Source organism: Hirundo rustica, chromosome 1, assembly GCF_015227805.2.
Source record: "Hirundo rustica isolate bHirRus1 chromosome 1, bHirRus1.pri.v3, whole genome shotgun sequence".
In the NCBI taxonomy this organism is placed as follows: domain Eukaryota; kingdom Metazoa; phylum Chordata; class Aves; order Passeriformes; family Hirundinidae; genus Hirundo; species Hirundo rustica.
In genome coordinates, this window is record NC_053450.1 from 87715874 (window position 1) to 87776821 (window position 60948).

Consider the following 60948-nt stretch of genomic DNA (forward strand, 5'->3'; position numbering starts at 1 on the left):
CCCTCTCCCACCCCAGCTTTTACTGTTGTGTTCCTTTATTCGGATACACCACCCTCTCCATTTAAACAGCAAACCCAGCAGGGCAGGAAATGACAGCCTATGCTCTTGCAGAGCCAACAGAAATGGAGCTAGAGTGGAAAGCCTATTTTAAGAGTAGAGTACAATATAAAGAGGTTGCATTTATTTCCAGACCAGACATTACAAACCCAGGGAATTCAGAGTTAAAGTTATGCTTAAAATAAATTCAAACTTGTTGAAGTGTGGCGGTGCGCTACCAAGGCATACAAATAGCCTTAATTCTGCCCTGCAGTGACACACAGCCATATGACTGTGATTAAAATGTTTTAGTACTTGTGCTCCTAAACAAGATTACCCTGATAAATACAATTTTTTTTTCCATATTCCCTTGCTTTTCTCCTCCCCCAACAACCCTGTGCCCCAGATATAGCCATGAGCACAGATTTCACTGCCTACCAGGAAAAAAAGAGATATGTATCACAGGTCCTTCACATCTGTAATGGGAGCCCCAGGCTAAGCGTTGTCTTGGAAATACCCTCCCTCCTACTGTCAGATCGGCAGCCACCCCTGCCCAAGGCTCCGGAGAGCACAGCTGAAGCGTGCACTGAGTGATCATTTAGCCTGGCTGAGAAGGGAAGGGCTTTCCTCACACCTTTGATACCACTGTAATCTACACTCATGCATTTATTTCACAAGCCCATTAAAACTTGGGGTTTGAAGTGCAGAGAAAATAAAAAAGAGAGAACGAAACATCATCTGGATAAACAATTATGGCTTTTTGTCAAGGATTCAGGAGGTAATCGAGTCCAGATCTGTTCCACATTCACATTTACATGCGAAATTGTACTTACTGAGCTAGAAAAAGATTAGCATCAAGAGTCGGCTCTGCCCCTCAGCTGCATAGTACAAACTCTGGAGTGAGTGGGGGCTCCCAGGGTGTAACAGAAGGCAAAGTTTGGCCCCAAATATTTAAGGGCCATTTGGCTGAGATGCACATGAAAGTGGCTGCTCTGCACTTCAGCCCAGTTTGAAATGATTCTCCAGAAGTTGTATTTACTTAAGAGAGTGGGTGGCCTGAATTGTCACGATGTGTTCAAATATTTGGCACTAAATCACAGCTGTCCACTTATTTGCACTTTTGCTGCTGGGCAGCAGGAACACCCCTGGAATTAGTCAGCATCAGACACATTAATGAGCTGACAAATGTATTATGTTTTACAGTTTGGACTTCTTTTGTTCACATAAATACACACCTCCTCTCCACTTGTTTCCCAGAACAGCCTATCTTCTTGAACATGTTGACTTTCCAAGCTTTATTTTATCTGGCCTTTATTAATGAGCTTGCAGAGTTTTCTGTTAGATGCAGAAAAGCACCTTGCCCCTAGCAGCCTTTCTGAGCATTACACGCAATCTTGGAGAGACTCAAGAGTGTGAGGGGAAACGGTCCAGCCTCCGAGTAGTTTCTCTTCACAAGTCAAAAGCCATCCTCTGCATGCAAAGATCCCAAGTAAATATGGAACCAATAACCACCAGGAGCAAAGACCTTTACATAAGGAAAATATTTACAAAGTCCGTGTTACAAGTCACATCATCTGGAGGAAAATGCTTGCACCTTTGCTCTGCAGAAAGCAAGTAATTTGTTGCACCAAAGGAAAGAAAATCTGTTATCTGGTTTAACACTCCCATGATTGATTCATCCCTCTTCTCCACTGCCAGAAACCTTTTATAAATCACAGATATAGCATAGGTCATGATTTAATAACTTGCCAAGAAAATTTATCCTGTGCAAGAGGACTTCAGGACCGGTGTCAATTCTTTGCAACTTGTATGCCTACTGGATGCTAATTGCAAACTGTAATAATTTTTATTAAACAAATCAACTGAGTTTTTACCGGGGTAATGTTCTAGCATGGGACCAGTGGGAACCAGGTTTTTGTGTCTGTGAATAAAATAGTTTTTCAGAAAAAAAAATCCTTATTTGCTGACACTGAAGTTTCTTGTGGGAATACATCACTTTTATAATTAAATTTTCATCTGGAAGATTTTTCAGGTCAAAAATGGAATTTCTGGTCAGAATCATAGCAGGGAGGAACACACAGGAAGCCAGGCTCTCAAGTGAGCACAGCCAAGCCTCTTGTAACCCAAGCGCTTGGATTAATTACGAAGCCAGCGGCTCATCTGCCATATGGCTGCTCCTTACCTGGTCTTGACCATTTTTGGCCATACTTTTCCAACACCATTTCCTGGTTCTCCTGCCAGCCCCTTGCAGGAGCAGGAAGTGCAAAGCCATGGACAGAAAGCATCTGCTCACTCTACAATTGTATTTTCCGGGAAGCATCCCCAAATGGGTGCTTGCCTCCAGCCGGAGGAGCACAGGGGAGCATCCCCACTGCCAGCAGCCGCTCTCACCCACGCAACATGATCTGGGAGAGGATGTCTGGCCATATCTGCCTTCCCCTCCACGAGCAGGAACACACCGTATCAACAGAAAACACCTTTGGTAAGGGCACAAATGCACCTCCCTCCCGGGGAGGCTGCACGGCCTTATCTGCAGCAGTGGAAGGAAGCAGGAGAGCCGAGCTGCTGGCACGCCTCCCTACCCTCACAGCCTGATTCACCAGAACAGACTGTCTGCTTTTTGCCACCGTAATGACCACCCAGCAGAGCTGCAAGCCTGGTTTCACCCACCAGTTTGTGACACTCTTGTGCCCGCAGAGTGGTGCTGAATAGCTGGAAGGGGCTGGCGGGCCCCTCCACGAGCGCCTCTGCGTTGCATACCTCAGCCAGGCTGCTGCAGCAGAGGTTGAAACCGAGTTGTCACCCGGCCCACCGCACAGCCTTGTCCTCCGTTCACCTTCAGGAGGGAAGACAGAAGTGGTTCAGCTCAGCCACCACAGTCAAATGAGTCTGAAACACTGTTAGGAGGGATTAAAATCACATGTGAGTGTGTGTGTGTGTGTGTGTGTGTGTGTGTGGTTTCACAAGACCTCCCTCTCCCCACCGCCAGCCACACCAGTTTCCTCAAAGAAAAGCAGAACAGTAGAGCACAGACCCAAAGTTATGCCGTGATGCATTAAAGCCTTGTTTTCCCAAAGCTTAAAGAACTGACCCAGCCCCCTCAAATGTTCCCAGCATACTTGAATTGTGAGTCAGAGACCACAATGGAGATACTTGCCTAGCTTGACAAAGTTTTAAGCATCTCCTGCCAAATAGCGATCACTGATTTTTTTGCTCTGTCACTCATGAGTCTGTTCCTGCTGCTCTAACCACACAAAACACACTGTCTCATTGTGGAAGCCCGGATTACTGTTTGGATGCTTACCTGTAGCATCTCCAGCTTTTCATAATCCCCTTCATGAGGAGTGCTGCTAACAAACCAGATGGAAAATTACAGGTATTGAAAGCTCCTGTCTCTGTATCCTCTGTGGAAGCAAAGGATAAAGGATGGAAAGAACAGCAATACTGAAAAGTGAGGCCAGGAAACACTTCATCTTTGAAGGTAGGGTCTAATATTTAAAAAGAATAATAATTCAAGAACAAGATTTCTGCAGATCAGTCTGACACCTCACTTAGCAAAACAACCTAAGGCTTAGGAGTTAATCTGTGATGGACCTTTCCTTGGGCTTCATTCACATAGCTAAAGCAATTGCCTGTCATGGGTTAGCATCCAGAGTGGCAAAATAAGTTTTTACTCTTTCAGTCGCAGTGGCAAAAAGGCCTGCAGCACTGAGCAGGGCTTCATTTTCTTCCACACCCCTGCTCCACCACATGTCATCCAAACAGCTCACACAGCCCTGCTCGAGGCAAAAAGATTATTATTTTACTCACTGTAGGTCACACTCATTTCCTATTTGTTAATTTTCCTACACAATCGTGAGTGCCAGAAACATTTTTTTCTTAATTAGCTCCTCCCCCTCCCCCTGCCCCTTTTTCTTCCATCAAAAGGCACAGCTCTCACACAGTCCAAGCCCTCTGGCAGAGAGGCAGGAGGGCTTCAAGGAAATCCCCCAGTAACAGAGTGCAAGGCTCCATCTGCAGTGAGGAGAGCTGGCAGGCCTGCAGTGCAGCTCAGCACGCCAGCTGTTGCTCCAGTGGTGGAACCACACTGGGAGGAGTTCAAGGACCAGCAGCTGAGAAAAAAAGTCAGACACAACCAAACCTTCCAACGTTACATGAGGTCGAAGTTGTGTGTGCGCACGTGTGTGCATTTGCTTTATTTTTCTTTTTTTTTTTTTTACTGCAACTAGACTTAGTATTTCTTCAGAGGATTCATGCTTGTACTTGTACCAAGAAATCATTCCCATTATCTCCTTCATCGCCTGGGCTGCAGCGCAGAGAGCAGCCCGCTGTTATCCATCCCTGGGCTGTCTGGGGTTTGGGACAGCTGGGCTGCAAGGCTGGAGAGATGGGGGAGTTTCTGGGCTCTGGGGTGCACAAGGAGGGGAGAGATCATTTTGTGTGCTGCTAATCTGTCTCTGCAGGAGCGCTGGTTTTCGCCTCTGTAGCATCTGCCATGGGACGCCTGGGGGTGGGCCACAGGAGCAGAAAGAAAAGTAACTTCAAGCAAGATTTACTCCCTTCCTTATTAGTTAATGCTTACCACAAAAAGTTATGCAGAGGCAGGGGGTTGAATAGGTGTGAGTGGACTTCACATAACAGATGTAAACTTTACACTTTGATATCTCTCTCCTTTCAGGAAGGGGGAATCGTTGACTGAAGCTGTGTCCAAAGCCCTAGACAGAAACCCAGGAGCTCAAGGATGTTCTTCCCAGCTCTGCCTCAGGCTTGAAATTTCAGGACCATGGTGTTTTGCTGACAAACCTGAGCCATGCTAAACTGAAGATAAAATACCATTGACCGTTTCAAACCTCCCATCCCCGCCCCGCGCCCCCCCAATCCGAGCACAGCACACATTGCTCCGAGCTGTGCACATGTACTGACCTCTCCCAACTTGGTCCTGGTGACAGGGTGATACATGGCCCAGACCTGCTCTCCCTGAACTCCCCACAGGCTCTCATCTAGCACACAGACAGGCATTGGAGGTGCATAACAGGGAACAAGGAAGAAAAAGAAGCTGTTTCACTGTGCAACTAATGCAGATCTTAATATCTCATCTGAGCTGAAAGAAAAACCCTTTTGTACAGTCATAGTAGGTCAGACCAGCTAGTGCAGGGGGATGCAGTGCATTTTCAGAGCACACTATTCTGGACAACAAGCTTTGGAAAGTGTTTCTGGAGGTTGAGCCAGTGCTGGCCCCAAAAATATTTAACGTGTACTCTTCTCTGTAAAGGCATTTTAAAGGAGTCTGGGTTGCAATCTGAATGCAAGCAGCCTCTTTCAGCTCTCCATCCTCATAGGCAGTGCAAGCAGATCAGGCAATTCAAGAGGCATAAGCTGGCCCTGGGTAAAGTCTCAGCCCTCAGCTTGCTCCTTAAGCCAAAAATAAAGAATATGTCAGCAAAACTATTGCATATTCACCTGGTAAGTTTCTAACGCTGTTTGTTGAGCCGTGGCTGCCACCAGTGCACACCACAGCCCTCTTCCTGGTTTTGTGCCACCACCAAGCCATCAGCTGGGCCAGGAGAGTGTCAGCTGCTGCTTGCATTACAAAATCTGGAAGGGATAGATCCTGAAACCAGAGGAGCAGCAAACAAGGACCACAGCAGAGCAGTTCAGGCTGCTCACCAGAAGTACCTCCAGCACGTAGGAGAAGATTTTCTGGGCACTCAGAAAACCTACATAAGCACATGCATTTGCACAATGTGCAATGAGCCACTGGCTCTGCTCTGGAACTGGTTCTTCAGACAAGTTGTAGATGCTCCATTCCTGGAATTGTTCAAGGCTAGGTTGGACAGGGCTTTGAGTAACCTGGTCTAGTGGCAGGTGTCCCTGCCACTAGAACTTGATGATCTTTAAGGTCACTTCTAACCCAAACCTTTCTGTAATTCTGTGATGGCTCATGAGACCATGAGAGCATCATCAAAGGCCTAAAACAGAGTGTGCACCTTTCCATTGCCCCTGCTAACTCACAGCAGTTGCAAGGGAGGCAGCAGCACACGTCCTCACTCCAACCCACTGCTGGAATCGCCAGCAATCCGCCAGGCTGTTACACCCTTACAAGAGGACTTGGCAGAGCAGCTTCCCCAGCCAAGGCAAGGTTTGTATCAGGGGCTAAAGATCAAACTGTATCTATCTCTGAACACACCTTTGTTAGTTTTGGCTGCACCCTTTCAGGTATCACCTGCCTCCCCAGGCAAACATGTTCCTATCCCAGGCGCCACAGGCCTGCTGCGCTCCTCCGAGGGCTGCATCCGCCTGCCAGGAATCTGTGCACCTACTGCATCCACATCAGCAGCTAGCAGGCAGGGACGGAGAGCCCCAGCACTAATGTGGCTGCAGCAAGGATGTTGCAGGGAGCAGAGGAAGGAGCTGGAAGCAGATTCATGGTCAGGCTGCTGCTTGGTTTTGCTGGAAACTGGAGTGGAAAACTGGCACCGGCATCCATCCACGCCAACAAACGTTGCATTCATATGCAGAGCGACAGAGCAAATGATCTGTCAGTTGTTCATCTGGAGAACAGGTTTCACCAGCCTGGATTAAATGATTATGTTGCCACAGCATGTGCTTCTGGCTGCTCTTGGAGATAAAGGAAGTAAAGCACACAGAGCCTTACAGGAGAGGGGCCTGAGCCTGCAACCCAGCTCCCAACATCTTTATGCTTGGAGAAGGCTCAGACCAGCACAGAGCATGGAAGATGGGGAGCAAGCGTGTTTAAAAGGATGAATTTCGGTGCTGATGCACTGAAATCACTAATGCAAGAAAACACCTCCTTCAATCGACAACAGAAGGTGCACACTCTACCTCCAATTACTGCCTCCAGATGTGCACCAGACTGGCTGTATTTCTGAGCCTGCTGCTCCTCGTTCCCACAGAGCTGAAGGCAGAGCGAGTGCAGTTGGAGGTCTAACAGCACATGTGCAACTCCACCAGAGCCTGTGTCCTGCCTCCACAAAACCCCCGTTGAGTGACTCCCTTAGGATGTAATTGCAGTCGACTTCATTCCAGGCTGTGAGCATATGTCTGGCTACGGACATTACTGCAAGCACACAAGGAGAAAAAAAAGAAGAAAAAAGAAGCATAAAGCAGAAAGTGCGAAAAAACACTGGTAATCCAAGCCCAGTTAGGATAATGGGTGTTTTCCTCCAGCGAAAAAGGTTACTTCGCTACCTCTGGCAGTCTGGCCAGCTTCCCTGCATTAGTCTTTTTCAAGGCAGAAGAGAAAGGCTGGCACCAGCTTTGCAGACTCAAAACCAAAATATTGCACCCAACCCATGGGCCCCAGCAACAACCCCTGAATCCCTCTGGAGTTCACAAAGGTAAAAACCAGAGGCCCAAAGAGCTAAAACAGCAGTTTTAGGACTCTCACAGACTTCAGAGAGGCATGAACCCTTCCTTCTACCAGGGAGCCCAAGGCATCTTTTTCCACTCTGTGGGCTTTAATGAGTTCACCCCCTACAAAGTTCACCCCATGTCCCCATCTCTCAGGGGCTGATGCATCTGTGGTAGGTGCAGTGAAAGGTGCAGGGATGCAGTCATAGCACAGCGTGGGCAGCAGAAGCTGGAGCCACCACCCTCTGCCCCCACTGTGTTTCACAAGATGAGCAGTAGCAGCAGCACTATTGCTTTCATATTTGCTTTTTTTTTTTTTTCCTTCAGAAAGTGGAAACCCATGCTCTGAGCATTGGGAGCTGCTACAAACACTGCTCTGGGGAGAAGTCCCTACAAATAGCCTGCAGCAAGCACGCAGCACCCAACGCTCCCAGCTCAAGCACCTGCAGGCTGGCAAATCCCTGAGCCATCCAAAGTAAGGTCTTATCAAGAGGAAGTGCCAGCCGGGCCTAAGCAACACTGAGCTGCACTCCCCACCTCGAGTGGCCATGAAAACACATAGGATTTGTCCAGCTGGGATGGCTCCCAGTCAGGCACTTATGTTCATGGCTCATGGACAAGTTTTTAAAAATACATCCCAGTGCATGCACGGATGTACTCCAAGATATACTTATATCCACAAGCACATGACCTAGGAGGTGGGTTAGAGCTGAAGTGACTCAGCCTCCCGGTTACAGGAACAAAATTAGCAACCACTCGTAGACGTCTTATGTCTTAGATGGGGCTAGATGGCACTGTAAGTTAGTTAATGTCCCTTTGCCTCAGGAGATTTCACTTTGGCATTAAGATCAGTGGAAAACCAGGAAAGCTGGGGCTCCCTAGAGTATATTTTCCAGAGCTGGACTAGTAATTCACACCAACAGCCTGATTCAACACATTTTCAAGGTACCTAGTTAGGAGCTGTGTCCAATAATTTAGTCATTTTCTGGATTTTTTTTTTTTTTTTTTTTTTTTTTTTTTTTTTTTTTTTTTTTTTTTTTTTTAGAAAATAATTCTTGGCTTGACAACATTTAAACATATGTTTTCTCCAAACACTTGGCCTACATTTTCCCTTCTTTAATTTATCCTATTTCTCCTCATTAACCCCTGCCCCCCCCACCCCCGTTGTTCCCATGCTGGATCCCTCTACCTCTCCCGGGAGAACAGTGATGAAATGGCATTCGCCTCCCAGACCTCCTGGCACATCACCCCTTCTCTTCAGGATCAGCCCAGCGGGGCAAAGAGCCCTTTGGCCCGGAGCCCCTGAATCACTTAAGGATGCACAGCTGAAACGGAGCAAAGCAAAGTGGTGGAGAGAGGCGAGGACCGGGCTTGGACTGACGGTGCCTGGCTGTGTTCAGGTCAGAGCATTCCGGTCTCACGGCCTCGGGTGTCTGTCTGAGCTGGTTGGGAGACGAACGAGTAGGGATCTGCCCTAATCTCGCACCCAGACCTTCCAGAGCCTCTGCACTCCGGCGAGCACGCTGTGGCTGATGGCACCGTGCCACCGCAAGGGAACGGCATCCACGTGGCTGGGGAGGAAGAGAGACGTGCAGTCCTGGTGCAGCACATCTGCCCCTGGGGCTGGGAAGAGGGTGGCCGCCTCTTTAACAGAGACCCTATCGGTGCATCTAGCTCTCCGATGGGTATCTCCCTCCCATCAGTTAACAAAGGGAGCAATCCTCTAGGGGGAAAAAAAAAAAAAAAAATCCCAAAACAACACTCTTCCCAGCACAGGATGCCATCAGCTCCCTAGCCGCCTGGGTCATTCCTGCCTGCGAATCGTTTCCTCAAGTAACAGATTAGTCACGTACGTTTGCAATGGCAGCGATTCTGCCAAATAGCTGAGGAGCGGGGCAGGAGAACAGCAGCGCGACAAAAACAGGCAGAGGAGAGGAGAAACAAAACGTTTCTTCCTTTTCTCCCATGCCCCCTTGGTTTTCAACAGCGTTTGCATGCACAAGCTGCTAAACAGCTGCATCACGTGGCGGTGAAATCCAGGCGTTATCTGGCCAGAGACTTGGACAGCCCTGTCTTTCCTTTTTCACCCCCAGGCTGGCAGAAGCATTGCCCAGCAGCCAGAACACTGACAGCTTCTCTAAGGTTGGGACCAAAAGCCTCCCGTAGTAGGAACAATGTTTGGCAGCTGGGACAACCTCTCAGTTGAGCTTCCATCTTGTGAGGGACTGACAAATGCCAGACCCCGGCAGGGCTGACACAGGCTCGGGGCTGCAAAGTGCCCTGCTCAGAGGCGAGTCACTCCGAGAGGAAAACAAACAGGTAAAACAAAAAGGTCCCCAAAAGCTCCCGATTAGTATGTGGCTTACTGCAAACAGTTACTTTCTTCTTCCAACAGCAGGCATGAAAAATCACCATCGTCATTAGAGCAGCAGCGCGTGGAGCTGTGGGCGAGTCAGACTGCTCCTCTGTGCTGTGCGTGCTGTGTCAAACTGCCCCTGTCCCAACAACCTTCCTTCCAGCCACAAATGCCCCGGTAGGTAACAAAGAGGGAGATTCAAAGCAAGAACACCTGAGTGATGCAGTGACACTGGATCGGGTGTTTCGGGTCATCTGATTTGTGCATACATTCCCAGACACTCAGTCTGTCCCTTGTAGTTCAGGGAACTGCTAAATGGGCAGCATGGCCTGGAGAAACTGTAAGGAGGGGAAAAGCAGACGAGTGCCTGGGGGAAAGCTGATGAGCTGGTTTTCAAGACAAGCGTTCCTACTGCAATAAGAGATAGGGACACATGTAGGCGTTCCCTGTCCTGGTAATAAATAACAGCTACAAAACTCCTATTAACCTCTGTAAAATATGTTGGTTCTGCCAGTCCATCCATCACGAATCTATCTGTTACTGTAGCACTCACTTCACCTGTCCCAGAAAAAGACAGAAAACACAGCAGGCTGGCCACAGCATCCCACATCCCAGCTAAAGGGAGTCACAATTGCAAAGGATGCATCCTTGCTGTCATAATAACTATGGTCCCCTCTTCTATCCTCTGCCTTAGGGGGCAGCACTAAAAAAGGAGACTAAAATACAGGCATCACTTCTGAGACAGGAACTTCACCATGACACAAAATAAAGGGAAAAAACAAAAACCAAACCAAACCAAACCAAAACAAAACAAAAACAACCACAAACACTACCTCAGGAATCTTCTACCTTTCCCTCCTAGGAACAAGCAGCCCTGGGGCTTGACCTGAGCATCTGACCTCGTGAATTCACTTGCCGTCCAAAGCAAGCCTGGTCCCATTCATCAGCAGGGATGGGAAGCACCAAGTCTCTTCTCCTCTCACTTCCTGGAGGGGAATTCAAGGAACAAGGGGCCTGATAGTGCTGAGAGGAGTTCTGTCCCATGTGCTGCCAGGCTTCCCACGCTGTCCCGTTTCAGAAGCAGCATGGGGAGGAGGGAGAGATGCATAAATCAGAGCTCTGATACTTGGCACTGCACCAGGACATAGATTAGACTACTCAATCATTTTAATTGCTATCCAACAGTAATAATCTATTTAGGCAATTTACTCTAAAACCTGCGTAGCACTTTGGTATGTTTATAATGCTAATTGGGAAGGTCCTGAACCAAACAGCTGCCCTGGATAGCAAAGCTGTGTATTTGGGGAGATTTATTTGGTTAGCTGTTTTCAGAACTTCACTAGAATACTGTTTTTCTTAGCTTTTTTTGCTTCAACATATATATTTTTGTCTATTTACTTGTCAATCTCATGTATTTGGCAGACATAAAAAAAATGCAGAGCAGTAACCAAAATTACACACGCTTCCCATGCAACACAGGGCTATTCTTCCATGTCTTGTTTCTGCCCTGCATATTTAATTTAGTACTCCTGTGAGGACTTGGGTGCTCAGGAGGAATGCCATTTTTAGAATTACCAGACCTAAGTAGCTGCAGCTACATAAACGAGGAGTATGTCAAGCCCTGAGGGGACCCAACAGTTTTACTAGGTCATCAGTTAACCCACACGGCCAGGAGTACATAGTGTCAGTGAAGGAGATAATCCACCCCCAAGACAGATCCCAGCATGCCTCCATGGGAGTTTTGTGCTTCACAGAGGCACTTTGCTATCCCTTAAGAAAGATGGTACATCAGAAAAAGTTCCTCCCACTTTACCTGCACTGTTAGCACCTGTGTTATTGTAGGTAGGCACTGGGGAGGATGTGCTGGATATGCAGAAGCTGTTACCTACCATATACTGAGCAAAACCACGGGGAAAAAGATGGTGCAGCCTCTGCTCTGGCTGTGTTTATCCTACATGTCAATGAACAATAAAAACAAGGCACTGAAAAATAAACCTCACTTCTTCAAAAAGCCCCCAGGAGAGTATCTTCAATGGTATAATATTTTTTCTGTTTCTTTCTGATCCTTTTTTTTACTGTTGAAGTTGACATCTTTTTCCTCTTGCTGAACCAGCATTTCCTGACAGCAAACCATAGTCAGAAATTTTCCATCCAGCCCTGGAGTGGATTTCAACATTTGGTGCTTGTGTATGCTTATGAAAAGAGGTTAATGTCAATCCCAGAAAATCTTGAAGATTGGTACCTTCAAGAAGGTACCAACAGTGAGGAGCAGCACCTGCATTTGGGGAAGCCCAGACACTGTCATTTCTTTGTCTCAGAGTTGGGGTCAGCTCTTCTCTGCTCTCAGACATTTGTAATGGTGATCCTCCTTTGCATGTTTGCTGCCCAATTGACCTGTCACATGGAGAAAAATCCTTCCATGGGATACACTGTCTTTCGTGACACAGCACATCCCTTTTCAAACGCCCTGGGGACATTCTGATGGTTTTAAAACCAAACATCTTGGAAAAGAGCAGTGCTCTCCGAATAAACAGCAGTACAATCAGGCCTCAGAAGGCAAACAAGCAAGGCAGGAGCTTGTGGGAGGGGATCGTAATAAATACAATAGTCAGCTTCTTAATCACCATCTCCAGTGCCTGATAACCATTACCTTGTTTCAGCTGCCCTGTGCACAACAGTGACAGGACAGCCCTCCACATTTGGAGGACTTTACCCGGCAAAGTCTACTCAGGGATGAACAAGCACTAAAGTGTAAACACGCCCAAGAACTTTTAAAGGTTGGAAAAGGAAAATCTCTTGTGCTGTAAGAGTCATCAGGCATGAGGCAGCCTGGGTACAGCAGTCTCCAGTCTGCGGCAGTTGCACTCAGCAACCCCAACAGTCAAGGGGTTTTTTGGGAGCAGGGGTGGACACAGTGAAAACTAGCTTGTCCTAGCTCATAATTCCTGCCTGCAGGGCACTCAAGCCAAAGCTGTCTTAATATGCTTTTAAAAGCAGGCAAATGACAAGCAAGGCATCATTTCCTTCAAAGCCCGGCACTCCTCCTCCACTGAGACATCTAGAGCTGCTGTCGTCAGCTTAAGGGGCAATAACTTCACCAGGAGGCGAAGCTGGTTTATGAGGGAGAGGAGAAAGAGTTAAACCAAACTCATCAACCCACCCAGTGTCATCAGCCAGCAGCTCTGAGCACACTCTCACGGGGAAGCGGTGGAGACACGACATCCCAGCAGCATGTCCAAGAGAGGATGTGTCCTAAAGGACACAGCTGATTCATCATCCCGCCTAGGAATCTCGGACAGTTTCAGCTGCAGAGGCCTGACCTGCTTGGCAGCCAGCCGGCCGGCGTCAGCTGCCTCCTGGAAAACGGAAAGAAAATATAAAAAGCTTTGAAACGACAGAGTGGGCAGAGGAATGAGGAGGAGGGGAAAGGAGGGAGTTTGGGGAGGGAAGAGGTGGCCTTGCAGGCTCTGGTTGAGTAAGAGGCTAATTCCTCCCCACTCCCCGACCGCGACTCCATCTAATTACCCTGTTTCCTCTGAGCTGATTGGAAAGTGGCCTTGTGTCTGGAAAAGGCAGTAAGCATCTTACATGCATCTGTTCTACCTAATCCCTAATAACTAGTGCCTGTGTGTTCCGGGAGAGGAGGAGGAGGAGGTGGGGGAGGACAGGCAGGGAAGGGCCGGGAAGGGTTTCCCGTGTAGGCTGCCTGTGGCAGAGGGCAGGGCGGCCTTGCGGCCTGGGCTGGGGGCTTTCAGGGAACTAATGCTGTTCCTCTTCCGACTGTTTCACAATCTGGAGGCCCTTTCCTCCTTCCCATCGCAACATTAACAAATCTTATTTTAAAAAAAAAAAAAAAAAAAAAAAAAAAAAAAAAAAAGCCTGGGGCTGAGAATAAGGACACATTTTGCTGAGCCTCGCTGCAGTTGGGATCTGTTTAAGCCACTCATTTTCCCCTTGCCCTAATCCTGCATTATCCTTTAGGCATGACGTTCAATTCCTGAAGGGGGGTGGGAAGTGCTCTCCAGGGCCCTGCCTGGTTTGCCCAGGAATTTGGATTGCACTTTTTATGTGCGGCTCCGGGAGGGGGCAGAGGGACAATTATGCAGCCGTTTAGTAGCCAGGCAGGCACATTTTCAGCGAGCTCTTCCTAGTGGGAGCTAATTCAACTCGAGGAGAGCACAGGGATAAACATCTCCATTTGCCAGTAAAAGGATTGTCACATCTGGAATTTACACAAGTTACGAGGAGCCAGGAGCCACTATTTCATTTCACTTGCGTGGTGTCATAAAACATGTTAGCACTTTAAAAGTGTTGCGGGGCAAGATGGGTGCAGGGCGACAACAACTCCCACGGCCCCGCCGTGCCCCCGCCCTCCCCTGCCACCACGGGGGGACACCAGACTCAGCCCCGCATCTTGCTCAACACCCTCAACTTTGCTCTAGCCCCTGGAAAGGGAGGCTTTTGGCCTCCAATGCTGCCAGCTGGCATTTCTCCTCCACGTCCTAGTCCCAGGAGGCTGGGAGAGGGACCCGCTGTGCCCCCTGCACACCTCACAGGGAGTGCCAGCCTTCCCCTCAGGCTCAGCCCACATGGAGGAGGACTCGGTACCCGGTCGCTTTAAACCAGTTTCAAAAAGGTTGGCTGTGCCTCTGTGGGCTGTTTATTTCCAAGAGCTTTCCACATTTATCCAGCCAGTTTTCCACTGTTTTGCTTTTGGGTTTTTGCAGTTGCAAGCTTTGAGTGCTCCTTCTTGCAAGAGCCTCCTCACTCATCCTTCAGCACATTAATGGTTCCAGAGGCCCCATGGGCTGACTTCCCATAGGAAGCCCCTGTCCTCACCTCTGTCCAAAAATACTGGGAAGTATCCTGAAAAAAGTGGGATACAAGCTGGACCTATCCCATCCAGTAACAGTGGACATACAAATTAAGGGGAAGAAGACGAAATCAATGGCCTTTTGACCTTTGGCATTTCTCATCTGCACTCAGGCCTTAAGGATGAGCAAGACAAAACCCAACAGTCCATATTCCCCAGTTTGTTTTTTCTCTCACTTAGTCTCCTGGAGTGGTGGTTACCCAAGAAACTTGCTGTCTGATGATTTTCATTAGGGACCGAGCCACAGTGGGTGGGAAAACCAGAACAAGCGCAAAAGTCATCTCTCGGCCTGCCGTGCTATTTGTGAAACACTGTGAAGAGGTAAAGGCCTTCAGGTTATCGTGTGGAAACCCAGCTGTGATTTACACCTCCTCCTCATCCTCCCTCCAAGGGACTAAGGGCTGCCTTGGGGAGGCTCACTTCACCCTGCAGAGGACTGGAAGCATCACTGCTCACTTTGCTGCTTGCTGGCAGGGCACAATCCCAGCTTTTGTGAGTCATCCACCTAGCCCAGGCAATACGGGATGCACAGCCTGGAGTCCCACCAGTGCTCACACGAGCCTGTCGGGGAGCAAACCGTCTGCCAGGGACGGCTGCCCTACAATGGAATGCACAGCAGTAGCCCTGCAAGGGTGATGGGAGATGAGGAGAGTCGGCTGCCTTCTCCTTGAGCTCTTGTGACTCACCAGAAAAGTGAAGCGAAAGAGCAGAGTGGGAAGCTGGAAGGTCACACTTTGCTTCCAGTGTTGTCCAGATCCTTCTGCAGAGCCTTCCTGCCCTCCACATGCATAATTCATCCCATGTCACTCTGACTAAACTTAAAGCCCCTTGAGGTAAGATGGTGCAACCTTCCCATGAGTGCAGGGTCCTGACATTGTAAGATTAGCAGCAGAAAGGAAAAAAAAAAAAAAAAAAAATCACTTAAAAGTGTCCTCAAAACCTCCATCTTTAAGGAACAGATAAGTGCACAAACACTCAAAGTAATGTGCCCACAACCACAGGCAGTTTTCTGTTAATTCAGGCTGAAGTACTCCGAAAAGGGAGGTCGCCTTCCTCCCAAGCTGCAAAGATGACTTCAGGGAGGAGCTGGGACCACAGGTGTCCCTGTAGCACAGACTTGCCTGAGTGTGTGAGGGTTGGCATGGAATATAAACAGTAGCAAGCAGATGGTGTTTTAGGAGGAGAAAATATCAAATTTATGGCCAGAGGTTGTGCTTACAGTTACAACTGCAACCTCACTACCTCCTCCTCAATATTCCTACCAGACAAGCCACAGTGGCTTCAGCCCTCTGAACACCTTTTCCACAGCCTGGTCATTGTGCCCTCAGAAAAAAGAAAAAAATCCAAACAGGCCAAACTGCTCCACAGAAGACACACACTGGCATGAACTCTGCTCCCCAGCTGCATCTCCAAATGACAGGAGCTGCAGAAGGGGAAGAAGGTAGAAAATGTGGCTTGAACAGATCTCCTCGATGAAAAGAGTCAGCACAGGAGGAGATTTGCTTGTACCAAAGTTCCAAAGACTGCCGAAACCTACCTGGCATTTATTTGCAGAGCTGGGAGGAGAGCAAGGAGGTACGGACTCCTCTCAGTTAGTGCCTGAAGCAAGAGCAAGTGCTCACAGTTCAGGAGCTGTCTCATGGTCCTGTGCTGTACATAGAGAGTGTCAGTCGGTCCCTCAGTATCTTGTATTCTTTGAGATCCCTTTCAGTGCCTGTTTAAGGGTATCTAAAACAACACAGGCATGACAAGTTCCACATGCTACATACACAGACATGGTTTTCAAAAGTGCTGAAGGAATACATTCACTGTATCCTGCTTCATGCTCTGCATATGGCACCATGCTCCCAGCCTAGAAGTAAATAAAAAAAATCACTATCTTGTGTGATATGGGTTAAAATGAAGTGGTTATTTTCTGCTCAGCTTTCACTAGGGTCCTGTCTTTCCAGGATGAAAACTTCATATTTGGGAATACTGAGCAGATTTATTCTGGCACCCATTCTCTGAGGAAAGTGTGCAGCTTCTCAAAGATGGGCCATGGGTACAGCATCTTCATGGTCACAACACAGTGAAGGGCATTCGTTATCACCCATCCCAGCTGAGTTAATTAATCCTCAATAGTAATGGCTTATTTTAATTGTCTGAACTCTGTTAAGGCAGGACTGAGAGCCCTTAACTCCCCCTAACTCTAGGAGCTGGATTTTCAGCTCACTTCATAGTTTGTTTTTTTCTTTCACTCTTGCACTGTCTTTGCACTAAATCACATACCACAGACCACACCTTGGGAAAACCCATATCTTCAGACCCCTGTCCTGGCCCAGGAAAAAGCTGACTTTACATGGAAGATGACCCTAATTTGAATGTGTCCCTTTCGCCCAAAATGCCTCTGAGGTGAAGGCATTATGCTACTTAAGTGGGGATAAGCAGAGTCGAAGCTGTGTGAAGCTGGGCTGACCCAGAGCATGGCCAGGGCACTCAGCTCCCCTGTGAAGAGCCTGGAGATGCCTGGCTGGGGCCCAATGCCTGTTCAGAGATGGTCCCCTTTGGGGCTGTTGATACTGAGCAAATGAGTATAAAATAATGTCACGTTAATGGGCTTGGGGACAGAGTGACTACTCCTGAAAACTTGAGCCAAAAGTGCTCACCCAGGACTAAGCAGTGAGGGAACTGGCAGAAGCACAAGCCTTCATTCTCCTTCTTGCTGGATCTCTTCTTTAGCCACAGGCTCCACAGTAAAAACTTATCTGCTTCAACTTTATGTAACAATTATGTCACCGTTAGATTTCAGAAAGCACCTGCAGAATCCAGTTAATTTACCACACCAAAACAACAAAGAAAAAACAAGGTACTTCAGATGAAAAGATAAAATGATGACATTGTTTTCAAGAGTGTAGCCTTTACAGTTTGTAATTAAATATAACCCTCTATTTGTGCTATTAACCAAACTTTATTGGAAATCCTTGAGAACTTTACTTAATACTCTTTAAGGGTAAAATGTAAATAAGGCATTTTTAAAGCAGGTAACAAACTTCTTCTGCAAACAACAGAAGGTATTTTGCCCACAGCACAGATGTTGTAGGTGATCCAACTAAGGGGCCGAGTGGACACAAACTTTACACTTTTCCCTTTCTATATGAACTGGTGTAAACCAGGAACAATTCAACTGGTCATTAAGCATAAGAGAAACACAGGGGTTTGCTGTGGCTATAGCATATTCAGCTATGGCTTTATATTTGAATATTTCGACAGTATCTTTCACATTGGTGCTTGGGGACTCCCAGGTAGTCAGAGATGCAATCAGATAAAAGAGGCTATTTGACTTTTCATCCTTATTCCTTCCTGCCTTGCTTTTGTGGGTTTAAAGCACAATCTTTCAACTAATTAAACACATTTGAATATTCTATTGCGTCGGCAATGAATGTATAATTAGACTCAAGAGAAAGATTATGTGCTTTCGAGCTGACACTGACACTTCAGCATAAAGGTACCCCAGGCACCACTAAATGTAACCTATGAGCTCCTGCTAATAGCACGCTGCCTCTGATCTCCAGAGGATTATCTTACTCTGGAGCTCTTATAGGAGCCGTATACTGAAAGGGGCCTGAAACAGATACCCTGTAATTTACATCCCTGCTCAGTGCCTCGGTGAGGAAAGGCAGCCTTTGCTCCAAATTGTGTTTCTTTCCTACTCTGCTTTTCAGGTCTGAAGTTAAGGCACGTGATCTTCAGGGTGCAGAATGCTGTAAGGAATGTCTGGGTGGTTTTAGGGAAGAAAGTGTAATTTTTTGCCCATCTTTTTTTTTTTTTTTTTTTTTTTTAATACATATTCTGTACCACTTTTTCCCCCTATAAACAGAGAAATCTCTTAAATAAATTATACTAGACAAAACCCTGTGTCTCTGCTCCAAAATTAAAGACGTCGGCTGCTTTATCCTCACCAAGCACTACCTCCTAGTGCTATTATTTACTATACCTCATAAATATGAGAGTCCTTTTCCTTTCGTCTTCTTGGCACTTTTCCCATCAATTTTACGCTGCTGCATTTTGGTTTTGTTGTTGTTTTTTAACAGAGGTTACCCTCCCAGCCACCACATGATAGTGATTTTTTTTTTCTTCCCAGTTTTGTGGTTGGACCAGCTCAGACAACTAGATAAATATTGTGGGGAGCTGACCCTTAAATATCGGGTTTGCCTGTATTTTTTCACAGGGGTCTTTATTTCCTTGAGTTGTAGGTGGTCTTCTTCAGGCAGCAGGGGGACGAACCTGGTGTAGTGAAAGGAGGGGGAAAAGAAGGAGCAGAAAAATACCCTTAGGATGTTTTCTGTGGTAAAACAAAGTACGGAATATTTTCAGAAACAGTAAGAAATATTTTAGGACAGCTCCAGAAAAATTCAAGTCCAAATCTTCTGTGGTGTTCAGTGAACTCCGCAAATTGTGTGTTTCCTCCAAAACCCCAAGCCAGGCAACCTGAACCTGATTTTGAAGTGAGTAATGGGAACCCTGGCATTTCTGTACCCCTTGGCAGTTGTGAAGAAGATCGTGTGGGGTTTTATAAGATGTCTTTTTTTTTCAGAGTAAAGTTTGCTTAAAAAAACAGTGGCTTGCTAATGAAAATCAGCCTCTATCAACTACCATCAGCCACAGATCCAGATAAGGGGCAAAGCTCCTTTACCAGCAGTATGACTTTAGTGTAAGCAGTCGGCAAATTTCCTCTTATCTGAAAAAGAAAATGATACCTGGACAGGCCAGGAGATAACAACAGGTATGCAGCCTCAATGTCAGCAATACCTACGACATTGCTAGCATTACCCTTGGGTTAGCACGGCAAATCACACCGTGCCATTGCAGTTCAGTCACTTTTCCACAGGGTCAACCCCTTTAATAAACTTCCTCCAGCAGGAGGCTGGCTTACATTTTTTGTTGTTGTTGTTTACACTGTCAATAGGACATGTCCTCTGCCGGCACTGAGGAGAACTGTGCCAGAGAAGATGTAGGACCTGTGTCAGTGTACTTGATCCCCGGATTTCATCATATGTAGCATGCTTCACTGCATCTGCTTTGCTTTACCCCTTGCTCAACAACAAAGAGGTACCCAGACTTCAGAGCTTTGTATCTGTGCCCAGACTTCAAGGCTGACATACCTCAACATCGAAAATGAAGTGCAAAATCTCCATTTCCTGTTCCAAAAGCATGCTGTTTGGAAAGCTTAGGGATGAAGCAGGTGCTCACCTGGGGAGCACCGTGTGCAAGTCCCAGCTTATGGTGGCCAACTCCAGACAAAACTGCTCCTCTCCCTGGGCTGCAGGTAGTCAGGTTGACCCTGCTGACACCCTTCTGCAGCCCATCCCCATCCAGGGTGGAGCTGCTCTGTGCCACTCACTGTGCTCTGCTTGTGATGTTTTCAGGGTTGCAGGTACCTGACACAGGGCATCTTCTGGGACCCTTCTTCACTTTTCTCAAAGCCCTTTTCTACTGGGAAGGAAACCCCAAAGTGTCTGCCAACTCACATACCATGTATCTCAATTGGAGCTGCTGAGGCAGATTGCTAAATTTAATTACCAGTTCCAAGGGCTGAGACAGTGAATGACAGGCCAGTTCATGCAGTGAGCTAGCAAAGATTGCTGATAAATGCTTTCTAATTGAAAGGATGATAAAACAACTATTAGTCACTGAGGAACTTGAAGAATGAGTTAGTCCTGGGGTTTTTTACACTAGAGTGACATTGCAGAGGGGTGACCAGTTACTCCTCCCCCAGTCCTATTAAGGAGATTGAATAGAAATAATCATTAGCAACCTGGATAAAGTCTATTGTACTCTGGAGAACATCAGACATTTCTGTGAATTCGGGAAAAATTAAAGAACTAAAATAACCTCTTGCATGCAGCCCCCTTGGGAAATCAGCTGTGTTAACATCATGATGCTTTGCAGAGCACTTTGCAGCCCAAAGGGTAAGACAGAGGCTGTGGCATCAGAGGTCCAGGTACCTGAGGCCCTGCTCTAGCAGTAGCAATGATGTGCTGTATGCAAGCAGTTTGAAACTCAGAGGCTGAACTTTGCCCTGGAAAAACCTCTACAAAGGCACATGTACCTGTTTGTCACTCAGGCATTAGGACAGTCACTCTGGCAGCAGGGCACAGCAGTCATAAAGGATGAGAAACGCTCTTAGCCTGTCACAGCACAAAAAGCCAGCAGAGCTGCCCTGCAAAAGCCCTGTGCCTAGACATGACCCAAAGGTTACCTTCTGCAGTGTTAAGTGACACAACACTGGCTGCTGGGAAGGCAAGAAAACAGCCACCACCCATTCGGAGGAACCTCTGCTGCCTTGTTTCCATGCTGTGCAACCCTGGAGGATTTTTTTCTGCCACTTCTCTTTCCTTTCCTCCTCTTTTGTGGTCTTTCTAGACCAGGAGATGTTCAGAGTGAGACTGTCAGTGCACTTGCTCTGTGCCTAACACAAAGGGCCACAGCCCTGGCTTAAGCCTCTGGGTACTGCTGTCACATAGATAATCATCCACGACACTTGCACACACCACATTGCTGAAATGTAGCCGTGCTAGAGGTGAGCTTGGGGTGGGGCCAAGTGACACAAGCCACAGAACACATATAAAGTGAGGTTTTGCCAAAGGCAAAAGGTCAAGGCATTTTTTCACCTTTAAGAAGCACACCTGACTTTCTGTGTTAGGACGTGCCTTACTTTCCCCTTTCTGCCCCACCAAAATCCACACAGAGTTCTCACAACATGGTATTTAACATCTGCAGTGTGAAGCCCAGCATTTTCCAGCAGGTTGCAGCACTCCTAAAACTCTGTTTGGACAGATTTGCTGTCTCTCCATCAAAAAATGTGTAAATTCTTTCCACAAAGAAGACCATTTTGCATGGAAAAGAGTGTGCCTGGCTGGTGCATCTGACTAGATATTGACATCAGGGGAGAGAGACAATACTTACATTAACCAGTGTGCAAAAGCAGCCCAATGATGGCACGATTACTGTGCTTCTATTTATGGATTCAACTAGATGTAAAACTCTAAGACCTTTTTTTTTTAATTTCAGATCCCCAAACTCTTGAAAGTCCAGATCAGTCTTGATCAGGTCATTCTTGTTGTGCTTTGCCTCAAGTCAAAAGCCCCTGGCTATGGACAGATCTTCTTCACAGATGTGCAGGTAGGTATTTTGACAGAACTGTGTGAGACAAGTCAAATCAGCAGCTCTGCCAGTAAAATCTTAGAGATGTAACTTGCAAAGGAGGGACAGGGCAAAACATTCTTCCAGCCAACTGTGTCCAAAAGGTGTATCAGCCAGGAGTGTAGTGACTACAATATTATATTAACATTTAAACCAAGAGCCTCATGCAGTGCCTGGCCATGAATGAAGGTCACCTTGGGCCACTCACTTTTCACTACATCTCAGACCTGATCTCCATATGGTCTCCATGTTATAATTATGTATCAAATATAGCTACACATATATAAGTATACATCAAATGTATATTGGTTTAGTTTATGTAGTCTCTAAGAGTGCTATCTCTGCTGCGCAGGCACCTATGTTGGTATAAAATTTCTCTTTACTGACTAAGTAAAATACATTCCTGTAATAGATTTATTTATGGAAAATTTTAAAATTTTATTTATTTATACATACATAAATATTTCTGCCTTAGGGATAAGCTGTACTGCTCTACATCCATACAAACTATTACATGCCCACTCTCACTGCAAGATTTTCTGCTGGTGTTTGGAAAAGTGTACCTGCTGAAGCAGCCAGTGGCTGTGGCGGTAATAAATCTTCAATATACCTGCCAACAAAGGCTCCCCAACCATTTTCACACACACATGTGGAATAAAAGAATCATATCTCAATGCCACAGAAGCTTTTTTCCCTCGCTCCACGTTTTCATAATCAGTGAACATCCTTTGGATCAAAGATTGTTGTTTAATCCCAGGAAAAGGTTAACACTGTTGGCAGTGCTGAGGCAGTTGCTCCAAATGGCCTACCTAGGGGTGCACTACAAATCAGATCAGGCAACGGATCACTTTTTTGCTTTTTCTTCTTTTTTTTTTTTTTTTTTTTTTTTTAATAAAAACATATTTAATTTTTCAGTGTGTATTTTCTTTTTTCTTGAAACATTTTTCCAAGCCAGCTGCAGCTGCATCCTCCATCTCCTCAAGCCACAGCCTGAATTAGCATCCATTTAAATTAATAAGACAGATATCCCAAGTTTTATGTTTCATGCTTACAGCCAAGCTGAGCAGATGTGATGCATGTTTACAAATGCAGAGACATTTTGGGAGTTGCCCTGTTTGATGTCTGGACTTGTTTTGTACACACTCCGCATATTGCTGCAAGTTCTTGGAGGAGGATCCTTCCATGGTGACTTTACTAAATGAAATAAAACGAAACCTCCTCCTGTTTAAGTCAAAGAGAACTTGGCTTAAAGCTTTTTTTTTTTTCTCCCCTTCTTTTTTCCAGTTGCAAGGTATCTCTTTAGCTTATATCTAACTGTGTCATCAGTAATTAGGCATGTAAAGGAAATCAATCTCAACAGGGATGTAAGATTCAAAACCTGCCAGTAAGCAGTAGATAACAATTCTTTTTAAACACAAGCTTTTCAAAATTATGCTTATTAGTGGAATACAGTCTCTGAGTCGAACTCCCAGATAACCTAACAATAATTAATTTTGTTGAAAAGAATAAGCCTGAACTGTTGTGGTGACCACGGGAATACAAAGCACTAAGATAAAGCCTGGACAGAGTTCCTCTAGACTGGGGAGTATGAACAGCAGCATGACAATTGCGAGGAGAGATAGCAGTGTAAAAAACCAAAATACCAACAGAACAAAAAGAAAAAAATGTCTCCTAACGGAAATTTAGGCCTGGGAAATGCATGTCAGCCAGTAAGGAACTCTGTTCCCCTTAGCCTGGAGATTCACAGTGTCCTGACCAGGTGCAAACCACAAGGACTGCTTTGGGGGAATTTATTTCCTCCAGTGGTTGTTTGCATCAAAAAGTTTTCTCTGATAGTTACTGGAGCTAAGGTTTCCTACCTAAGCATACAGGAAAGAAAACATGGCAAAGCATAGATATTTTGTGATCATATACGTACTTCCATATCTCTGTACACGCACAATCACATGCAAACACAGAGAAGGTTAGACGTGGAGCTGAAGAGAGGCAGTGTCCCTTCTCTGGTTAAATGTCTCCACACGTAACATCAGGTTTGAACACTGAGGTGATGTAAATTGGAAATGCTGTGTTTAAGTCAGTAAAGTTAGACCATTTGATTCTGATCCAAAATATCTTCTTTAAATATGTAGGCAGGCCATGTCCTCCTAAATCTGAGCAGATCCACTGAGTCAGAGGTAGTTTACAAATAATCAAATTTTTTTACTCTTTTTTCCTTCCACCTGGAGCCTATTAACCCATAAAATTTGGGAAACAATGAAAACCCACTGCAGAGTATTATTAGATTGTGAAAAGTCCTGCATTCAACAGTTGGAGTTACTTGCAGGAGTTAGATTAACAAAGTTGCTCTACCATTCTTGAGATGCAGTCAGCAAACCAAGACTATGAAAACAAAGAACCCGCAAATCAAGCCCACGAGGACAGGCAGCTAGTTTCATTGCTTCTGACAGCAAGGTAGTTTAAGCCCTGCTTTCATTTGGCCATGTGTGTCCTTAGTGATTTTGAAACTGGGAAGGACCTATTAGATATGCTGAATTGGGGTACTGCCAGTAGCTATTGCTTTCAAGACCTTTACACAGTGAGATGGGAAGAATGTGTCCATGAAATAGATACTGGAGCCTGTGTGTTTGTGCATGTGTGCGTCAACTTCAGAAGGAAAAAGGCCTGAATGAGTTGGATGTGTAAACTTAGCTCCCTTTGGGAAAACTCCTCCTCCAGAAACCTTCTACTTTTTCAGAAAACACACATTCTTGTTATTCCAGCTCTCTCATATATTTTGTAATTTCGACATGCAGTGAGATCAGTGTCTACATTGGCATAAAGGACTCCTGCAATTATGGCACAAATGAGGAATAAAATATCAAGACTGCTGCACAGATACACAAACTGATGTATAGGAAGGTTTAACATACTGCTTAACAAACAAGAGTGCAGGTATACCCAGATACATATCTATCTTTGCTCTTATCATTTTCACTTAATGAATTTATTTAGTCAAAAATCTTCTATATCATAGGAAGAGGCACTTGGAAGACACTTGGATGTTGAAAGGACATCACAAACACTTTGCCTGTTTCCATGTTGCATCCATATCCTGTGACTTCAATTCCACCTCCAAGGTGGGCTGAAGTGGAAGACAGACCAGGCACCATTCCAGAGCATCACTCTGATAGGGAGACAAAGATGTGTGGATGGAGAGCAGCTCAGAGGACACACGAAGCTGACCACTGGTCACACTGCATTGCTTCCCGCATCCCTTGACTCTGTGCCACTTCCAGACTTGCCTTGTAGCAGGCTCCATGAGCCCTCCTGTCAGTCCTAACTCCCAGCAATTGCCTGTCTTTGTGATTTTAGAGCTCCCTGCTCGCTCCACAGCTGGTAATGGAAGCAGCCAGGCATCTGGAACAATTGGCAAGTCCCTCTTGCCCTCCCGTGGGGTGGGGCATGCCCTCACATCCATTTGCTCTCTGGCCCCGGCGTGTGAGAAGGGACACGGGTCCTACCGCACATGCAGCCGGGGCACCGAGCTCAGCTGGGAGGCGCCTGCAGCCCCCAGGTTCAACCGCTCCCCGTCCAGCAACTGGGATTTCTCAGACGAATGCTCCCGCCCTGGAACTCACTCCCCTTGGCAGCTGCTCAGACCTTGAGTCTAATAACCTTCAGGGCACCATACAAGCTTCATTCATTTTGTTTAACCTTCGATTAACTGAGTTTCTTCTACAATTTTCTCTGAGGGGCCTCCATGGCAAACAGGAGTGAGAAAAAATCTTCTTAAGTTTTTCTGCTAAGGACAGCAGGGCAACAAAGTAAATACAGTTACCCCATGCTATCTAAACCAAGAAACAGTACTGAAATGCGTGCAAGAAAACAACCTTGACATTGATAAACCTAAAAACACTGCCTGTAAAGAGCTGAATGCCTCTGCTTGTCTCTTTAGCAAAGAAAACATTTCAGGCACAGAGCAGGGATATAGCAAAGGGCCAAAATAAAATGCAGAATTAATCTCTTTTTTTTCTTTAATTTGTAAAAACACCTGCTATGCTAAGGATGCAAGAAATTCTGTTTCTTTCCACTCTGAGCAATTGCTAGAGCTGCTGCAGAGGCATTTTGCAGTTGTGAATACAAAAGGAGGTGGTTTATCTGGCAGTCAAGCTGTGGGTCCCGTGATGAAAGTCTGAGGACTCTGACACTGCCATACACATGCCAGCTACTCCCTCCTGTGATCCCCTGTCCTGCAGCTCACCCACTCTCTTTTTTTTTTTTTTTTTTTTTTTTTTTTTTCCCCCATGTCACAATTTCATCATAAAGTTTCTGAACCCCTTGCCTGTAGCTTCAGATCATCTCCTGCCTCAAGTGAAGGGACTGCCTCAGGGAAAGACAGCCTGGCTAAAGACTCATGTCCTAGTTGCCAGGATGAAGTAGGGGAGGTTTAAGGGATTTTAAAGTGTTCCCTGTAATTTGACAGTTATTAATCATGTTCCAGCTCTCTTAGTGCCTCCAGCTCCTTCATAACTTGCTATGTGCCTGCAGAACTGCAAGGGTTTCTATGGAGCTGTGTAAGGTGAAAAGAAAAAAACCCTGAAATTAATTGGCTAGATTGTGGTGTTGGGATTTGTTGAGGTTTTTTCAAAAATCCTGACAATTTCTGTGTCCCAAAGCTGGGTAGAGCTGACTCTCAGAGTCAGCCTGGTTGGAGCACATTGCATTTCCTCAAAGATAAGAGAGAGAATCGTTTTACACTTTGCCCGGATTTGCAGTAACACCGGAGGTACGTGAATCATGGCGATAAATGTTGCAATGCACAGCGGACTCCTGATTCAAAGTCTTCCCTTTATGAAGCTTTCCTGTCTCTAAGACAGTATGATGTAGCTCTTGGGTAGATCCCAGATGTGGGATCCCACTTCAGCACAAACCATGCTGAGACCTTTGTGGCAGAGATGAGTCCTCTCTTCCTGGCCACACAGTGCAAACACAGCTCAGACACGCTCATCTCCTTTGGCTTGGACCTGGTGAGACCTTGAAAATGGAAGAACGAGCACTACAGCTTTTTGTGCCTCAGCCACAGAAAAGGACATTCTGCATGGCTAACACCTATTAACCCAAACATGAATGGTCCATACACTGGGCTTTCAGCTCTGCATATTTTCAGTTTGATCCCTGGTAAGGCAAGGTAGCGTCCACCACAGATATGGCCTCAGTGTTTTGGGGGAACCAGGCAAAACCCTGTGACTTCAGAATCTAGATCTGCATCCATATTTTGAAGCTACTGTCCAGCTCTGCTTTGCATTAACAGTTTTGGAAAACATCATTACAAGAAGGGAAAATCAAGTTTCCTACTCTGTATGATGAAGATCCCACTTGGGAAACCACCTACCCCACTACTCCTGCAAACAAGATGCCAGGCATAAATAGTTCACTGCACTGAAGGTAAATGCAGATCCTTCTGCTAAACCTGCAGCTCTAGACAAACAGAAAATGGCTTAAATGAAGGTGCGAGACCAGAAATGAACTTCAGCAGCATGAGTAGGCACAGTGCTGGGGAGCACAGGGAAGCAGAGGTGAAATCATTTAGCAACAGTACACGGTGGGAATTTGAGTGACTCACAGGAGCAGCAGCTTTCATTATTTCAAACCACTGAAAAACACCCTTGGTCCCCACACCAGGGTGTGGCTGCACATATTGAAGTCGTCTCAGGTTTCAAGTGGTGGAGGCATCCGTGGGGCATCTGGTACCCTTGGGACTCCTCCCTGCCCCTTGATTCCCAGGCAGAGTGGCAGGATGTACACATGCTCTGGAGGGCTGCCCACATTCCTGATGTTTCAGGCAATCCATGTGGTGGGGGAAAGCAGCCCCCTGCCCGGGGTGCACTCCTATAGGGGTACACTGGCAAGGGGATCAGCCTTTGTGTTGCTGTAAAAACAAAACTTTGATCTTCCACCGTGTGAAAAAAGTTAAGTGGTGGGAAGGATAGAGAGGGGAGAGGAGGTCACAGAGCATATAACCACCCAGAGATATTGCCCACCACCTGGGAATCCCCCGAACATGGGAGAGGGCTTCCTTTGCCAGAAATCTCAGCCAGCTGTTTTCCCAAAGGGCTCCTTGGGGTTACAAGTATCTATGCATAACAAGGAGCATCTTTTAGCCTGCTCTGCTTTTTATTAAAGGACTTAGTAAGCACTTTCTTAATTCATTTAGTGACATCTTTCCTTCACTTCCCAAAGCCAGTCACCCACTGAAATTACTGACCTTAGTAAACGCCAAAAAAAGAGTACCACTCTTTTCATAGAAAACCTTGGCATTAGTTCCCAGTAGCAACTGCAGAATCCTTATGGAAGAATCCAATTAAGCAATAAAGCACAATAAAGTACAGCCTATTACACTAACATAATAATTCACACCTACAGTATTGCTACTAGAATCACACCTGCAGTGTTGCACAAAGCCAAAAGCCAGGAACTGTTAAAACAAGCTAGCCAATTTATTATTACAATATAATTTCTGCCTGGGGATACACTGTAGAAAAGATAAAATACTGGTATGTGTTCTTATTTGAGTGTGAACAAAAATCTGGATTTTAAAAGGGAAATGAACAAGTGGTATAATAGTAAAGTCCGATGGAGCTTGATTCATTTGAAACTATACAAAGCCAAATGTTGAAAATTAGGTAGTGGGAAGGGGCGTCTGCAGTAGAAGAGGAAAGGAGTGGATGAGGTGACACCATGGCATCTTGCATCTGGTCTGTGGCCTGCTATCATGGGGCAGGTATTTAGCTGACCTTAACTGAAGGACCTCATGGAAGCCAGCAGAGCTATTATGTACGTAGAGCTAGCTGCTGGGCTGGAAGTAATTTGATAGAAAAAAAATTAAGTGCTTAGCCAAAATATCTAGCATGCTTTCCCTTTGAAACATCCCCCAGTGATAACTATCATAATTATACTTCCTTGCTCTAGTTGGTTACAGAGGAATTAGGCAGCCATCACCCATTCTTGCTCTGTGAAGTTTCAGCTGTGTTAAAGGCCTGGGACATGGCACTGCTCAACTGTGTCAGCAGCAGGTCATCCCATCCTAAGGCACTCCCAAACAAGGAAGAACTGAAAACTAAAAAGATCCAGACAGTAGAGACCCTGTCTCTTATGACACTCCCCAGGTAGTTCAGAAAGCAAAAGAGAGGTGTTGTTTTCTTACAGCATGAATGGGGCTGGATGTTCCCATTTCACTTGGTTATGACTCTAATTGGACTGGTTCCAGGATATAAATGAGGGAGTGGTGCTCTGGTACTTGGGAAGTACCTTTTCCACTTAGAATTGTGGCTGGCCAGAGAGCAGATGTAGCCTGCTCCTGCCCTAACACCTGGCAGGTTCTGGGAGCTCATGGGGGAGTTGAATGCTGGCGTTCAGTCTTAGTGCACCCGTAACAGTGCCTGAAGCTGCCCCTGGCGTTACAGGCAAAATAAAGGCACTGCCCATTCCCAAGAACTGGCTAAGAAACCTACTCCTTACTGTGGGCACCCATGGCAGGCCAGGGCCCTGTGGGCTCTTTTGGGAGGCTGACTAACAAGCCCCACAGCTTTTGTGTGTCCTCATCGCACTGATGGTCTGAGGTTGGTCACCTCAGCCCTGCTATCACATCCTCCTCCTGCCTGGCCTCCCCTGCCTCTGCTTCCCTGTCTGTCTGACGAGCTGCCACAGAAACAACCTTCCCTTCCCACTTCTCCGACCTTGTCCCCAGGTGCCCCTGGGAGGTGATGGTCACACCAGAACTTCTGTATGGAGGCTGCAGCCACCTTCCCTGGTAAGACTTTAAGCAGGCAGGCAGGCAGGTGAAAGGTCAGGGTGGTCCCTGCATTGCCCCTGCTGACAGAGTCCATTTCCCTGGTGTGGCACACGAAGGTCCCACATACAGTCAGCCTCCTCAGATCGGATGGACAAGGGTGTCCGTCCTGCCTATGTCCTAGCCTGCTTTCTGGAACCCTAAGAGTACCTTTGGGACAACAGCCAGGCATGATGCTTGCCCACCACCAGATGCAGAGGACTAGAGGGCACTTGACCTCACGCCATGTCCCTGTGGCCCCTCAGGTCTCCAGACCATGCCCAGTCTCCAGGATTCCATGTGTGACAAAACCCAGGGGTCCAGGCACACTGTGAGGAGCTGAACATAGAACCTGGTGGAAACCCCATAAATTAAAGCTTACAGAGTTATTCAGGATTACCACTAATTAGTTAAACAAACCTTACCTCTGTGACTTCCATGGAGACTCGGTGGCCCCAGCCTCCACTGCTTCTCTAGAGCTGAGAAGTTATTGGGGCACTTCCCTCAAAACTGGGTTGAATTGCGACATTTTTCTGTGGCAGTTTGCTTTGGTCTGAAGATTTCTGTGTGCAATAGAAAAAAAAAAAAAAAAAAAGAAACAAACAAGAAAAACCGCCACAACAGACAACAAACAAGTAGATAATTTCTAGGAACAAATTAATGTGTTTAGGAACCAAGTTGGAAGCAGGGAGTGAGAAAAAAAAACAGTGAGTAACTTTAGAAATGCCTGAAACATGCCCAGAGCTTGTCCTAAAGTGAAACAGGGTGAAAATGGGTCATATCTTTTTCTTTCAATTTTGTATTCTACCTTTTTAAGTGACTCCTTGAAAACTTGTAACAGCCAAAAGTGTGTTTCGCTGTTCTGAAGTAAAAGTAATCTGGTCTTCCTCTGCTTTTCTTTTTTTTTTTTTTTTTTTTTGTGAAGCATCCCTTTACAAAGGTATATGCTGTGCTCTATTCAGCTCCCAAGCCGCACTTCTGAACTACCACACATACATACAATTAATTCTAGCACCTAGGAATATAGGGAAAGGGGAGCGACGCTCTGTACACTCTTTTTTTTTTTTTTTTTTAAAGAAGCCATTTCTAAAGATGTGGCAAGGGGAAAAAAAAAAAAAAAAAAAAAAAAAAAAAAAAAAAAAAAAAGAGCACAGAAAGACACATTTTATATTAAAACCAGATGTGGAAAGAGGGGAAAAAATTAGGTTTGTGCCAACCGGCATCGAGGAGAATTTTTTATGTTTTCAGCTTCAGAGTTGAATCTGCAGCACGCCGCGCCACATGCTGATATCCATCAGTGTAATGACTACGGCATCTTAGCAGCATAGCACTCCTGCCAGCAGAGAGAAGGGAGTTGGTAAACTAAAATCAGCCTACTCTCTCCATCTATTACGGTACAACCTTTTGGACAGTCAGTGAAAACTGGTTCAAACTGTGCTGCCGTCCAAACTTCAGACCCATTGAAAAGCCTGCTTTGGCCCCAGGCCAAAGTCCAGTGTTTTATTACCAGTCTCATGTCTTTCTCTCCCTTGCCTTCCATTACCCACTTATTTTCTTTAGCTTTTTATTAAAATAAAAAAAAAAAAGAAAAAAAAGAAAAAAAAAAAAAAGGGAAATAAGTATCCTTATAGTACAACTATCTTAACAAATTCTGGTACATGCCATAGACCTCGTTAATTGATTCCACATCCAAAACAGAAGACTTGGGCTATTTTTGTAGTTCAAAGCTGTACATTGGCCAACATCCTCTGCATATAATTAACCCCCTATTTCCATGGAATCTCTGCATTAACTTATTACAGACTCGGCTATTAATGAACTCCTGGGAGAAGTCCACACACAAACATTGGCCATTGGCTTCACTGCCCACGTGGATTAAACAAAAATTAATCTCATCTATTTGGTTATTCATTTGGTGTCTTTAAATTGGAGGCGTTTTTCTGCTTCGTTTGATGCACACAAAGAAAGAGGGATCTGGCTACTGAACTTTATCCAGAAACATCCATGTGTGGAGCAGATTAATGGGAACTTTTCATACCCATAATAGCTTTACAGCAGCGAAGTAGAACACACAGTTCTCCCTGGGTGACTATAATGCTCTGGGAGACAGGGAAAACAAATGTGGCTAGAAGATAGTAATGTTTTGCTCATCAAGGGCTGTGTAGTTTAGACATCATTGAAGTGACGTGCTTAGAACTGAACCTGGGAGGAAACTCACATTTTGTTCATGTGGGGTGTTTTGTTTTGTTTTTTGTGGTGTACTCAAACTTTTGGGTGCTGAAATAAAAAGAAGGATATGACAGATAGAGATGTCCCAGAAGAGCTGCTGGTATCGAGTGACCACATGTAAAATGGTAAAAGGGAATTGACAGGCAGACTGGTAAGGAAAAGATGTGGAAGCAGCAAGGATTACTGACTCTCCTTCTACCTGCTTCTCACTGGAAATGGTGATTTCTAAATAAAGAGAGCAGAACAGATATTTTTGTATCACTTAATTGGTAGCAACACTTAGCTACCAGTGAGAGAGATCCAATCCGAGAGAGCAAGGTCCTTCTCCAGGCTTTGCACTGACCACAGCTCAGCCACCTTACTCCTGTGTGCCTCAATTTCCCCATGGGATAAGCCCGGGTAAGAATAGCAGTGTCCTCTGGAAAATGTTCTGAGAGCAACTAGGGAAGAAGACCTCGAGCGGATAATTCTAAATAATCTCACTTCTCCCCTGCCCCTCTCTGCCTCTCAAACTCTTCCTCAAAAAGAGGGTGGCTCTTGGGTTTTGGGGTTGCAGTCTTCAACAGCTCTTTACATCTTCACATCTCTATACTGTGTGGAGATCCCTCTGGTCCATTGGGCTCACGTGGAGGTGTTCTGAAGAGCTGTCATGCAGACTAATGGTCTCTTCTCCCTGCCACGGACACAAAAGCTGCTTCTTGGCATTAACCAGCTTTGTCAGGTCGAAAGCATCAAGGTCATTCCATCCGTGCTAAGGAACTCCCTCAAGCAGACCCTTACAAATTCACGCTCTAACTTTTGTGGACAGTACTAATCCCATTTCTTGCATGCGATCCAAATGTAGCAAACCTGCCTTTCCCGTAAATGCCCCTCCCTGCCTCTCATGTGATTTTGGTTCTATTTCGAAAATACTCATTACTTGGAAAGATATTTATGCAAATTTTCAGTTGAGGGTGTGCCACGTACTGTGAAAACCCACAGTACTGCCTAAGTCACCTCCTTGTACAACATTCGTGCTGTTGTAGGACCTTGTGGAAGGCAAGCAGACCTGGTCACATGCTTCAGGCCCCTCAGAATTTCCCCCGGCCCAGACAAGTGCTCTCTTTTCTGCAAACCAGGGATGAAGCACCTCGGAAGTGGCCTGAGCAGACTGAAGGACCACCTGCTGCGCAGCCCATCTTAACAAGGAAGCTGCTAGCCAGGGTCAATGTTGGACAAAACCTCTGCTTCTCTCTGCAAAGCCATCACTTTCAGCCTGAGCTTTTCAGGCTCACCTGGCATTTGCTCAGGTGATTAAAGGTTGGGGTGGCAATTCCCTGCCTAACAGCACCCAAGTCAGCTGGATTAAACCTCCCTGGCATTTGTCTACGCGCATCAAAGCCTTGGGCAGCCATGCAGATGAGCAGGGGCAGATGGGCTTGGAGGAAGGTGAGCATGGTGGCCCAGCTCCTTCTTGGATGCACCTCTCCCCTCCTGCTCCCCACGATTCCAGGCAGCATCCCCCCAGGTGGCAGGGCCGAGGCAGCAGCCAGCTGCTCCCCCACACATCCCCAGCAGCTGTTCTCCCCCTGCCACCTCGACATCCCACTAGCGTAGTGAGCTGCATCAGTGGGAAAGCAGCCAGGGGTCACTGGTGTACAGCAAGAAGCAAAAATGGTCATCGTGTCATCTCTGCAAAGATTCCAGAGCCCCACAGCACAGGAAGCACACATGGGTGAAGGCCCCAAGGGAGGAGGGGATCAGCCTTGCAGGAGGGAGCGGCAGGAGCCGTGTACCTTGTAATACCTGTTTCAGATGCACCTGAACAGAAAGCATTATTAATCGCTGAAGGGCCTGGGAAAAGAGAGAACATTCACATCCATGGCCTTAAGTGCTCTTCATCTGAAAACCGCCTGCTGAGATGTTGCCATGACTCTCATGGCAATGCCTCCAGGGTGGTGTATCCTGGGGTGACATTGCCATTCATCTCCCGCAGTTTGAAAGATGGGCAACAGGACCGTGCCTGGGTGCCCTATGCCTTCTGTGGAGTTTTCAGGCTGGACAGAGTGGATAGGCTTTGTTCATCCAACAAAGGTCTCCAGTCACTTCTGCCAGGCTGCCACAGCCGACATCTCCTGCCAAAGAAGAAGGGGAGCAGAAAGCAAAGGGTGTACAGAAGATGGAAATAAGGCTTGAGGACAAATACCGAAGCCAATGAGGATGTGGCTGAGACCCACCCACTTCTGCAAAGCAGCTTTGCAAGTTCTTTTGCCACCAATATTTAACCAGTCAACCAGTTCATCTAGTCAGCTACGTCAGCAAGCACCTCTGCTCCAACCACACCACTCTGATCCTCCAAGCAGTTGTTGTTCAGCACTGCTCAGGCACGCCACTGCCCAGGCACACTACTGCCAGCTAGAAACGCACTGGCTCAGGTATTGAAGCGGTGCAAAAGAGCAGCAAGGCACAGGGAATCAGCTAGCTGCTGGAGGCTGACACAGGTTCTCCAACACAGCTGCCCAGCTCACCTTTTCCCAGGCACAGGGTGTTTCAGGCCGAATTACAGAAAGCAGAGCACATCTATGACCAGTCCCGGGCACAGCAAGAAGAGGAAGCAAAGCAGAAGTGTCACATATGCTTACTGCATCAAACCCAACATCTGAAGGACACTGCTGTCATTGACTGTACATAGATAATTTCTGCAGGCAAACACTCAGCTGGATGTGTCCAGGCCCATGTTCATTACCAGCTTGGAGATGAAGTTGGTGGGATTCCTACAGTGCTGAATTACTTGGCTCATTGCAAGCACACATTCTCACATACAAGTTTTTGCACCAGAGTGCAAAAAACATTGTGTGAGAATTGTGACTTTAAGATCAGGATTGCACCTAATCTAGCAGTCTTTCTTTCACAGTTCCCATGAAAACAACAGTGTGATTGCCCTTTATTCAACACTTACTAATGCTTCTAAAATACTGGGAAGAATTTTGCTAATCATCCATTTCCTTATGCTTCACAAAGGAGCTGAAATAAACCCTTAAAAATTAAGAGACGTGCAACAACCAGCGGAGGTCTGTAAGCTGCACCAGTTAAGTAACCAGCCAGCAGATTACAGCACAAAAACCTTTTCAAAGGGAACTCGATAGCAGAGCATCACTGAGAACTCAATGAATGAAGATTGTTGTGCTGCCTCCGAGGGATGATTTTGCTGAAAGTCAATGAGACCCTAGGGGAGAGATTTAGGGAATTCACTTCTCATTCAGTCTGAAGTCTTCTCAAAGCAACTTGGATATCCACACAATATCTAAAGCCTCCTGCTCAAGCACCCAAAATTCAGACCACCCACAGCTTTCACACACATTCAGGCCCCCCGAGGCTTGCCTAGTGGATCCAGAGTTTCCCACTTCTCGGCCTCTCACATTTCCTGACCCCGTGGAAACTATCCTCAGCACAGGAGGGAGGTGCCTGTTTTAGCAGGGAATGTAGCCTGGAGAGGAAGATGAGGAGAAAGCAACTCCTACTGCTCTTCAGCCAACCCAAGCATCCTCCAAGCTTTGCAAGGCTCTGCGAGGAAAAGCATGAACCTCGGGGAACCTGTGGTGAATGTGTTTGCCAGGTGACATCTTCCCAGGAATCCCGTGAAGGGCCAACTGATGGAAACAGTGACCAGGCAGCATGCTGGAAACCCTGGGATTTCAAATGCTTCCTTGAAGTTTAAAACTTGACAGCCTCCATGACACACTTCCCAGTCAGACTTCCCATGATCACCATGCATTTTTTCTTTACTATCTGTGGTGCTCTGGATGAAAGATACCAATCCAACTGTAATCGCAGAAGAAGAATGCTATAAAAAGTCCCAATAAGCTGTCGGGATCCAGTAATTTCTATGAATTACATTTACTGTTTAAGTTCAGGAAAGTAAAAACAGGAAATTGATCTACAGTAAAAGCAGACAATGCTGTGTCAGGAAAGAGTAGAACTTCCCTGTTTATCAAGCTGGGAAATGTCAGCTGGGGTTTTAAAACCCAACCTTTATGTGTCAAAAATGTAAAATTCACAGCAGACCCAGCCTTCTGAGAGTTTATCTACACAGTTGCAAGCTTTGTATAGACATGAGGAAGTCCTACCAGTTCAACAAATAACATGATTTTTAGAGTGAGTCATTCAGGCCAGGTCTGTGAATGTACATTTAATTTTTGGTTTATTTTGGTTTAGATCAGAATTGACTTCTAAATCAATTATTCTGGTTTCAAACCAAGTTGTCCACTTTGTAACAATTTTAAACTTTTCTCTCAGTTGTGGGAAAGCAACTTTCCCACAGAGCAGAGGACAGGAAAAGTTTTAATTCACACCTTTGTTTATTTGTGAACTCCTCTGTGGAGCTAGTCTTATTTTAGAATAAAAGCACTCATGCAGGGACTCAAGTAACAAGTGAGTTAGAGCCCACATCATTATTTCTGAACATTTTGTGTGTACACCAGCTTTGTATCCACACTGTATCAACACCCACGCTGTATGCCAGTTCTGATGTCATGACATAACTCGTTGTAATAGATTATTTGGGGATTAAAACCAAAACAAGCAGGTATTATAAGGAAAAAATATTGCCACATGAGGGCATGCTTCATCTCTTTCAAAAGCTTGCCTTTTCGTCTCAAAGCTAAGTCAAGTTACATTTCACGACCTAGTTTTAGAAAAAGGAAAACTCGGGTTTTATTTACGATTGGCTCGGTTTGTAACATACCAATTAAGTGCAAAATTAGCACAAACTTTGAAAAGAAACATTCTTTGCTTCCATCCGTGGTCACACTATTTTCCTGTGGTGACAGCAACATGCACTTTGGGCTTAGGGCAGAGGAGATGAGCTATCTCAATGCATAATACTCGTGATCTGTACCACGTTGTGCAAAATAAGCACAGCACAAAATCCAAACACAAAGTTAGGAAAGACATAAATTTCACCTTTTGCCCAATGGGAATAGCTTCCCGGCCGACCAGGCACGTCAAGGGAGGCATCTCGTACTGTTCTCTTGCAAAAGAAGGGCAGGGTTGCAGGGTTCCCTGGGGTTTCCCAGCTCTAACATACTACTGGATCTGTCTCCTCCTAGAAAAGTCTGAGTCTGCACCCCCTTGACCGTGAGATTGCTGCCAAACCTGCAGCAGACCTTCCTGAGGATTCCTCAAGTCACATGGTCACCCCAACTAAGTGTTCCCTGCCAAGTCCCTCTTTTAGGCAAAACTACCATCATCAAGCTTTCTGAGCCTACCAGGTCATTTGTGCTAACAGCCCAGAAATTAATTAGGTCTGCAGACCGTACTGACAGGCAGCAAGAGGTTAATCTGCCCACCTAGACAGCTGCACCAGAGCAGGAATCCTCAAGGGCACAAACATTCTCTGATCCTGAAAGGAGGATTTTGGACCCATGGTGGAGCACAGTGATTAACTAGGAAACCCCAGCATCCAAGTGTTTGAGTCACTACAAGTAATTTTTCCTATAGTGAGTCAGAGTATCTGCACATTCTTGCTTCCTGAAGACTTGAGTACTTAAATGAGCAACATCCCACTCCGGTATCATGTCTGTGTCATGGAAATGATTCCACAAAACATTAGGATTCTATTCTCTAGTCAATATCCACTGATGCTCAACATGCTACAGGATCTGTCTTGAGGTGATTTGTGAAAATCACATGGGAGGGTGTTTTCCCACATTCCAGAGGAGCAGGGTCACACACAAAGTTTCAGAGCCTGCCACTCACCTGACCTGGGCTCAGCAATTCCCGCCAGAGAAGCACCAGATCCTGCAGCCTTCATCCTTGGCAGATCCAGGGAAGCTGGAAGCTGCAGAGGCTGTACCTCTCCCAGCACATGGCTGCACAATTTTAGAAGTCTGAGCTTGTGCTGACTAAGATGTTCGCACTGACGATAAAAGCCAGCTCACAGGGGAAATCTTTCTTCGGTTTCTCCCTTTATCCAAGAGATGTAAATTCACTGTGTGTGTGTGTCTTTCACCACCGCACCCATGCTCCAAGATGACTTCATCTGGCCGCAAAAAGACAGATGAAACACGAGTGCTCTGATGCTTGTGAAGACAGGTGCAGTAAAAGCCTTAGGTGGAGCAGTAAATAAGTTGAGAGACAGGCTTTTAATCCGATGATATGGAAAACAGTGAATTCCCGTATATTTTTTGTTGTTGTAAACATCTTTCAATCGTAAAACTAAAAGATGCCAGGCTTTACGTTCTCACTGTAGAATATCACAGGAAAAATGCACTGTGGGGTTAGATGAGAGCATCACAGGTATTCTGTGCTAATGGTGACTACAATTTGCTCTTTCTTCCCTGATTGTACCAAAAGTAGTTTTGAATTTATGCCAGAGCACATAAATACCTGGACATTTGCCCTATGCCCCTGGACGAGCAGACCTGAAGGAACAAGAACCCTAGATGTTTAGCCAGGGATCAAGTTTCTCCTTATCTCCTTTGCCATGAACTACTTTTTCGTGCACCTCCTGGCTTCTCCACCAGCTTTTCCACCACAGCCTGAACCCAGCCATCCTTCCAGGCCACCCCTACTCCAGAGCCCTGTGGCTCCTGGTGGAGCTGCAGCCAGCCTCCCCTACCCACTGGCTTCAGGTGCTGCCCCTTCTTCAAGGACTTTTCACAGCCAGCTGGTCACCAGGACCTGGAAGGGTTGCAGTGTGATTTGCTAAGGGGCTGGCAAGAGAAGCTGGATCCCCCAGAAACAAATGCAAGGGCAGGGATATGATCAGGCTGTCTTGCTGAGTGCTAAGGGAGAGGCTTCTCTCTCGCTTGCCCGGCTCCTGGTATGCACAGCAGCAATGTTATCTGCTCCTCTGAGCATCCCAGGCTTGCCTGGCAGCAGCAGATAAAGGAATTCTATCGTATCTTTAAAGAGGGACAGGCTGCATGAGAGGTGGCCTGTGGCCTCATCTCAGAACCGGCAGGAAAAAGTCAGTGAGTGTGTGGGAGCAGGAGTGAGGGACACCTGAGTCACACATGGTAAGACCAGCCTGGCACAGGCACTCACCCAGCTGGGGCAGTGGGATGGCCCTCCCACAGCTTCCTCTGCTGAGCAGTGTCCTACAGGCAGGAATGAACTCCAGCACCCAAGGAACCAGCTTCCCATCAAGCAGGGAGGGAGGTGCAGAGAGCAGGGTGAAAGGGACTGTCAGCCTGAAGAGCGCACAGGGGAGAGAAGTAAAAATGGTGGAGCTGAGCCAAGTAAATAAATAAAGAGAAGAAAGTGAAAATAAATAGAGCAAAGTAAAAAAAGAAATACATAAAAAATAAAGGGGAAGGAGAAGTAGCCACTTTCTTACTGGCTCCTGCCTCAGCAGCACAGTCCTCTCCTAGCTCATGGAAGGACAAGCCCTCCAGGGCTTTTTCCCTGGAGGAACATCACCCAGTGGACAGATCCTACAGCAGGAGCTTTCTGTGGACAACAGAGGAGCTGACCTCCAGCCACAGTGCCAAGGAGGCTGCCCCATGACCAGGTGGGTGACAAAGGGGCCTCCACTCTCCCTGGGCTCCTTGGACCCATCTCAGCCTGACCCATACCACCATTTCAGAGGTGGCTCTGGCTGGGAGTCAACAGGAAATCAACCCCCCTGCCAGAGGCTGGAGCAGCTTGGAGGCCACAGCAACCTCACTGGCAGAGCTCGTGCCAATACTGCTCCCAGGAAAACACAGGAGGGGAAAACACTTCCTTTTTCAGTTCATGCCCTCCTGAATTAGGCAGGACAAGGACATTTGACATCACCTGCCCATCCAGGCGGCCTGCGCACATCCGTGTGGGGGGACTGCCACCCAGTACAAAATCTTCAGGGAACATAATAGGTCACTGGAGATGTCCTCTTTCCTATTTCCACCGCACTGGCTGGCTCACCAGCTTCCCCAAAACACACTGGTAGGACACATGCAGCAGGGACAGGATGCAAAATCTCCAGGTCCTTGATTTCGTTAGAGCTTTGGTGTTGTTTCTGGCCAGCCACCACTTCAGCAGGGGGCATTCTAGCCTCTGTGCCAGCATGTGCCCTTGGAGGTCTCTCCACCAAAACCTGCCCTTTCTTCACATCACTGCAAGCATGGCCTGCCTGGGAGGGTTCCCTGAGGGCTCAGCAGGAAGGGAAACAGCAACATTAAGCTTAAAAGGCAAAATCACAGCAGGACTCAGGCACTGAAGTGCCACTGAAAATCCCATCCAAAGTCCCAGCAAAGGCAGGTTATACAAGTTAAACCTGCCCACACACAGGCACCGCTGTCCCTGGGACTTTTGCCCCACTCACAACAATAAGTCTGTTTATAAAGCACCAGCTTCCTGTTCCAGCTTCACCGCTTGTTGCAGCGTCAACAAGCCCCCGCAGCCGTAAGGCTGCCCCTTGCCACTCATCCCATCTCCTGGCAGGAGCCGGCAGGACAAAATCCTGCCCTCCCCAAAGCACCTTTGGCTGCTCCGCCGACCGTCCTCCCGCAGCACTGGCGGCACTGGTGGCTCTTGGGAAGCCGCCAGGCTCTGCGTGGCCACGGCCGAGGTGCGAGCAGCACGCTTTGCTTGCCTGATGGCACAGGGGCGACCAACAGCTGGGCTCAGAATGCTGCCGCTGCTGCTGCTGTTTGCCAAGTCTGCATGGTCGCCATAGGAAAAACATTGCCGGGCTTTCCGTGGAGTAAGAGTTAAGCACGAGCTCCCGCTTCAGCCCAGAGACAACTGCGCCTGCTTCTCTCTCCGCGGAGAAGAATTCCTCCTTGACTGCACAACAGGCATAAGGGAAAGAGCACATGGCAGCAATCACGGGAGAGTGGCAAACAGCCATCCGAACTGGTGGTCACAAAGCTGTCCAGCAGCTGCAGAGAAAGAGGAGGCGGGGAAATGAGCCAGAGGGGGATGGAGTGGAGAAGAAGAAGCTTTAAAGACAGGCAGATTGAGGGCAGCCCCTCAAATGAGTTAAAAACCTCACTGATAGGTGGTTACAACTCCCTGTTTAGCAGAAGGCATCCGCAAATTAATAAAAAGGAATAAAACCTGGACAACTAGGAAGTTGTAGTCAATCAAATTCATGCATATTTAACAGGGACATTCATCTGAACAGAGGCCTGCCTGTAGCATGCTAGAAACAAGTCACGCTGCCTGGGAGGCTCACACAGAAAGCTTTGCTGCAGGCCAGCACGGGACAAAAAGGCAGGGGATTGTTTGCTGTGCTCAGGGAAAAACAGTCCTGATATGAACAGAGAAGATGAAGATGCCGGTGAGGTGCAGGGGAAAGGTTATCTCCCGTGCTGGCGAGTTGCAGGGAAAGGGCATGATCTCTGGACCCTGACCGAGGAAGGACAGCATAGACCATGCTCTGTTTCACAGCTGAAACCCGCCTCCTGGCACATGCTGCGGGGACAAGCAGGGCTGCTGCCTGTGGAGCCAGAGCAGCTGAGCTGCAGCCCAGGAGACAGCACAGCTGCTCAGAGGCAGCCCCAGGAAAAAAAGCTTTAGCTCTCGTTTTCTGGTCCAGAGTTCTTGCTGTCAGCGCAGGAGCACGTCTTTGACAAGAAGCCCCAGAAAGCTTCTTGAAACGTGTGCTGGGATCATGACTGACGTTAGGAGGATGAGGGATGAAGGGTTCACATCTCCTTTAGTCCCTCTAGCAATGGCCTGGATCTAGGCATGGACTTGGGCTATAAACCTATTGCCACACATCCTGTCCTGGTGGGCCCTTTCAGAACTGCATTAGCAAAAATTCAAGCCTAAGAGAACCATGCTGCATCAAGCCACATTACTTCTGCTGCGCCTCTGCCTGGGCACTGGCCAAACCAATGCCCTTGCACAGGGCTCTGCCATGGCATGTCCTGTATCAGAGTTGCTCCATGAGCAGCTCTCAGCAACCCTGGCATTTGATGTGAACCCATTAGTATAAAAATGGGAATCCCAAACTGGGTACTACTGGCTTGGGAAGTGTCATCAAACAGGGTTCCCCCTGCCTACTGACCTCCACTGGCAACCATATAAAACACAAAAACAATTGTTACTAAGGTGAGTTCCCTCTCTGTCCAGCACAACCTGTCACAGGAGTTCTGCAACCCAGGCTGTGTCCTCGCTGACACCTGCTCAACCTCAGAAACCCTCCAGAGGTTTGCACAAGCACAACTGGCTGAACTTTCCAGCGAGACATGGGAACACAAGCACTCTCATACCACAGGAATTGCTGCAGCCCTGTTGACACGGAGGCTTGTAGGTGTTGTTTCCAGAGCAGATTCCCCTCTCTCCTCAATGTGGAGGCTCCCCCCTGGGGCAGCAGCAATGGCTTCGGTCCACCCTGTCATCTGTGGCAAAAAGGCATCAGCCAGACAAGGAGAGGCTCTTATCAAACAGATGGGAGGCAGGACATAGCTGAAGGAAAAATGGGGAGCACACCTACAGCACATGAGAGTAGTACATGATATGTTCCAGAGATACGGGAAAATGACGGTTAGGAAAGAGACAAGAGGGGAAGGGAAAGAAAAAAAAGCCTTTTGGCCCAAGTCCAGGGGGAAAGGTTCATTTCTGTCATCAGACTTAATGGTTCAGCCCGGGGAGAAATGCAAACGGCACCAGGTCCTCCCTTCCCAGAAAGGGAGAGCAGGGTCAATCGCAGCACCACCTTTCCTCTCCCGGCGCATGCCACCTGCCTCAGCCCGACCCGAGGGAGGCGGGAGTTGTCCTCAGCTGCCATTGGAGCCGGGTTTACAGGGAACAGCAGTGGCCTGCTCATCACTGCATCATGTAGGGAATCAGAAGTACTTTTGCCTCAGGCAATACAGTAAGATCAGTAGGAACCAGTTTTCAGGCATCAGATCCATTACGTGGATGCCACACATCCCATTTGGCGACTCCCGCACGTGTCGCAAGCTTCTGGACAAAGGGACTCCAAACTCTCTGGATCTGGCACAGCACTCAGTGGGCTTGAATTTAGACGTACATTCTTGGCCAGCAGCCCTGAGCTCTGGGAAGGAAGCATCCTTTTTCCCCCTCTCCTCCCTCCTTCCCACTCCTGCCCCCGGACGGAAGGCATATTGGATCACTCCTCTTTGTGAGTCAGGGAGTGCTCTTCTTCTGAAATAACACCCTCTGCATAGGCAGCTCTGCTGGTCCCGCTCTTCTCAATCCACCAGGAAAAGAAACCTCTGCTGGAATCAAAACACATCACAAAATCCAGCTGACTTTGACAGGATTTTCCTTAAGAAGAAAATCAGGAAAGCAAGGAGTTCCTGATAAAGCGTGTTGAAATATTTTACAGCATGTTTAAATGCAGGAGAGCTGCTTTTTTAACTCCTATTTCAAAGCTACTTTAGTTTTAATTTTGTCTCCTTGTATTGCATTAGGTAAGCCGCAAAACTCAAACTAAAGCTTCCAGTTATTAAAAAAAAAAAAAAAAAATAGTTACAAGTAAGAAAACTGAAGATTTTAAAATTTGTCAAATCAAAATCTGAACTATGAAAATCCTCTATAAAAGCAATCCTAAACATCAAATTTCATCCTATGTATAAATACTATACATTATTTGAATGAATTTCTCAATCTGTGAAATCCCCTGGTGTAGAGAAGCCTTTAGTACTAGGTGGGATGATAAAACTGCTGTACGGTGTGAAAAGCTGCTATAAAATTCTTGCAACTCCAGTAGGGGGTTCCACAGCAAGTACAGCAACTAAAATTTTGAAAATATACATATATTCTACCACTAATAAAAGTATGCAGCTAGGAGAGAAGCCATCTATACATCATTATTTACAGGTTTAGGAATTGTATAATCCTAAGTGACATTTCTCAGCATTCATCCTTCACATGAATTTGCCTGTTTTTCCAAAACAGGCAAAAAACTTCAGCATCCTGTTCACTGTGTTCTCATGTGCACGTATACAGTCCCACTGGTCTCACAGGTGTAAATTAGGGCAGGATTTGGCCCATGATATCCATAGCCCAAAAGAGCGACCGCAAATCCTTGAAGGAGCGGAGGGAAAGCCTTAAAACAATTAGTGAGATTAGAGACAAAAGAAAAATTATTATGTTGACAAAAGCAATGCTATATGTTAGCTTGAGCCTAAATAAAACCTTAGATACTGGCTAGTAAGTTCTCTGTTGAAATCCCTGAACCAAACAGTAAAATGAAAGCCATTTTGGAGGGGGTAGCAGCTTCAAACCTACAGAAAGCAGTTTTACATACCAACCACAGGCAGCAAGTAAAGATCACTGTGTTTAAGCAGAAATTGCAGGAAGTGTGTGGGTGGCAATAGCCATCCTCCACACTAGAGTTTAGTGGAGGACACTGTGACCATTCCTGTGGCTGGTCCAGGAAAATACCCATGCCATGGAGAGGTACGCTGCCAAGATGCATCCCTGCTTTCCAAGGGCTCAGCAGCTGGACTTGGGATGAACCTCTCGGATTTGCCAGGGCCTGAAACAAAATCAGAAGAACCAGATATGAAAGGTGAGATCTCGGACCAAGTACAATAGACCTTGGATCCTGCACAAAAGTCACAGAGATCAGATGTCACCCAGTGATCAGAGGAAGTTGGGATAATATCCAAGAGAAGGTAGGCCAGCTATGTTAAGAGGAAGAAAACTGCTTCAATTATAGCCCAAATCTGCAAGTCAGAAGATTTACTTTATACTCTTGACAAAGCTGAAAGCTTTCTGTGACATCTTAAGCAAACTAGTTTGCTCCCCGATCCAACAGGATAATAATTTACACAGTCCAGAGCTTTCCACTAACTGAAGTGCACAGACTGCTTGCACCTCCCAAGGAGAAAAGTGCTCTTACCTTAAAACACAGCAACAAAACCCTCCCATCATCCATCTGCTCAGCACAGTGGGAATGCCCTTGTGGGGTACCACACACAGCCTGCTCCCACTGATGTAAAACACATTTTAGTGCGTGCTACTTAGTCCCAACGCACCGCTTCCTATCCCTCATAACCTTCTCTATCCCACCACATTCTTCATGAAAGGAAACTATTCATATCACTATACTAGAAATAGCCAAGTAAACAGGAAAAAACCCAGAAGATTTGCCAGCAGGTGCCATGGGAGGGGAGAAGGTGATGGTGATCAGCAGCTTTGGCAGTCGCGTAAATGGTACCAAGCACAGCAATTTACCACCTCTCTGTCGAGAAAGTCAGAACCACAGGGATTCATATTTAGAGGAGGCTTTCCAACACACTGTTGGCTCTTATCTCAGCTCAGCATTGTACATGCTATTCATCACAGGCCACGACAGAAATGATATCAGCATCAGCAGCAACCAGAGTAGCAGAATATTCTGCAAGAAAAAAAACCCAACCAAAAAAACTACCAGTGTTTACCATGAATAATGTCAGTTGTTCTACAGTTTCAAGCTTCCAGTTTGGGTTATTTGGCTCTGAGCTAATGAGAGCACTTTGGGAATATCGGCTGAAGGGAGGGCAGCATCCAGATGTATTGCACAGGAGTAAAAACCTATGTAAGCCCTACGCTTCTTGTCTAAAAGTCACCACCCCAGAATAGCTTGTGATCTAGTTATTTTTATTCAGAGAAGAGCCTGTGCCTTGAGTTTGGATCAGAGTCCAAATTCCGCTAGAGTTTCATGCTGCTGTTAAGGTAGGATGCTCCATTCTGGCCCGGTTCAGAAACAGGATGACGAGTAAATTAGGGATCTCATTAGGGTCAGGCTCAGACATTAGGGTGGTCCATTTTTACAGCTTTGTGTCATGCAATAAATGACCAGTTTTACATGAAAAGTAGGGGTTTTTTTCCTCAAGAAGGGAGGAATTTAGAAACAGTGTCCTCTTTTTCACATTTCAGAAAGGCTGCAGGCCATTTAATGGATGCTGGGAAGACTTCTGATTCTCACCAGTCCCCAGAGGTTGCCATTTGATAAAGGAGAACATATTTCACTAGCTGAAAATCGTAGTGGTGAGTACTAACAGCTCTCCCTGTGTCACAGCACTATCAGCACACATGCATGTTTACCATTAGGCCACACACAGTATTACAGCTTGCTCTGTTTTGTCTGTGCATCCACCAAGGTTTCTTTGACAGTTTTCTATATTTTGGGATGTGGAAACCCTGTAGGACTACAGGATCTCCTAAAAACCACCTGCCCATTTTCCTCCGCCTTCCTTCCATTTATCAATGATCCCTTGCGTACAGGAGCTTTCTTCACTGCCCCAACTGTGTATTCTTAAAGATTTTATTATAACTCGCTTGTTCAGCTTTAACCACAGTGGTAGCAATGTAATAATTAATATAAATTTCTTGTAAATGCTCTTTAGTAAATCTGGAAAGTAATGATCTTAGTTTCCTAGGCTTTAACCCTCTGTGTACCCATCCTAGAGCCTTTGCTTACACAGGAGGTTGACACAGTTCCAAGTACACCATATAGTTGCTCATGTAACAAATAAACACTTCACATGTATTTTACACACATGCTTGGCACAAAATGTAGACATGCACATGCACATGAAACAGGAGTAATATTGTCTATTCCAGCAGATGCATCCAGTCCCACATATAGGAGGCAATGTTTGTGTTTTGTGGGAAAGAATTGAGCCACCTTCTCTCCTCTCCCTCTTTTCTAAAACTCAGGGTAAAGCAGTGCCAGTAAAAGTGCTCTGTCTTAAACATAAGGGATGTCAACTGGGTTAACAAGCACCACCTTTGCCTGGGCTTAGAACTGTCTGAAAGCCTTCACCTGACAGATTAGGAAGATCTTGGACAACCTTTTCTAAGAGCAGAGCAAGAGAAATAAGTGCCATCAGCAGAGGATTGGTAGCAAGCATCTGGTATGGCTGTAAAATTTCCAACCAGCTCAGCTGTTTGAAAATGAATGCCGTCCATAGCCTTATGGAACTGAGCTGGTACATCTTCAGGCATCCCTTACATAAATCTCTTGTACACTCAAGAGATTTATGATAAACACTTGCTCTTTCCTTAACCTCCAAAACCTTTTCCACCTGCTGAATAACTCAAGAGTCTTTCCTCTCACCCAGCCTGTTCAATATCTATATAAAGCCTCTGGAGAAGATTCGGTGGCACCATAGACTGACTTGTCAGCAGTACACATATGACACCCATCTCCACATTATCTTCACCTCCCATGCAAATAACACCATTACTCAACTCTTCAAGGGCTTGACTAAGATCAGCAAATGAATGAAGTTGGCAGAAGCTGAATTGTCGCAAGAGCCTGGGCTGACGATGGTATAGGAAAGTATTTCACACTTTGATAGCTTTGTGCATTTAATGCCATTGCTGGCATTAAAACTAACTGAAGATTTAGTGTTAATCTGAATTCCATCATCCTGAAAACCCCATAACTGTTGCTGCAAAAGCCTCAATCCCTCAGCACAATTTCCAATCAGATAACTGAAAAGACTGGACTTGGCCCTTATGCTTGATTTCCACAACCTAATGGATTTTGAAATGACAAGCCCTGCAAGAATGCTTCTGACCACTTACTCAGCAGCACAAGACCACCAAACAAGCTCAAGCTCTGTTCTTTGCTCTGCTGACTACTCAGTCCCAGCTTAAATTCAAGGCTTTGCTCTTGTTTTCAAAACCTTCATGACTTTAGTGAAAATTGATTTAAGGGCATCCACACCTCCGAAAACCTGACACTGTTGAAACCTGACAGTGATATTGCTCTGTAACAAAATAAATAACCACTTTGGAGGGTGTGTGCACCAGGGACAGAGATTCCCTGCTGCCTAGGGCACAACCTGCAAGAGACACCCATAAATATCAGAAGTGCAGAACAAGAGAGAAACTCCAGTTTTCCAACCCAGACTTCCTTTCTTTGTTCCAACTGTACCAAAAACCAACAGCAAGAACAAGGAGTCCATGACTGAGAGACTGGAGGAAGTCTGACTTCCACTGGGAGTTCCCTGGTGTCTGATGAAAGGTGACCCGAGCTGGTAGCCTGTTGATGCTTCAGCACAAACAGGCTCTTTCATTGTACCCATCCACCCCTCTCTTTCAAACTCACAGGAACTTCACTTTCAGATCTGTATTCTTTTGTCAACAGGCTCAAACTTTTGGGGAGATGAGAAGGGAAGGCACATGGAATCGCGTATACAGACAGACTCACACACATAGCGTGAATTCAGATGCTTGTTTTACCAGGAAAGAGTTATTGGCAAAAGCACCCTATGTAAAAAAACAAGAGAGGAAATGAGAAAGAGGAATGCTAAAGATGTCTTGTGTTCATTCTCATGAGCTCATAAAATGACTGGAGGCAGATAGATAAAGGTATACAGGAACATCTGAGGAGTCATTGCTTTCCAACACATCAGTAACAGCCAGCAACTCAGAACCTGGAGAGAATCACACAAACATTTCCAAACGACAAATGAGTCACTAATGATAATTAGGCCTGACAGAAATTTATTTCCTCCTAGAACAAATCCAAAGGCTGCTTTTCAATTATATGAGATGCAAAACAAGGCAAAAAGTTGAGATACCACTGAAATACAGCCGAATCTATGTCCTCAACTCCCTGCTGCGCAGGGAGGGGACGTTCTTTTAAGGTTGCGCTTCCATGTTACTTTTTCATTTCCTGACCACTGCTCAGTTGCAATGTGTCTAACTATGTTTAAATTGCCTGCTAAGGAAAGTAAAGTGGAGGTGTCCCAACAGGGCAACCAACCACACATGTAACTATACACTGTAGAGAATAAATGCCCCAATAATGCAGAATTTTTGTGATGCATCTAGCATTCCATGAATCCTCCAGCTGGTCTTGTCTGAGAAGAAAAAATGTGCATGTATAAGCAGGGATACCACTCAGAGACATTAAAACAAGTTCATAATAAGTCATCCTGTTTTCTTCAGCACAAAAATAAGCCCATATCAGGCATTTTTTTCTGACAAAAACTGGCAGTAACTTTGTGCATTTCAAATGCCAGGCAGACAACTTTTCAAATTATTAAAAGGTGTGTGAAGGTTGAAAAACTTGGAAGTCTTGCCAAAGTTGATAAAACTTCACTGAAACTTTAAACAGAAGTTTCCATGCAATTTTCACTGCAACGACCACTCAGCTTGAAATCTGCCTAAATTTGTTCAGACCTTTGGAAGAAGTGGCCAAGTAAAACATCAGAACTGAAACCTGGAATCACCAAAAAGGCCCACACCAAGCCTCTGCCTTGGTGGGGTTATATCTTGTCAGGCTCTTCCGGCGCCTGACTCCAGCAGCAACATTTGCGCTGGTGCAAATCGTGCCAGAGAGACAGCATTTTTGAGTTACAACTAAGAAAACAAGCAAACAATAAAAACAAAACTTATGCCAGTTTAATCATTTGGTAAGGCAGCTAGCATCATCATGAAAGTGTCCAGATTTTAGTGCAAACCATCCTCCTCCCCATTCTCTCCCAAAATTCTTGTAATCTTCTCTTAAACTGACAATTCAGAAAACAGCCAGAGTGCTGCTTCTTTCTGCCTTGTATCCTCTGCCACGCTTGCACATGTGCTTATCCAGTAACAGGCATCACTAGTGAAATGGGATTATGTTCCACTGGCTAAGCGCATGAGCACAGCCCTGGGTGGGGCTGCTGGAGGATCAGCTCTTAATAAGGTGTCCAATTTATAATCTAGCAGGGCGAAGAGCAACTGGCTCTCAGAATGAATAGCTCTTCTGTCTCACCATCTCCCGAGGCTGGCTGCTGGGCCGGCCTGCCTCATCGGTTTTTTTCCTCTCTCTGTCGCTCTGATGCTGTTACTCCCTTCACTAAGTTTTTGCTGTTTCCCAGACTGGAAATATAAAGAGGAAGGAAGATAAGAAGTATCCACCCCGTATCTGCTCACACACTGCAAACTGCAGCAAGATGAGCAAACGCTCTGCTGGCATAACAGGCTATAAACCCTTTGCTATTTACTTATTCCAAGAAAGTTTCGTTTTCAACCTAGGATCCTGCTCTCGGGGACCGCCTTTGCGCCCGGCGATGTCTTTAAAAGGGATGCTCGGCGCAGGACGGCACAGCGGGCACGCCCAGGCCGTGCGGCCCGGGTGCCCAGGGCGATGCTCCGCGTCCCCGTGCCGCCGTCCCCGTCCCCTCCCGCCGCTCGGTGCCCGCGGCGCGGGGGCGGCTCGGGCGCGGCCCCGCCCGCGCGGGGGCGCGCACGGCGCAGCGCCCTCTGGCGGCGCGCGGGGGCGGCGCGGGCGGCACCTGCCGGGAGCGCCCGGCCGCGTCCGGCTGTGGATCCCTGCCCCGCTTCCAGGGACGATCCCTCGCTTACCGGCGGGCGGGACGCCTCCTCCGCTGCAGGAACTTCCCCCGGGAAGACTTGGGCACCGCTTCTGCAAAGGCTGGTGGCGGCACACCCGAGCATCTTTCTCTCTCTTTTCTCCAAAGCGGTTCTGTGGCAGAAGATTTCCCCTGTGCCGGGAGGCTCGTCGCAGAGCACGTTTAATAGATTTCCTTTCCATGGCGATGAACTTACCCAGCCTCTGACAAAGCGCACGTCTGCAGCGTGCTGCAGTCAGGGAGGGCTGCTCCTCGGGAGCTCCTGGCTGCCCACCGTCCTCCTCCCTCTCTGTCTCTGCGCTTGCACTGCGTGGTGTAGAATGACTCCTTCCCGTTTGCAGCACTTAAACAATGCAACAACAACAACGAAACAACAACAACCCTTAAATACTTTCTGAAAGTACCACCTGAAAACTTTCCATCATCCCGCGCTTCCCCCCTTGCCAAAGCGAAGTGAAAGGCGATACCATCAGCCGCTTGATCAATCTCTGTCAGGGTCGGGGGCATCTGGCTCCCGCAAGATTGTGTATAGTAGGAGTCTGTTTCTAGGACCATTGGCTCTTCTGCGGCAGGGTGCTGTTTTTCAGGTCGGATTTAAGCTGAACTCCAAAAGACCACGGAGAAAGAAGCAGGGAGTGTGCACCCAGCTTCCTGGAAAAGACACCCGAGCTGTTCTCGTAGCCTCCTGCAACCACACTCCATCCTCCCCGGCCCCTACAGCTGGTCCCAGCAATTGCCAGCGCTGTGGGCTCTGAAGGTACGGGAAGTGGCCCGCAGCTGGCCTGGGGAGCCTGCTGGTTTGAGCAGTGTTTCCAATTAAGAGCCTGCTCAGCAGCCACATCGTGTTCTGGGAGAAATGCTAAGTGTCACTAGCAGTCTCTTGGTCCAAAATGTTTGGGAGAGCCACTGTTCTGTCCCCAACCTCACAGGGACTTTGCATCTGGGAGGAATGCCTGGGATGGAGAACACAAAAGGACAAGCTGGACTGGAGCACCCATTATGCCATTGAAAAAAATGAAAATAAGATGTCAACAACTTCTATGGGCCTAATTGTTTCTTCTCAAACAGATTGTTAGCTTATGTGAATCAGGGTAGCTCTAGAGAGTAAACCAAAGAATGGAAGGGGGGAGGGGGATAGCCTTGGGATCAGCAAGGCACAATATGGGTCTTTATCCCCATTGCTCGCTGGCTACTGAGTAACATTAACTTATTGACACCCCACCCACCCACCCCCCAAGAGATAGTGACAAGAGAGATGAGGAGACAGAGGGCAGTAAGACTGCCCAAGTTTCTGCAAACAGCACCACACAAGGCCACCAGAAGGACTGGGGCTATGACTTCCTCTCTCTGCATCTCCTGCCCCTGCCCTTGCTGCTCAGCTCTGCTATCAAGCCGAACCACACAAAACTAAATTGACTGAAAACCAGAAACTGTCGTTTTCTGAGCCAGATTTCTCCCCTGAACTGGTCCACCTTACAGCCACGTGCACTTTGGACAAAGATAAAGATAAAAAAGATAATAAAACTGCTTTCTTTCAGTATTTGAAGAGTACATCAGACTGCAGCCTGGTGAAACACTGGGAAATCCCACAGTGAGCCACAGACTAGGAAGCTGTACTTTAATTTCAGCAAAACAAAGATCTGGCAGTGAGTGAGTGATGCAAATGCACCTAGTCAGATTTCTCCACTGGACCTTCAAGAGAAAAGAGGTAAAACATCAAGCACAAAGGGCAGCCTGACTTCTCCAAACACAAAATCAGGACAAGCCAAATCCTGTCCAATTGCACAACATTAAAGAGTGATTCTGTGCTCTCTTACCTTGTGCTAAGGGAACAACAATGTTCTGACCTGCAGTGATTTATGTGTAGCAAATTCGTGCCATAAACAAGTGAGAGGAACTAAAATCTCATGCCTTAATCCCTCAAAGCAAAACCAAATTCTTTATGGTCAGCAAGCCTGCTGATGAAGGAGGTAATGCTTATCCTTATTTGAATCCAGTAAGAACATCCAAACAAGAGAAACAGTGCTCCAAGAGCATTTCTCCGTTACATTTTCAAATAATGTTTAAAAAAATAATTAATCATTCCACATGCTTCATTAAAATTAATTTATCTTGATGTCTCCCCAGCTGGACAGGTGTTACTACCTCCAATGAACATAAGAGCAAGCTGAGTAAGACAGACCTGGTCCTGTTTTTTTAAGTAACATCTAATTTTCAGTGCACTTCTGTGCGCAGGCAGCTTCTGTTAATTTTGGCTAGAGCTGTAAGTGATTAATACACATGTAGGACAGATTCTGGATATCTCAAGCTACAGGGCTAAAATTAAAGCCCATGCTTGAAAATGTGATCCTAAATGACTTGCCCTTGGCTGGGCAAGGCAGGGAATCTGTTGCAGGATCAGGAAAATAAGCCAAGTCTTTAGATTCCTCGGGGCTTGTCTCCACAAGAAACGTAGGGAAGCAACACAAAATTGCAGCACGCCAGGAACATTCTCCCCAGGTGGACCTGCTTCGGTGTTCACTGCTTTCAAAGAGCAAATTTTAACCCCTCCATAAGTTCAACCCTTCCTCCACAAACACAGAGAGACCCACTTCTCAGTGCTTAGCACCATCACTTGTTGCCACTTTCTTAACTGAGAGGCGCTCGTGGCAAGAGAAGGATGTGGTGACTCCAGAGGCAGCAATAAGGAAGCCAAGGGTAAAGTTTCACTTTGGTTCAGCAGAAAGCTTCCCCATGAAGATGTTTTGCTTTGCAATCAGCACTGAAGCAGCTTACCTGCGTTTCAAAGATGGGTGAGCTACCTCCCACTCTGCACACTCAAGGTCGCGTGTACCCATTTTAAGCAGACATATGGAGGCTCTGAATAGCTGCCCACACTGGCTGGAGGACAATGCCAGCCCAAAGGAGGAGCTGTGTGGTTTCATGCTAGTAGTGAGCAGCACTTGTCTCTGCAATAAACCCTCTAAAGATAATTTAACAATGTCTGCTCAGGGGACTGGGCTACAGATGCACACACTCCCAAGCTGAGGCACTGCTGGAGAAGTCTATTGACCCAGCCTGTGGCTACCATCCCTTTAGGCCTGCTCTGCTCAATTGGGCTTGAATGCCTCTTACAATTTTTGAGGCTGAATGAGGTAGGTTAGAGGGGGCGCCTAGTATTTCAACATTACAAGCTGCCACCAAATGACAGGAAGTGGTCAACCCACAGCTTACTCCCTGGATCTGAAGCAGCAGGAACCTCTGGCACCAGGGGAGAGCTGGGGACAGAAACTTCTGCCACAGCCTATGTGAATGTCTGTGGCCTAAGTGCAGGGTAACACTGTCCAGAAGTTCATCCTCTGGATTGTCATATGCCAGCTTTCACATGGAAACGAGCCTGGTGCTAATGCATTAAGTCCTGGCTAACATTTAAAATGGCGTGGGCATAGCACTGCCATTATTTAAATTAAGATTGGCATGATATACCTTAACTGGAAGATCATCAGCCAAAACTGGTGGGTGCAAAGGAAGTGCCGCAGTACTGCGTGGTGAGGATGGCAGCCGGCCACAGGGTGACCACCCAGTGGGTGCATGCACCACACAGGCAAGCCTGAGGTCACTTTATGGTCTTGGTGGACTTGAGAAGAAGAGGAACATTTCAGATTACAGACATACAACTGTTTGGTCTGTAGCAGAGCCCTTTGGCGTAGCTCCTCCTCATTCCTCGCAAACCCACAGAGACTTACACCTGCTGTCCCATGACATCAAGTCAACTGTTCGTGTAGCTGAGCTCCAAATACTTTTTTTAAGGACCTTTGGGTTAAAAAAACCCCACCATGCGTTTTCCCTGAAACACATGTCTTTTCCTTGAAGTGGATAATTTCACAGGACTGGCTTAAAGGGCAGCTAGACAAACAGCTGTATCAGCACAGCCACTGAAGCACTAACCTGGGGCAGCAGAGGAGCCAGCCAGAGCAGCCACCTCCCTCAGCTGAGAGCTAAAGCTGGACGCCTGTCTGTGACCCAGCTCTACCTATACTTTCCAAAGTGTCTGTTTTGGTTTGGATTGGTTTTCTGGTGGTTTTTTTGGTTTGGTTTGGTGGGGTGTTTGTTTGTTTGTTTGTTTGTTTGTTTGTTTGTTTTGTGGGTTTTTGTTTGTTTTTTTTTGTTGTTTTTTGTTTTTTGTTTTGTTTTGTTTTGCTTACATTTCCCAAGTAAATTAGACTTACGTAATTGTTCTTTCTGTTAGTTTTTCTGTAATCTGTTTCAAGTCTGCTGTCCCATTCTCAGTCAAATCTGAGAGAATTTCAAACATAGCATGACCCTCTAAATCCATCAGTGTCTGGGTAGAGGCCCAAACTTGTATCCTCTGCAAGGGGAAAAGCAGGCAAAACTCAGCTGCTACCCAGTGCTGCTCTAGCTGACACACAGTTCTGGCCTGTGGCTCCAGAGGGACAGGGAGGGAGCTGAAATGGTGAATTTGATGCTCATCATACAAGGCCAGGCTTTGTCACTGTAATTGCTCATGCCTGCCTTTATTCAGACTTTGAACCTTATGGCATATATACTCCAGTGTATACTTGTGCTTCAAAATAAAGCATCCTGTCAGAAGTTCCTTTTCTGAGTCATTAAAATGTAGTTAGTACTTTTAAATCTACTCAGTGACTTCTGCATCGGGTTATTGTAAGATAGATTGCCTTAACAACAAAAGTAGTACAGATATTCTTAGCAGAAAAAGGTGATATTTACTTCTGTGCAGGGGCTTATGTGTACCATTTGTGAAATATGATGACTGATGCTGTATTTATACTGCTAAAATGCATTTTCTGGGGTAGCTCAACACAGAGATGAATTCCATCTAACATGAGAGGAAAACGGTAACTTGTCAGCCAGATAGGTTATTCTCTGATCTACAAGTCAGAGGGAATAGGAATGCATCCTGTATTCCTGCCTGTTCCCACACACTCCTGCTTGTCATCGCAAGAGCTCTTTAGTGCCCTGAAATACAGCGTGGCAGTAAAAATTAATTGAAAGTGCGCTACAATCATTAACTTTTGGAGCTTCCCAGTTTGCCCATCCTTAAATAACGCTGGTTATAAAATCCTGTTTGCGCTACAATTCCTTGGCTCTGTGCCATGTAGCATGTAGAGAAATCAGCAATATGTGCAGCAGGGACTTCTCTGACTATAATATGAATGCACATAATAGACTTTCTTCTTTAGCTCAGCAGCAAAACACTGACTCAGATCTAGAGACCAGTTATAGTCCCAGTGGTGTTTACTCCGTGTAATTAGCAGTATCAAGTGTGTTGTCTTTTGGGTAGCCTGATTGTTTCCATATGCATGAGCACCTTCTGTGAACGAAGACAGGGCGAGAAGCAGACAGCACTCGAAGCGCACACAGCGTTATGGGGAGCACATATGTTTTAAATACCTTATCTCTGCAATTAGGAAGAGTTTAGAAATTGGTCATATAAATCTTGGGAAATGGGGCCAGCAGAGAGAGAAAAAGACCTTCTTTCCAAGCAAGAACTTTGCCTGGGTAACTACTCGAACCCAGGTGCCGGAGATGGCGCAGACATCTCCCAGCTTGCTGGTGGGAGAGTGGCATGAATCAGTAGCTCTTGCATTGCACTGGGAGGGAGAAGGCTGTCGATGCTGTGTTGGGGCCTGGAGGAAGACTGGGCTGGCATTCAAGGTGGGGCGTGCCCGGGAATGCTGCACAACATTCATCTTAGGGGCAGGTACTTGCTGAAATTCCAATTACTGAGAGAGAGGGCTGAGGCAGAGTGAGGCCTTGCCTTTGCCTTGCAAAGAGATGCAGTTTTTTTACCTCAAGCTAGCGTTTCTGACCTGTCCCAAGGTAAAAAAAGCAGTGAAGCCAAGCAACTTCAGCCTCACTGCAAGGCAAACCAGGCAAGGTCAAGTGGGGGCTGTTGCTGGACTCGCCTACATCATCATCAGCAATTACAGCAGGGTTTAAAAAAATTAAAAAAAAAGTCCTTGAGCATAGGAAAAGACAGGCCCTAATGTCTGTTTTGAAAAAAAGACTATGAAAATGGGGTTGTTTGGGCTTATTTATCCCTTGTTCTCCCTCTCCCTTCCACACTCCCAGCATTGCCATATCTGTCAGGCTCTCTTCCCCGCCAACCCTCAGGCCTTTGCCCCGTGGCTGGCAGCATGGCTGGAAGCTGCAGGGAAGTGGGGAGAGACAAGGAGAGCCATTTCCATTGCAGCCTGGCTCCTCCCGCTCCGTGCTGTCCTCAGGATCCTCCACCCGCCTCTCGTTACAGCGGGGCCCCTCTGCACCTCACCCTTCCTGACGGTGCGCCTGGAGGCACGCCTTGCTGATTGGGAAAGGCTCTCCCGAGACATTCCCTCGCACACCTATTTTTATGGCTGCAGCAGATGCCTGAACAAAAGCCATCTTAAGTAACTGTCTTGGGCTGCGTGCTGCCTTGTGCCATCCCAGCATCCCGGGACAGCCTCCCCTCCACGCTCTTCTGTGCCTCCCGAAGCCTCCTATGCGTGCGTCTGCTTTATCGCTTTGGTAAGAAGATTTCAGTATCTGTTCTGTAGCAAACCACTCAGCCTATAACCCGGACTCACCACAGGAGAGTCCTTGGCCAGGATATTACAACTACTTGGTTGTCGTCTTTGCTGCTGCAGATACAATAAAGATTTAACCTTAAAACTTGCCTCGCAGTTCAGAAAATACACCCATGCAAAACACCTTTAAATCTGAGCAAGTGCAGCTAGGGTAACTGGCTGTAGCAACTTGCTTCACACAATTTCACCTGCCTTTCTCTGCTACCTCTAGGAACTATCAAAAAAGCTCCCCAAGCAAGCTTTTTAATAAATTCTCACTATAAAATACTACAAAGCAACATTATATGCAACAAATCCAGACAAAGCATTCTTCTCTACGTGTCTTCTTGAAAATATCTTGCAGTTTGTGATTTGGATAGAATTCTGGAAGCCTAGTAAGAATAAAAATCTTTTATTGAAAAAGGCATGCGCTGCTCATGGTCAATCATTCATTAAATAGCCGAGCAGTTTGTTTCAATCGTGTCTTCTGACATCGGGAATGAGGATGCTGCTATTTTAATAATAAGCTATCAAACCGTTTTGCAAATAGTCACTGCATTTTCATTTCCTGAAAAGCTCTGAAAAGGTGAAAAAATGCATTTGCAGCACAGCTACTGCTGCTTATTCAGAAGTGTACATTATTTCAACCTCAAGATTTGTTTATCTCAGTGAAAAATACTGCACTAAAAATTAGTTTAGTAATTTTTATATCTATCACTGTTGACATTCTGCATTTATTATTTTCTCAGTGGTTCCTGACAGGTTTTTTTCTATTTTTTCTCTTCTCATTTCCAGTTAAACATCTGCCACTAACAAAAGCACTTCACAGCATGCAGTCACTGTCATTCGTGGTCACAACAGATGCAGGGAAGCCCAGTGTAATCACTCAGACTGAAAAACATTTTCAGGGAGTGAAATAATCTGCGTGCAAACTTGTGTCCTTACAAATCTCCCTGCAGGTGTGTAACTCTTCCCTAATGCAGAGGAAAGTTTAAAGATGCGTGAGGTACTGCTACCAGCTTACTACTCGCAGCACACAGGACAGTGCATGTTATTTTAAAGCCTACGTAAATAATAGATATGTTTTGTGGCCCTTTTATGTGTAAAGTGTTATGCAATTGAGAAGTATGAACATTTAGTTCAAATTTAATAATTTAAAACACAAATATACTTCATACTGAGTACCTAGACCTCTGCTACATACATATTTATATAGAGAGAAAGAGAGAATATCTGGAAAACCACTGTGTCCGCTGTGATGGAAGTAATGTACTGTTTATGTGTCATGCTATTTTGAGTCATTATTAATCTATTACTCACCCAGGTTTGTAAATGCGGTACAGCACTAAACATTTAGGGTGACATTGAAGATTCTGGCCCTGGACTCTGCAGATGTAAGCATATGTGTAACATGTGCTGAAGTGCTTACAGGAACGGAGCAGAAATATGTATCAAGCCCAAACTTGAAAACAGGTGGGTTTAAGTTATACAAGGACAAAGAACAGTGAACAAATTTTTAAGCAGATCTTCTAGCGTTCAGAAATTAAATGGCTCTTTTTATTCCCGTCTCCACCACCCAAAAAAGGAGCCCCAAAAAAGGGGTTGAGAGAGAAACAAATGAAATCAAAGTCATAATTTTAAAACTGAGGCTCCTTTTCACCACGGAGGAGGTGAGGAATCTTTTTTTCTTTCTTTCTTTTTTCTTTTTTTTTTCTTTTGCTTTGTTTTGCTTTATATTCGCCAAGGGCTGCCTGTCCAGAGCCAGCCCAGCTCCCCAGGCCGGCAGGTGTCTGAAACTGTGGGACAGGAGCACTTCCTTGGCACAAACCAGGGCACTCCTGGAGGCTGGGCTCCAGGGCAAGGAGCCGATCATAGCAGGTATTTTGCAATAACAGAACCGAAAAATACACATTTAAAAAGAAAAGAAAAGCTTCTCTTAGCACGTCTCGGGGCCTCCACGGTGGGCCGGTGCGTGTCCCAGCAGCCGGGCTCCCCTGTGAGCCCGGGAGTGCTCCCAGCGCCGTGCCCTCAGGCCCGGCACATCCGCATCCTCGGGGAGCGGCCCCTTCCAGGCCCCGGTGAGCTCCCAAACCCAGCACCCGCTCAGGGAGCCGGCGGTCCTGGGAGCCACCCTCCTCTCTCCTCGCCTCAGGCACGGCTCCGCTCCCTGAAGGGAGCCGGGAAAGGCGGAGCCCGGAGCCGGGATGGCAGCGCCCGTCCCGCACCTCCTGAGCCCCATCCCCATTCCAAACGCTGGTGCCCTCGGGGCGGCACCGCCCCCGGCCTGTCTGCACCCCCTGCCCAAACATCAGGGCCTGGAGAGGCCCCGGCTGCCCACGGCACAAGGCCGGGGATAGGCGGGCGGCCCCGCTGGCGCGGTGAGGTGGGGCGAAATCCCTCTCAGGTGCCCGCAGGGAAAGGGAGTGTCCCTGCCAGGGGAACAGACGGAGCGCCCTCCTCTTACTCACCCGCCCGCCCGCCACTTGGGGAGGCGGGGGGAGGTGTTGCAATTACCCGGGGAAAGGGACCAGCCCCGGGAGCCTGGGAGTGGGACGGGGACGGCGGGGTTACGTAAAGGAGGTGGGCGAGAAGGGGAGAGGGACAGTCAGGTGTGCGCGTCCAGGCTAATCCGGGGGCGAGGGGACGGCGGAAGGGGTGCTGGCAGAGGAAGCTGAACACTCGTCCCTACAGGGGCTGGGAGAGCGGAGGGCAGGGGCACAGCCTCGCGTGTGTGAGGGCAGGCATCGATGCGGGTCGTGAAAGGGCTGGACAAAGGGCAGGAGCAGCACCGCTGCGCAGACGGCGCGGCGAGAGGGAATTCCCTCCTTTCCCGGAGCTCCGCGGTCCCCCCTCCCGATCCCCGCGTGCTGCTGGGGAAACCTGCGCTGCCGCTGCCTGCTAGGAGACGGCTCGGGGCTGCGGGTGTGCGAGGCTTGCTAAATGGACGCTCTGCTGCCCTGCTGGTTGCTGCTGTGCTCGGGGAGGGAGGAGAAGGGAGGAGGAGGAGGAGGAGGGAGGGATGTGAAAGTGGGTCAGGAATGTAACTAGACTCTGCCCCCCTTGTTGCAGGCGCAGGCGGCGCTGCCTTAGCGATGGAAAGCAGGCATTTCAGTGTTGATGTTCCCCAGTCCTGGCGGCTGACGGTTACTAGGGGATCCTGAAGGATGTGTTTCCCTGTGACCCTTTGAGAAGAAAAACTTAGTTGCCGCAGTAACCAAGTTTGGCTTGGATGCAATGATGCAGTAAATAGCATAGGTGAGCCTTGCTAAATGGAGGAGGAGGAAGCTGGAACTGTACAGGCTGGATGGCTCTTGCAGTCGGGTCGGGAAATGTTTAAAAAATATCCCAACAAACTGCATTAGTTAAGTACACAAGTTTCACATTTTTCCTTGCAATAAAACTCTCAGAATTCATCACCTATTTATTGTAACCTACTAAGAAAACAGAAATAGAAGTAAACTGCCTTAATGATGTAGCATGAGGTACAGAGCTCACCGACAACTTTGCCGTAGCCGTGAGCAGCCCTTTTCAATGCAAAAAAAAAAAAATTTTGTTTGATGGCCTGAATTTTTGAAAGTTAAGGGGTGTGGAGGAAGGTGAAGGCTGGCTCAGTGCCTTGAGTTTTCATCCGTCGTCTTTTAAGCATTCTTACTTTAGACTATCAATTTTCAATATTGTAACTTAGATTAAAAGAGAACACATCAACCCTGCTTCTAAAGGAAATCCTACTAGAAAAGCTACTTTTAAAGTGGAAAACAAACTAAAATAGCAAGCAAATAAATTGAACTTGATGCTCCATTATGCCTAATTTCTCCCTATTCCCTCCAGTTGTTTTCATCTGATTTCTATCTTCCTCTAATAGAAAAACACTTTTATTCGCAAGAGTGGCAAATCACTTCTCAGAGTTGGAAGGAAGAACTGAAAGGAATCACAGAATAGATATACTGTGATATATCTCTTTCTTCTTTGGTTTTCTTCCAGAGTTGTGTCTTTTCTAAAACACTGGTATTCTAAAGAAAGAATGGGTTGCTGTACCATGAGACTGATTCTGCTCCCAGCCTGAGGACCCACAGAGGAGAACTGAGCTGTCAAGCTTACAGATTCATCAGGAGTGAGGGGACACCCAGACTGTCAGTGCAGGCCACACAGGAGCTAGGGGTGCATCCAGTCGATGGATGAGGGTATTTGTGTACATTTCATTAAGGGAACAAAAGTCACCAGAGCAAACTGTGCAGCTATTCCTTTTATTCCTTTGAATATTTGTCAAGGTGGTATTGCTGTAGATAAAC

At 46.7% G+C, this 60948-nt stretch overlaps 1 long non-coding RNA gene across 1 annotated transcript; it reads right to left on the bottom strand.

Moving 5' to 3' along the window:
• Positions 1–18796: 18796 nt before the first annotated feature.
• On the bottom strand, positions 18797–50437 carry LOC120760336 (uncharacterized). The gene is made up of 3 exons (XR_009208431.1): positions 50086–50437; positions 30051–30188; positions 18797–18899 (listed from the first exon to the last, which is right to left on the bottom strand). It is a non-coding gene; the product is annotated as an uncharacterized LOC120760336 (long non-coding RNA).
• Positions 50438–60948: the final 10511 nt, after the last annotated feature.